The 72,089-nt window shown below is 35.5% G+C and overlaps 1 protein-coding gene across 1 annotated transcript; it reads left to right on the top strand.

Annotated features, from left to right (window-relative positions):
- The first annotated feature begins 13,921 nt into the window (after positions 1-13,921).
- Positions 13,922-45,814, top strand: LOC149799922 (uncharacterized). The gene is made up of 16 exons (XM_089959377.1): positions 13,922-13,966; positions 14,711-14,731; positions 14,920-14,940; positions 15,387-15,416; positions 16,883-16,903; positions 17,393-17,422; positions 24,493-24,513; positions 24,925-24,951; positions 25,661-25,681; positions 26,752-26,778; positions 30,628-30,651; positions 31,055-31,379; positions 32,111-32,290; positions 36,648-36,922; positions 38,514-39,034; positions 40,831-45,814. Exons 8-16 carry the CDS (start codon positions 24,947-24,949, stop codon positions 41,142-41,144), a joined length of 1,692 nt encoding a protein of 563 aa, XP_089815503.1. The 5' UTR covers positions 13,922-13,966; positions 14,711-14,731; positions 14,920-14,940; positions 15,387-15,416; positions 16,883-16,903; positions 17,393-17,422; positions 24,493-24,513; positions 24,925-24,946; the 3' UTR covers positions 41,145-45,814.
- The last annotated feature ends 26,275 nt before the right edge of the window (positions 45,815-72,089 follow it).

The raw sequence follows: 72,089 nt of genomic DNA, 5'->3' as shown, positions 1-72,089 counted from the left end.
AGGTAAGTAACCTTTGTCGAAAGTGCGTTTGGTTTTGCCAATGCGCACCCAATCTCCTACGGCCAACTCTCCACTTTTCTTGGGGACAGCCCTCGTCGGGGACGTACCGAACAGGCGCTCAAACACCAGCACTTCGTTGTCGGGAGTCACGTCTTGCGGGGCACGTCCGATGCTTCGATGGTAAGATTGGTTGTACGCTTGCACCAGGTGCGGTAAGATGTCGATGTACTTCAGAGTGTGGTGATGCGTAAAATATTTCCACATGCGTTCTTTCAAAGTGCGTTGAAAACGTTCCACGATGCTGGCTTTGGTTTCGGGATTCTCGGTGGTAAAAAAATGAATGTCACGTTTCTTTAATTCTTTTTGGAAAGCTTGGTTCAGAAATTCGGTGCCTTTGTCCGTTTGCCATCGAAGAGGGTGACGACCGCTTTGTTTCAACACCCGTTGTAAGGCTCGCACTAAGTCGCTGCTCGATTTGGAAGTCAAGGGCACGACCCAGGCAAATTTGGAAAAGACGTCGATGACACAAAACAAATATTTGTAGCCACGGTTGTAGCTGGCCAAATGAGAGACATCGGCTAAATCGGCTTGCCATTGATGATCGATGCCTTCCACTCGGGTGCGACTTCTGGCAAACTTGCGTCGAATGGGTTTGTGTAAAGTGTAGGTAGCTTGTTCTTGTAACCATCGTTGCACTTGAGGTAAACGGAGACTTTTCAGTTGCGTTTTGGCAGCACGATACAATTTTTGAACTCCTGCGTAATCTGCAGGATGGGAGGGATCGTAGTAAATGCTGGCTAAGACTTTTTCCATTTTTTTGTGTTGGTTGGTGTGTTAATAAGACACCCACTCTTGGAGGATGCTACTCTTTTTCTCTTGGGGTACTTTCTTGGATTGCAATGCTTTGCGTGTGAGGCCAGCAATAGGTGTCGAAGAGGAGAAGGATGTCTGAGCGGGGGATATCGGTTCTTGTTTCACTTCTGTCTTCACTTCTGTCTTCACTTTCTTTTTCTCTTGTGAGGAAGAAGGGGTGGCCATCATCTTTTTAATCCATCCAATTCTGGAGGTAGGTGGTGTTGTTAACTTGCGTACCTTTTCTGGTGGAGTTTGAAACCCTTCTTCTTCTTCTTCTTTTCCTTTTTCTGTCTTGACCACTGGTACCGGTACTGGTACTGGTACTGGTGATGGTGCTGGACTTTTCATCAAGGTCTTAAAATCTTTCAAAGTGGGTAGAGCTGTTTCGTCTAAAGCTTTCTGGTGAAAGAGTTGCAGTCTTTGCAAGAGTTGACCGTACTTTTGCGATTTTTCTGTTTCGGACAAATCTTGGCGATCCATCAAGGACTGCAATTCGTGTTGTAACTGGGACATCTCGCTCAAATTGGGATTGAGAGGTAAATGCGGGGTGCGTTGTTCTTGCCACCGATGGTATTCCATCCATCGTTTGTAAGGCACTAAAGCTAGTTTTCGTCCTTCCATGGGGTTGTCAGGGGTCGATTCTGAGATCTTGGGACTTCCGAGGCCTTTTTATCTTGCTCCCACCAGTCCTCCCAACATGGTTCCCAAGACTCCTTTCAGTATGGGGCCTAACAAGAGAGGTAAAATGCCTCCACGTTGGACCAACATCTTCTTTTTTTGACGAATGGGAATTTTCTTTTGAACCATTTTCCGAAGAACGTGACGATGTTTGCCTAAGCATTGTTTCTGGTGTTTGGACAAAGGGATCGTGCCTTTCAAAACGTTCAAACAACATTCGCACACGGTATCGATGACCTCTTTGGAGGCCGTTTGAATGAGTTTTTTTCGTAGGGGTGGAGAAGCTTTGGACAGGAGAGATAACAGGTCCCCATGTTTGGCTAAACGTGGTGGCAGTCCTTTTCTTTTCTTTCCTTGGGGTTTTCTGGAGGGTGACATGTTTGAGTCTTTAGGAACACCTAAAAACACTGATACCCTACTCGGTCACAGGCCTTTTTTATACTGGAACACGTCGCCACTGATTGTCTTTACGTCGTATTAGTTTGAGGACAGGCATGACACGTCGTGCAGGGGTACGTAACGGACTAAATCGAGCCAGTTCTTGCTTGGACAAATCCAGTAAACTTTGTAACATGCCCGATCTTTCATGGACTTTGATTTTGGGAGAAGGTACTTTGTGAGCAGCAGCCACTGCCGCTAAATTGGAAGGTCCTGCCACTGGGGAAGTTCTTTTGGGGGTCATCAACGGAGAAGTTCTTGGTGTGATCAACGTCTCCAAGTACTCTTCAGTTCCTGGTGACATCAACGGAGAAGTGGACAAACGTGAGGCTGCCGTAGACGCAGTCACCGCTGTGGCAGGTCGTGGTTTGCGAGTGTAAGGTTGCGTCCTGGCCGAAGTGCCTCTCTTGCGACTAGTTTTCTTCTGTGGACTTTTCTTTTTCTGAGGACTTTTTCTCTGTTTCTTTTTCTGGGGGCTTTTTTTCTTTTTCCGGGGTGGTGTTTGGTAAGAGGAGGGTCCTGCCACTGGAGAAGTTATTCTTCTTGGGGACCTGGTCTTTTTCTTTTTCTTCTTGGGGCTTCGTTGGACTTTTGTCTTGGGGATAACTTTGGGGGCATTACGATCCCATCTTAAGAGTGAGCGAATGATGACCCCTCCTAGAGTACCGCTCCCTCCAGGTTTCAAAATGATTTGTTTTTTGGTTTGAGTGTCGATGCGGGGATCGGCCAGTTGGACCAAAGCGACTTTGTTTCGATCGAAAAAGCGTTGGGTTTGATGAGGAATCTGAATGATTCCTTGGAGTATTTGACGTGCCGTCACCGTGAACCATCGTAAGACTTCTTTGAGACTAGCTTCTAAGACACGAGCTCGTGTTTGTGGATCTTTTTCTCGACTGATGCCATACAAGGCACGAATCAATTTGACGGGAAGATGCGACTGAAGGGACGTCATGTTCACACTGTGTGAGACAGACGATAAAGGGTCTGAGGTTTTTATAGATTTTTTTTATGGGGAGTGAAATGAAGTCGAGGACGGAGACGTGTACAGGACAGGCCCTCCGTCTTGGCACCAGTGGTGAAACAAGTGGGTACGAAATCGCAAATCCTCGGGAGTCGTAGGTTTCAAATCGACGAGTAAATAGGCGTGTGGAGTTTGAGTGGCATCGTCGTACGCCTGAGTCAGCCAAGGCGTTCCTAACTGTTTGGCTAAGACTTGCACTTGCGATTTATCTCGAGGGCTTTTAAACAAGACCACGTAATGCGCATTGAGACTGATGGTGCGATGGGCTTTACTTTGTTGAAAAAAATTTTGGGTGATGTAAATGACTCTGGCATTACGGTGATGCCCTTTGCGCGTGAACCACAATTTAATTTCTTCTTCGTCTTCTCCTAACATGTCGTCGAAAATGACCAAATGGGTTAGACGGGAGTCAGAGACGATGCCATCGTCTTCTTTAGGAATGCCTTCCACAAACACGATGGAATCGCCTTGACTTTCTCGCAAGAGGCTGTACGCCGATTGCCACTCTTTGTAACACCACACGATTCGTTGAGGGGGCCGATCGATCAAATGATGTTTATGTTCGATCAAACGTTTGACGAATTCGGTTTTGCCTGAACCGCTAGGTCCAGCAATGAGTATGTTAAAGGGATGGCGAAGATACAAAGCCTCCCAACTGGCACGATCTAAGTGTTCGTCGATGACTTTGACAGTAGAGGAAGAGGGAGCAGAGACAGCAGAGGTAGCCATGGTGTCAGAAATGTCACTTGTGACACGAAAACAAACAAGACAAGAGTTTATATACTTTTTCAGAACACGTTTATTGAATGTTTTTTTTCAAACATGAATACGAAAGACAAAAATACATAAAAGCCAAAGGCTTAAGTACAAGGATAAAAGGCACATGATAACGATGAACGTGGAATAAACACAAGTGTCTGTACAACATGTTTTGGGTAATGTTCTAACCAGTTCTATAGTAGGGGGTAAGGTCACACAAGTGTCCTCCCGAAAGGGTCTTTCAGGTCTGTCCACGACAGTCCTGTCCTGGGTGACGGGTTCTTCTGGCACCGTCACTAACACGGGTTGAAAAGTAACTTTTTTCCTTGAACAACTCTCGTGCATACTGGGCCACTTCTTGGGTCCAAGCCTCAAAACCCCATTCTTTCCAGGCACGGACATCTGTCCAATGGGGATGTAAGTCACAAGCTACACACACATCGTCATACACGTCTTGGGTAGCTAAAAGTTGACGAATCTTTTTTTCCTGTTGAGGTCGAGAAGTATCCAGATGAAACCGCAAGGCTTTGAGCAAAAGGAGTTTTTCGTGACCATTTAAGGCCATTGAGGTGGTAAGTACTGATCGTAAAGAGTCCACAAAGAATCGGCTGGTAAACGAAATCCCAGAAAACAAGTCACTAAGACACACACCACTTGTCGTCCCAAATTGAATGGATACAGTTCTTGTAATAATCGATGGTAATGATCCACAGTTTGAATATGGTCATTGAGTTCCTTCCACGGAATCTGTTGGATTACATACGACATAAGTCGTGGCATAGCAGCCTGTTTTTATAGTCTCTTTGTTTCGAAAAGAATACACGTACTTTCTAGCCAGTGATCTTCGTTCTCCAGTTGGGAATGTAAATCTTGCATATTGTAACCGAAACGTCAGAGTTCGATTAGAAGTTTCCTCTTCCGCTAAGTAGATTCCACGGAAAATATGTTGGTAATCCTTTACCTCGTCTTCCTCAATGGGTTGCTGTAGGTGAATCTCGAAGTAACCAAAATGATCAACACGTGGATCATCGGGGGCCTGGAAGTATTGAACAAGGTCTGACCACTGAAACAATTTCTGACGAATCAGTTCTCTTATACCATTCAGGTACCAGTGCTTAAAGATCTGGTGACGTAACGGATGCAATTGTTCTTTACGTTTGACTTGTATTTTGACCAGCTCTCGGTAAATCCTTTCTCTCAACTCCACAGGCAAAGCACGAATGTTCTCTTGTAAAGTATTCATGAATAGGTCAGTCCGTACAATTCACAAAATAATCCACATAGTGAGTAATTTCTGACCACTGCCATTCAGGGTAACGTCCAAGAATGTCACTGAACTCTTTTGATGTAAACGGTCTAAAGCGATACAACAGAAGAAATGCACCCTTGACCCAAAGAAATCTAACACACTGGTTGACTTTTTTCACTTTCCTCTTATGAATTTCTCGACACAAAAGTTCTACAGTGACCCACTGAGATTTCACTCTGGCAAACCCCTGCCAAACTTCCTTGTAAATCTTCTCTTGTAGTTCTTTAGGTAATGATTCAATATCGTTTTTGAAATGCAGTTTAAATACTGGTCTCGGTGATGTCCAACATTTGACTCCTAACCAATCTGGTTTCTTCGTCAACGACATGGTAAGTTCCTTCAATGTCTCGGTCCCACTAAGGGTAAGTAATAACAATTCGGTGACCATCGAGCATGTTCTACGTAGGCCGAATCTTGCGGTTCCCAGTGTTGAAGTGACACACCGCAACTGAAGCACTTGACTTTATCTCCTTCGCCCAAGTAGAAAAATCCGGCTTTGGCTAATTCTTCGGGGGTCGGTCCTCCCAGATACTTAGGCCATTTTCCTTTGAACGATTGAAGACGATTTTCAAAGTCGCAGTATTCCGACAAACGCACAGGGAACGAATATTCGTCTTTCACAGGTTCGTTTCGATGAGGGTTGAGTGACATGGGTAGGAGTTTGCTCAGGGCTGGATGACATCCGTTGGGGGGTAGACGTGAAGGTGAACATTCCCCTTTAAAACGAAACCCAGTAAAATGTCCAAGAGGACGAGCGGCATCACTTTCGCATCCCACAGGTTTGACACGCACAGCATCACTTTCCATGACAGGGGTAGGGACACTAAAGTTCCCATAATGCTTTACGGCATCGCTCAGGTCACAAGGTACAGCATCGTACCCATCGCAAGGCTCACAATCGCATTCCACTTCCGAAGCCTCACACTTGAATTGTGCCTTTCTAAACAACTTGTTCTGTGTTTCTCTGAAAGTATTCATCTTGTTCGCTCGGTCTTGGTAGTCACAATGAACTATCGATCTTGACCATAGCCCCCTTTTTATACTAGTCGCATTGCAGTCTCCAGCTTGTACATCTTTCCTTTTTTACGTTTTTTATGTCCTGTTCTGGAAGGCACCATCTCTAAGGTACCGTCAACATTGTACCGTAGTGTGATGGGTGGAAAGGCCATAGAAAGGTAAGGACATTGCGGAGACCATCGAGTATGTTCCAGAATAGCTGAATCTTTATAGATACATAGATCCATTCGTAACTTCAGTCCGCAAGCGAAACACTGTACCTCGTATCCCAATCCTGACTCAGATCCCAAGTAGACAAATCCTGTTCTAGCTAAAACATGCGAAGAAGGTAATCCTTCCCTATCCGTAGGCCATTTCTGAAACGTGTCCAATCGACGGGCACAATCACAATAGTCAGGTAAGAAGACTGGAAAATGGTAGGGTTTGAACTTGGAGTTCTCATCGGGTTTCTCACTCGATTCTTGCTGTGGCGAAGTCATCTTTCTGGTGGGGTAACTATCCTCTTACAACCAATGTTTTATACCAACGTGTCCATACGGTAAGGTGAAATGATTGGGAAGTCGAACTCGCTTCTGGTACACGATTTGATAAACTTTTTCCAAAGGTCGACTGACGATGTGGTGAGTGGGTAAACGTACAATCTTGTTCGGTTGGTAAGTGGTCACTTTAAAGTTTCCATCCTCTCCCAATTGCAAGGCTTCTTTCAATACCCCAAAGTTGACCACTCGACTGGTACGATAATTCAGAGTCAGTCCTTTCACTTTGCACGTCGTGTGCACTTCTCCTTGTTTGTCCCGGTATTCGTAGCCGTAATTTTTGGGACCGCCACTGACGAAACATAGAATCTTGTCGTCGGGATGCTCGTCTGTCCAGGCTCCTAAACGGTCTCCTTCGATGTTAGGGTGATGTTGAATCGGGTGATGGATGTAAATGCAACTGTCCGTGTCAAAGTACAGGACGCGTTCTTCTAACAGTTCTAAAGCTTCGTACAATTTTAAGCGAGCATGGGCTGTCACGTAAGCCGCAATGATGACATTTCCAAAAGGGTCGTCTTGTACAAAGTCCAGATCTTCTTCGTAATTGACCAAGATCAAATTCTCTCGAACGACGTCCACGTGTTTCATGTATTTGGTTTTGTCGTGAATCATCTGGAAGTAGCGGGAAGGTTCTGTCAAATATTCCGTCTTGGGTAAACACGGTCGTTGTGCCATTTTACCCCACAAGCAATTTAACATCACTTTGGCAAACGATCGCCTGCCTTCGTTTTTCTCGATGTGGTCTAAAGAGATGCCTTCTTGTTCATAGTATTTCTCTTTGAATTGTATTTGGTCTTCGGGAGTGTGACACCAGGAAGGATAGCCGCTGGCTTCTTGCTTCAGTTTCAAAAAGGCATCGACGTAGTATGCGAAAATGCCTTTCTGCGTGGGATCACCATTGTGGAATTGTTGTGTCTTGGGAAAGTGACAAATTTCGTACACTTCTAACAGTTGGTATCCCATGTCCAGAGCTTTGAACAATTCTACGCTGACCCAGGTTCCCGTCAAGGCCCGTTCTTTCTGGCTGTGCTGACAAGGTTGGTCTTGGTTGCACGTTTCGGCACAAGTACGGCACAAGGGAAACATCAGTTTGCCTTGACAATGGTGAGGTAAGACGGGATGGTAGAGGTTCGTGGGAGGCAAAACTTTGCACTTGATCAAGCCTTCGTATTGTCGAATGTTTTTCAGGTCGATGTGTTCCGTTAACAATTGCGGGTGCCCTACAGGAAAGCGACAATATTTGCACACGTAGGGATACAGCGAACACACGTCCAAGTATTTGATTTCTTCTCCTTTCTCTTCGTCGGCTTGGTACAGCAAACAGGTGGCATTGGTCCTTCCTCCGTACAAACTATCCCTCGGGTTCAGCGGGTCCATGAACTGGTAACTTTCCACGAGGCGTTTAAACTCGGGATCGGTTTTCATACGGTGATCGTACTCGTGTTCCCACATTTCCACCACTTGGTATCCTTCCTGTTCCAACTTTAGGCGTCGCTGACAAGTGTCCTGGTACAAGTCTTCCATGGTTCGTTGTAAAAACTGATTTTTAGTGCCACGGTCAGGGTAACAGACGGGACATCCGTGAAATAAGCAACCGTTAAACTCGTACACGATCTTGGGGTTTTCTAAGTCCCAGCCATCGACCGAATACGTTCCGATGGTCTTTTCACCCCCTCCGTTGCGGGCATGCTGAATCCACTTGTCTTCCTTGTCGCACAAGTAATGTAACCAACGTAGGGCTTTGACCGAGTATTGACGCTTGACATAGTGGGTCGTTTGAGGGCTGATGACAGCCACGGTGTTTTCAGGCATGAATCGTTGTCGATACACTAAGGAACACGCTTTGGCAATGGTGCAAGCTTCTTTCAAAGGATCGACCCCTCCGTGTTCCATGAACAGTTCTCGAAATTTTCCACAGCAACGCCGTAAAATGTCCACGTCGGAACGACAATACTTTAGCATTTCTTCCTGAAAGTCGAAAGGGTCCGAGGCGTGAGCCTGGTACCAAGCGTAGAAAGCTTCTCGTTGTTCGGTACGCATGTTGTCGGGGTCGTAATAGTGAGCCTCAGGTAAATGGGGTAGAACGACGTGTTGATTGGCTTCCGTATTGAAAAAGTGTGGAAAGTACCCTTTAGCCATTTCTGTCATTCCAAACGTTTTAGGCATTCGACTCAAAGGCATGGCCAAGTAACTCATCGAATCTTTAAACTGTGCTTGTCCCACTTGCATGAAAATGATTTTGGCTCCGTTCAAAGTGACTTTAGGACGTTCGGTGCCTTGTTCCGTATAGTACCTCAAAAGAAACTGTCCATCGTATCCGGAGAAATTGTGAGCCATCACCGTGGCATGACGATGACAATCTCCGTAACGTTCGATGTCCTCTTGGCTCCACGTCTTGTCGACGGGGTCTAAGACCCATTGGGCAAAATCGGCTAACGTGTTCGGCCCCCGAAAGATTTTTTCACGCCCTCCGGGAATCTTGCTGTAGTGAGGGCAATGACTGAAAATAGGTTCTTGAATGCACTTCTCGCACGCTCGATGAGCCACGCAGAAATTAGGAATGTGAATGCCGGTTTCTTGCATGCATTCGAAATCGAAAAAGATGAAATTGCCTTTCTTCTTGTGACCGTCCTCTTTCTCTGGTGGGGGTTGGTATTTTTGCACGTAGCATTGGTGTTCCAAGTCCACGATGTGGTGACAAATGTGACATTTTTTCTTTCCTCGACATACGTGTGCCTTGGCAGCATTGGTACATATGACTTGTTCACACGTAGGGCACAATCTCAGGAGTTGACAAGCACATTTCTTCTGTGAACCTTGCGTTTTCAGATGTTGTTGGTAACAGGTAGGGCTGACAAACGTGCGCAGACAAGTTGAACAAGGCACTGGTTCTTCGCTCAGACAGGGTGAAGAAGCCAAACATCCTGAGCATTTCAATCCACAATGCTTGTGTTGCTCTCGATTATTATAACCATGGTCACATTTCTCACAGTAATAACCGTATCCCAGGAATCCGGTGATACTGGTAATGGTATCGAAATGGTCATCGTGATGATAAACATGAATGTATTTTCCGTCCTTAAAATCTTGCCCTCGAAACAACAGAGGCCCGCGCACTTCTTGAGGGTGCACTTTCAAGGTGTATCGTGGAGCTAGGGCATCTTGCAATTTTTGCATCTCAGGAATGCCACAGGGTGTGTCTTTGGACAGGCCAGCTTGTTGCAACAGGAGTTCTGCTTCGTTTCGTTGTTTGGCTCTGTCCGATTGTCGAATAGTTTTCCAGGTTCTTTTCCATTGTACCGTGTCGTTCTTGTTGGCATAGGTTCGTCCCACCACGATGGCACGGGCTAAACACATCTGGTCATGAGGATTGTGAATTTGGACAAGGCTACGCTTAATGCTGCGAAGCTCGTTCACCAATAACATCTATTTGCGTCCGGTCCCTTGAGGAGGAGAGACGTGGGTCATGTCCAATGTGGCTTTTCCATCGGTGATGTCAAACTGGTCATTAGATTGTTGCACGTGTTGAATCTTGTCCATGACTTTGGAAGCGGTCAATTCTGCAGGGGTGCTAAACTCGATCCAAACAGGGGATTTCAAACCGTCGTGTTGTATGGAAAGTCTCAAGCGATCGTCTTCTTTGGGTTGACATTGTCGCTTGAGTGCAGTGAGCAGAGAATCCCACACTCCGGTGATGAACCCTTCTGCTTTCTCTAACGGTACTTCGGACTTGAAATCTTTAAACTTCACCGTGTATTTGTAAGCCGTGGTTCTAAATTTTCTAGAGGAGCGCTTTTCCGTCTCTCGAATGGAATAGTATTTTTCAGGGTTGACTAAGGGTGGTGAACTTGGTTTAGAGGTTTCAAATTCTGGTTCACTCATGTCCTCTTCAAAATCACTGGCATTTAATTTGTGCCAAGATTTCAGCCCTGGTACGAGGCGATAGATCACGTTTCTGCCTCTTACTTTCTTCTTCTTTCTTCTCGAATGAATTAGATCGTTTCATCTTGAAAGCAAAAAGTCAAATGACTCAAGTGTAAACACCATGAGCTACTTTATAGTCATAGCAGACCAGCGTATATAAAAGGGTGTGTGTCTTGTCCTTTCACTATTCATTTCACTCTCAAGCCGAGCACAACGATGGAAGAGACTAACCAGATGGAACGTTTCGTCAGAGCTTTGCGAGGGGTCATTAGAAAATTCTCTTCAGACCAGCCTACGGACTACTCTCCTTCCTTTAGAGATAAAAGTCAAGATACTTGCTATATCTGTCAGAAGAAAGGGCATTGGTCTTCAGAGTGTCCAGACCGTCAAAAAAGAACAAAAACAGGGACTAAAAAAGACAAAAGTCAAGATACCTGTTATTATTGTAAAGAAAAAGGACATTGGTCTCCAGATTGCCCAAAAAAGAAACAAGAGGAGTCAGAAGAAATAGAGGGATTCTTCAGAAGAAGAGAGGGATTCTTCGGAAGAAGAGAGGGATTCTTCAGAGGAAGAAGAGGAAGAAAGAAGACAATTCTATTTACAAGAGGCAAAGAAACAGGAGAAGAAGAAAAGAAGAAGGGAAGAAAATGAGGAAAAGACGGTGAAGAAATTTAAAAAACAGAGAGACTAAACAAGGAGAAAGAAGAAGTCAATGAACTTTTTATTAAAGTGTTGTGTTGTGAATTGTGAATTGGACTGTAAAAATTGGATAAAAGAATAAATTAATGATATAAGGTAAGTGTCTTTGAGTTTTGATTTTAAAATAAGAACGTACACTCACGCACTCATACACAGACACGTACTATAAGGGTAAAATGGTTGGGGTTTTTTTGAGTTATTGGCAAATTGAAATTGTATTTCTTTTCGAGAAATGTGGGTGGCCCTGAAAAGGGCCTTTTTTATTTCGGTGTAGGGGTGAGTTTAAGCAATCAACTTTAACTGCCTTATGCCTTTGCCACTGCCAAGGCCTACTTCTGGACTGCGTAATGTTGATGATGATGATAATGATTGGGTTGAAATCACTAAGGGTGGTAAGGTAGGCTTAGTCACAGGGTTGACGTGTTTAGCTCGGGAAGGTCTTATTCTCTCCGGTCGTAATAAAGAAGTCTGATACATTTGTTTCAGACTTCTTAACTCCGCTAAAATGTCCAACAGTACCGTGACCGTTTGATTTTCACCCTCTTGTTTCTTTGCTGCTACTTCTTCTTGCTGTTGTTGCTGTTGTTTTTTTCTTACCTCTTCTTCTTGCTGTTGCTGTAGGAGAAAAGCCTGTTCCGCTTCCTTTTGTCGTTGTATAAATTTCTCCAATTCTTCTTTCTGTCTCTGTCTAAAATTCTCCACTTGCGGTAATGAAGAAGGTAACGAAGGTTCCGGAACAAATTCTTGCGAGGAGAGAAAATCCACAAAATCCCAATTCACCTCTTCTGAAAGTAAGTCCGGGTTCCCTTGGGCGGTCTCCCCTCCTGGTGCACCCCATTGGATCGTTTTCTGAGTTTCCGTCATGTTGAATCACTGTCGCATAGATTGACTGCACACAAGCGCTAGCGAATCTATATAGACTACGTGACGTCACAGACTGCTCTCTTCGGATTGGATGCGAGCTGACTGAATTTTGTAACGCGTGTTCGGATTGGTGAATGAACTCAATCCGTTTCAATCCTACCACTGCCTATAAATAAGCGCAGTTCACTGCATTGATTCACCTGTTCTCGTCGCTTCAAGATGTGGACCACAGTTGAGTCATCCACCCTTGTGTCTTCCATGATGTTTCGGACAGACTTGCTCATGTATGTCCGATCCAAGTGGACCGTTGTCCACAGAACAAACACCAGCCTGTGGATACGTAGGATCTACGTTGAAAGACAAGGATGCCTGAAAAGAGTGCTAATTTACGGGCCAACAGTGAGACGCAGCCTAAGGACAAGAAGAAGACCAATGCGGTGCCATTTATGTTAATGAATACATTAACATAAACCCAAAGGCCCTTTTCAGGGCCAGCCATATTTCTCGAAAAGAGATAGCCTTTCCATTGCCTACCCCTTTTTTAAAAAAAATTTAAAAAAAAAAAAATCCCATGTTCAATTTCCCTTGACGCTATACAGTCCCACCCTGTTTAAATTCCTTTGACGCTATACAGTCCCAATTCCCATGTTCAATTCCTCTTGAGGCTATATCGTCCCACGATTTTTCTCTATGTTAAATTCCCATTGAGGCTATATGTTCCCACGATTTTTCTCCATGTTAAATTTCCATTGAGGCTATATGTTCCCAAGGGTGTTTTTAATGCTAATTACCATTGAGGCTATACTATCCCTATTCACTACTCAGCTTGCCACCCATCGAATCAACATACTCCAGGAGATTCGGAAACTGCTTCAAAAAGAGAGATTCAGTCAAGTTGTTTTTTCTACTAGGAGGATGGCGGTATATGCAGAAAGGAAATGGACTGACCTTTGCTCCAGTGTGAGTGTGGTTTGGACTATTTCAAACGATGTGTGTTCGAAATTGAATGTTGTGGTGTGGTTAATACGTTTGATCATGGAGTTCTTTGTGATGACAGCAATTCTACCTCCGCGAGAATTACGAGGGAACGAGTTGATGGAGTGGGTGTTAGATCCACACACTTGGGCTCATCACCTGATGTTTTAGCCAAGTTTCTGTCAGGATACAGACGTCAGTATTCTGGTCGTTGATACAAATTAACTATTTCTGTGCGATATATATATATATATATATATATATATATATATATATATATATATATATATATATATATATATATATATATATATTTATATGTTTATATACTATATTAGTGTTAGTATTTTATTTATAAAGCGAGTCGTGTTATATCGTATATTGTATATCATTTGCTGTATGGATTGTTCCGCATCAAACATAAGATAACGTATTTCTTTAAATAAATATCTCATACATAGATTGAGTACCAAATATGTCGTTGATTGTTAAACATATATAACAATATTACATTATTCATATATGAACTATCTCATGAAATGCTGAAGATATTTAAGAGTATTTGTAAGATATTCTATTGCATATTTATCTTTGATAGATCTTGATATATATTATGCAGCATCTGATATCCTAATAAAGAAATCTCATTACCCCCCCCATATGTCAAATGTCTTGTATTGTATATGATATGTTTTAAGCATGCATGTTAATTATTAAAATATATATTTGACATGTTACTTATATATTTAATTTATTATATGATATTATTGTACAATAACTTAATATTTAAAGTGCTATGCCGTTACAAATCGAACCTACCTTTTGAAATTTGTTTAATAAGGCGAGACATGATTTTGCACTAATACGTACTTTCAGACTTGAGGTCAAGGGGTAAGTATATGATTTGCAACTATACTGAGGTAAAATTACACCGAGTTTGTCTGTAATTCTATATTTACTTAGACTACGTATGCATACATCTACTTTTCCAGACGAAATCCAGACTATCGTATTTAGTATGTGTCTACCAAGATGCTTATTCTATGCAACCACAGTTTACATAAAAGGATTTCTTATCAAGACAATATGCATGTAAATTTTTAATAGATAAAAGGGGTACTAACTATTAGAAGTTTGTTTTAAAATTTCGATGCATTGATAAACAAATGTATGTTATATTGATATACATGTGTGTTTACAATTAATTGAAACAATTTAAACAAGAGTCAAAGGTACAGTTTTTAGTCAAATTCTTACGGCCTAACCAAAACTGGTTGACGAATGGTTTTGACTTTGCAATCATTATTTTTAAACAAATAAAATTTTACTCATTTGTTCACAAAGATATTTCGGTTTTGGAACACCAACACTTTTTGTTCAAGGTTGGAATAAGGTCGACTAATAATCATACTTCTTTTGTTTCGTGGTGATGCTTTGGATGCACATAAATAGTTTATAGTACCTGTGGAATAAATGGTACTTGAAAATGTGCAAAGTAATTATAAGTATTGAGATATTGTTTCAAACAAGAGTACACTTCCTTATCTGCAAGATTGCTTTTACTATTATATTTTCGCAAGGCAGTACATCGTCTTTTCGTTGCTCTTACTTACAAGTCTTTGATTTACTTTTCAGGTTGAATATCTTGCAATTTGAGTGAGTATATATTTATTACTTATTTTGTCTTGTTCGGATTGAATTTTAATATTTAACTTTTCCAATTAATATATTATCATATGAATATCAGATACGGTGACGGAAGTGTTATAACATTATTAGCGAATATTAAAAGTAATATAAAACACATGGATAAAATTGTACTTGGTTTTATATTTTCATTTCAGTTTCATCGATGTAGAAATAATGTGAGTAATATGTGTGTTATATTGCAAATTATTATGTGATATATAAGTAATATTCTGATGATTTGAAACATTTGCTAAAATAATGGAGGATGATGATGCTGATCATGATCATGATACTTTGTTTGTGGCAGTGGTAGGTCTGTCCGTGCACTTTCTATTTCCATTTACAAATGTTTCTTAGAAACATCTACGTCAGAGTTTGCGATGTATGCTACATTGTGTTGTGTCGATCCTTTAATGTCTACTAAGTGCAATTTTTACGTGTTAAAGCTATATGTATCAGTTGTATATCTATATTTACATGTTAGAAAACAAAGTTGTGGCTAAAGCCATGTTCTCGCTTGTTCTTTGCATAAAAATTAAGCCACGTGTACCTCTCGGTCTCTGCATGTTCATCCTACAAGCATTGTTTTGTTCATTAGTGATGAAAATATATCTTTATGTAGATCAAGAATAGGATCAACCTTGCAAGAAATGTAAGTCATTTATTTGAAATATCTCTACTAATACATTATTGCCTTTCTATGTACACTCTGTATTTATCTTACCACTTTGCTTAATTAGGACAAATGTATTACTGTTTCCTGCCTAAACAACTTCATTACTGAAGAACCAATGTGTAAAAGAGGCTCAGATCTACAAAGTTCGATTTGTGAACATTTACTTTTAGTTATTTGTTCTTATCCAGATTCAATGACATCAAATATGTTACAATTGATAACATTTTCATCCATATATGTGTATAGCATCTGTGCAGAATATGTATATTCTAGTTTAAACTTGACCTTTATTCAGACTCGTGTTCTCAAACTAGCAAAGGCGTTGTAGTTTTCCCTCTTTACTTGAACATTATTTGCCAATAATCACTATAACATTTAAGTTAAAAAGTAACTACTAAAAGAGCAATATAAGTGTACCGCAATATGCCGATTTGCACTGGTCGACTTGCTACTTGTATTACTGCTTTAGTCCAACTTCGCATCAAACTTACCAGTGTATTAATTGCTATTAATATAAGATTTAAGTCAGATTCATTGTCATATTATTATTTATGACTGGTAAATTAAATTTAGATCATAATTGAATCAAGAAGTATATCATTATTTTTGTCTTTCTAGACTTATATTTGGATAAGTTTGGGTTGTATGTTCTATTTTCTTCATTTTCACACAGTTTTGTTTTTATCATGGCGGTGTATGCTGTGTATTACATTTGCCATAACAGCTGCAGCCACTGTACTTTGAATGCTTAAATGTTTCCAGAGTACGTTCATCTGTGTACGCTCTATCTTAAAATACGGAAATATTTAAACGGTGGTATGCTGTTTGATAACCAATATTCACAATAGACCATTTTCATTTCGAATTTCAATTTTCGATTCGATGTGTAAGAAAAATATCATCCAATTTTGTTTATGTGTAAGATAGTAAAATATAATTTCTATGCTCAAGAGTTTATGTAAGCTAATCCGCCAAGCCTAGAGTCTAAAACAAGAATCCTGTTACCGGTCGGAACTGTTCTGCCGTACACATATCCTTTGAATACACAAACCTAAGTGATAACACAAATGAAATAAATGACATATCACAATTGTGTAAAACATATAAAACGCTATTAAAACTATTGTTCCGTACCTGCATTCCTGATGTTTACCATTTGTGTATATTACCTCGCAATAATTGGTAATTCAACACATTTTATTAAATGTTTCTTCACGTATCATGTTGAACATCTTCCAATTTAAATAAACATTTAATTTCCTTCTACTTCTTCTTCGTATCTAAATTTAAGATTTGATTTCTCTAATTACATGAGTTTTAAAATGATGGACGAGCTTTGATGAAATTATTAAAGAATTTGCTAGTCGAAATGAGAAAAAATGCACAGAAATGGATGTTTCATTTTCAAATGTGTAGCCGAATGTTCAAACATTTCTTTTCAGCTCCATAAATGACCAGACTAAGTGAGTAATATGCGTGTTATATAGCAAAATGTAGTTAGCTATAGAAAGCAAGATATTATGTTTTGCTGCAGCTGTTAAAATAGTCAATGATGATGAAGACGATAATGCTGATGGCGCCTTTACTGATTTTATCTCTGATGAATCTGAATGAAATGTCATTATGTTTAATCTTTTTGGATACACAAATGCTTCCATGATATATTTACAACCTAGTAATAAGGTTATAAATAATAACTAAATTTAGTCCAGAATTTGAGATGCATGTTATGTTGCATCCAATCAAATGTTTAGTTCCTTCCAAATGTTATGAGTGTATATTGTATATTTCTCGGTATCGATTGGGTACCTGAATTTACACAATAGATTAAACTATAAAATGCTTTTCATATGCATGAAAGTTATGCCACGTATACCTACCATTTTTTCCCAAACAGCAATCTATACGACATTTTGTTGTTCACTGATTATGGAATTTGTTTCGTTATGTAGCTCAAGGATTCAATCAACGCTGCAAGAATTGTAAGTCAGTTTCCGTTAGAATTAATTGAAACAACAGAACAATCAGAATACTGTTCCTCTAAGTGACCTGTATAATTCTCTACGCACCTTACTAATGTAGCCAAACAAATATAACATACGCAAAATTAATGTAGCAGGTAATTGCGCTGGTGATAGTGGAACATGTGAATATTTAGTTAGCTTTTTTCTCTCAAGTGTATTCTTTTTTGTTAGACCTATTGACTTCTAACCCTTGTTACCTCGAATTTCTAATGGTTTTTCCTCACTTTCCAATATGTGTGTGATCATGATTTTCAGTTTATAACTTAGGCCCTGGATAGCCATATCCCACTGTTTACCTTTATTCCGACGTGTGGTAGCCTCCATATTAGCTATATCACTCGAATATTCATTCATAGTAATCACAGTGAAGATTAATTGCAACACGATAAAAACCAACATTGGTTAATAGTAATCAGCCCGCGACAGGATGAATAGCAGTCAGTGGCCTGGCTTCACACAAGACTTCTTTACTCCAATTTCGTGTCAAGATATATATTGTTTTAATCTTTTTATATTTCAAAAACTCGTTTTCTCATTATTATCGCAGAAGAGAAATAATTTTAGATAAAACTGAATCGAAAGACTTCCATTATTATTTGTTGGTCTCGTTTAATCTTATATGTAGGAACGGACTATTCTCATTTATATCATTGCGAAACCCATAAGCAGCACATAATTCATTCGATGTGTGTTGACCTTACGATAGCAGATTCCACCACTATGCTTTGAATGAGAACTTGCTTTTCTCCATATCATTTAACTTTTACGCTTTACGCTAACCTATTATGATCTACCGTAAGGTAAGGAAAATTCAGTCGGCGCTTTTTGTTGTTGAACAGATCTATCATCATTCACAATCTACCATTTTTATTTCGACCTATTACACTTCAGTGTGGGATAGGACAATTTCACCACCAGGTGAAAAAGACTCATTAATAATTGGACACCAAAGTTGTAATGTACTGATGTGCTGTTTAATACCAGTTGACAACTATACCGATATATCATTCTCAACAAAACCTACATTTATTATGCCTGAATTTATATTACTACCCGCTATTTATTGAGGTATTTAATTAACTGGTTAACACTTACACAAAATGAAGTTCGATTTTTGTTCTGAAACAAATCTTTTTTGTGAGTTCAGTCAGTGAATACTTGCATACTGTGATACTTTGATGAAAACATTTCATTCATTTTTGGCATTGGGCGGGTTGCGAATTTCTCAAAATCGGAATATTTCCCGGGAAGTAAGGGAGTTGAATATTGTGAAGGACAGGGAAAGGTTTTCGCTCTTTAATTTAGAGGATATGTGTAGAATAGGAGAACAAAAAAAAAATGCAAAGATATTTGTTCTAGTGAATGAGAACCTGAAAATACAAAACAGTTTCAACCCCGCCACTTCCATTTGCACAATTAAATAAAGTTGACGACAGGGCCATAAAATAACTTAGTCATTAAAATAACAAATTGCAGATAAGAATGCAAATATCGCAAACTATAGGAGCACAAATCCATTTGGGCAGTTAATTGGACCACCATATATATATATATACTTTTAGGTCAGTTATTCCATGAAGTTGTTCCTATTCCATTCCTGCTTGAGTGCTCAGATTCAAAATTACCTTTACTAACCTAAATCTCAGTCACAACTGAACAAGGTCCTTTTATTCTTTGAATCAATCGCCATTATTCTAGTACCCCCCTCGTAAAAAAGAAAGAAGGGCTATATTTCTATCTGGAGCAGTTTTCTAACTTCCAGGAGTATTGAAATTCGATGGGTGGCAATCCGAATATTCTTGGAGATTTCAACATTCACTTTGTACTGGGAACCCATGCGCATCGAAACTCCTAGATTCGTTTCATATTTTCAACCTCAGTTCTTTGTCCGACCCACCTATAGACATGGCCACAGTTTAGACCAAAATTTTTTATAAACCTGAAGACAATATTCTATAGTCTTCATGTGTGTTCCACAAACTTGCATCACTTCAACGTACCAGTTCGTAACCCACCTACGTGCTTCTAAGAAGACTATTCATACGATAAATATAACTTACTTAATGCGTGGCATGCAAGCAAACATAACAGCTAGGTAACCGCCAAAAGCAATATAACACGATACGTGCTTGCGTTTATTGCGTGGAAAACATGCACAAGTAACTGCGAGTAAAGCATAAATTAAAGAGTGTTCTCATTAGTAATAGTAGTGTTCGGGACCAGTTGTTAATAGAGATTTGGCTTTCCATCAGGCGCAATATTCATAAGCAGATTGATGAAGCAGCTAAAGGGAATGTCACATAGTTCATGAAGCAAAATCAACCTACAAACAGTACTAATATCATTGAAGGTTAAAGCTGCGAAATGCTCTTCGAGACTAAGAACACGCCACGTTTAAGGAATAAATTGACACCACTTCCAATAACTTTCTCTCAAGTTAACATTCCTGACTTGTGTTCAGATTTCTTAAGTAATAAAGTTCAGTCGATTACAAATAAGCTGGACAATACAATTTCAATGGATTAATTATCACCATACAGATGTGATACGCAACACAGTATTATGTGAACTTGATCCGATTCCGACATCAATGCTGCTTTATTGCTTAGATTCTATATTACCTTCACTAATCGATGTTATCAATAATTCTCTCTCATTCGGGGATTTCCTATTATTTTTTATAACTGCCAGTTTGAAATGTCTCTCATAATAAATTGGCGCTTAACCATAATTGTCTAAAAAATTAATCCTTTTTTTCTAACCTACTCATGTCAAAAACCAAACATGTTATATCCAAACTTGTGTTTAATCTGAAATCTGGTTGTCCTTTTAGCAGTGTACAGTCTACATGGAGCCCTCGCATTAGTACTGAAACTGCCCTTCTGAGAGTAGTAAACGATCTTATTTCTTATTTCGATGATGGAAATATTACAGTCCCCACCTTCTTTTGACTTGTCTGCAACAAGACCATGATATAGTACTGCACAATATCCAGCATGTATTTGGTATTCGTGATACAGGTGTGACATAGTTCAAGTTAGGCTTAGTCAACAGGCACAAACTTTGTCCTAAAATGGACAAGAATCCAGTTCAGTTGATATATGTTTTGTTGTTCCATTTGGCTCTGTTCTCTGTCTCGTTGGTTTCATCCTATACGCTCATCCACTCTCAAGCATCAAATGTCGAGATGAGTAACCTCATGAATTGTACGCCGCATACACTCAAATATACAAATCTAGCTGCCCATCTGAAGTTGTAACTAACATCCGAGACATTGAGAGTTGTATCCGATATGAATTGATGGATGACATGTAACAAATTGTATATTAATGAAGATAAAACTGAAACAATCATGATAAATACTCTAAGACCTTCTTGTTCATACTCTTTACATCATTCAATAAGTGTCAGTAATAACAATACAAAATTCACATTGACAGTACCAAACCTAAGGTTCACTGGTCACAGTACTCTCTCATTACACCAACATGTAAAGTACATATGCAAGTCTTCGTATCTGGAGATGAAACGCATCAGCTCCATTCGCACTTGTCTTTCGATTGGTGACTGACTGAAAAATAATTCTCTGTTCTTTAGTATTATATAAATGACTCTTCAGATATACACTTTTTGTTGATCAAGATTAAATATTTGGCAGAAATTGGTTGTAACATCAAAAAATAACAACATACAATAAATGTATATAATAATAGTAATAATAATGATAATAATAATATTAATAATAATAATAATGATAATAATAATAATAATAATAATAATAATAATAATAATAATAATAATAATAATAATAATAATAATAATATTTATAATAATAATATGGAACTAGTACAGTACCTAATCTTTAGAAGCTTAAAACGCGTTATGGTATTAGATACCACATACATACTTATATAATGACAATCCTACAATAATACACTCTATGAAATTAAAACAATATGCTGTCAATAATAAAGAAAGTAAACATTATGTCTTTAGGTCTTTTTTGTCAACATAGCTGAGCGTTAAGAGCACTCTTAAAGGACATTGCGTTGTCCTTTTGTCTAAGATCAATGTTCAATTCTTTACACGTCCATGCAACCTGTTACGGAACAGGGTGTTGTCGTTACCACTTCATTTAAACATTGTAAACAATGAGAATGCGAGTGTCAGAGGAGAAGCAGAAGTTTACAGATGGAGTATATATATTTGATGCTGTCATATAGGTAGATTGACTGGATTTAGTCACATAAATGCAGCCTTGTGAACATATCCTGTACTTGATTCAGAATCGAACTGGTTCCCAGTGGAGGTTACTGAGCAGGTGGCGGTGTTCACTGTTCTTCATACAATAAGGCTAATTAGAGCAGCTGTGTCTTGAACTTATCGAAGTGTATCTAGTAGCTCCAGAGACGAACGGGATAAAAGCTAATTAAAATAATTCAACCTTTAAAGTACTAAGAAATACACAAGCGTTGTAGGGACATCAGCAGATAGAAAGTTGCGAATGGAGCAGATGTTTCTCAGTTTCAAATATGCAGTCTTTCATATGTTCATGACACGTTGATGTAATGAGAGAGTACTGACATCCTGGCTTAGTAATGAATGTTTGAATGTAATGTTCGAATTACAGATACTTATTAGTTGATGTGAATGAGAATGTCTTTGCGATCAGGACGTCATTATTGATATCATCACTCATCTGTAGCTTCTTATATGTCATCAAATCGGAATGCCTGATTGTTTGCCTTGGGAGATGCCTTTGTTCCATCTGGGCAGCTAGTTTGTATATTTGAGTATCCTCAGTGTACACTTAGTGAGACATTACGAGAACGAGGCCAGGGATAATGCCTGGTTGAGCATCAACACGTAGATCAATTGGGCTTTAATGTTTTCCATTTTAGGACACAGTTTGATTCATGTTGACTAAGTAAGACTCCAACCACAATAAGACCGTCTCGTCAATATCAAATACATGCTGGAAGTAAAATAATAAAAGATGTTATGTCAAATGCCGCACACGAATCAAAGATGGTGAGTGGTGAGGACTGTAATCTTTCTACTCCCAGAACAGAAAGAATGTCGTCAACGACTTTCAGGACAGTTTCCTTTATTGTCTCTTACTAATATAGCAGAGTCAGTAATGTTGCCTATAAGATAAACTATTCTCGGCACTTAATATCAACAACAAAATAAAACAAATCTGAAGGAACCCATTGCACTTTCTTCATCATTAACATTAATAAACAATGTCAGTGTCATATTATCTGTTTTGTCCTTTAAATTCGAATCTACAAATGAATATCATAATATGTCATTATGGAATAGGTGTATATGATGTTGATAAGGGAAGCTATGGGCTTAATGTATATCTTTTGTAGGAGAATATAATTTATAAATGTTATTACAGGCGAATTATTATCTGTATTTAATTACTATTGTGTGTTGACATTTGTCCATGATTGTATGAGTCTATGGCATACCTGACGAATGTATTAGTATTTATTAAACAAACGGAATTAATGCATAATCACTAATTATCTTCAACTTATTACTATATTTGACGAGCTATTAAGCAGAATAATGACAGACTGTATCGGTACCTAAGAGCAAGGCAGGCAAGGCATTCTTGTTGCCTTAAATGTGTGCGTTCGAAAGATTTCTAGAGGCAAATCCTTTAAGGAGTATTTCAACTAAAACCATGATAAAAGCCTTTATAAAGTCGTTTTTTTTTACACAGCGTTGCCTACACAATCTGTCAAATTTATCGAGGGCCAAATTTTATGTCTGGAATTTTCCATCAAACTATGCATGAATTAGGCATCCAACAAGTTTGAAAATATAATTGGGCCATATGGACGAGCATGTTCATTTGTTTGTGTTTGTTGTTATGGTATTAGTTACAGAATATTGTACTTTTAGAGGAGGTGTTATGTATATTTAATTTGAATTGTCGCTTGGCTTTTCTGTAAGATATATATTTCCAGATTGTGTGACTGACCTTGTTTAATAATTATTTTTGAGTCTACCTTAAAATACAAATCTTGATATTCTGTATATAGCATAATACATTGCTAATAATTCCGTATGACAATGGATTACATATTCAGATCATTGTTATTTGAGGCTAACAAATTTAATCTTATCTGAGTTTAGGGCATTCTTTTTTCGCTCGGATTATCCTGATCTTGTTAACACCGTAGGTCAAAGGACGTTGACTTGCAATTGTTTTGTGACTGTGCTGTAGTTTTTATTATTGCTTTCATCAAACGTATTAATTTATCCATAAATCTCTGAAGTGGAAACATTCTTAGTGTTACATTCAGTTTCTAATTTGGGAAGATTAAAGTTTTTAATTATTCACTGGAATGACAAGTCAAGGTTGTTGACAAATTAGTGCATTTGATGCTATTGGCAAGTGAGCACATTAGATATTATAATTTATTCGGAACACTATTCAAATTTAGTTTTAACTCTAAATAGTTGGACTTGTGATTGAAGGTTTAGGACCATTTTGAATTTAATTCACAATCCTGTGAGCTACGTTTGATTTTTCACTTTGCCTTTAAGGGAAATAAGTTATTTGTTAAATTGTCTGAAACGTGTTGGTTTTCTTACTTTTCAATTATTTAGTCTAAAACTGTAGAGTCATAACACTAATAAAAACGGTTAACAATGTACAAATGGAATGATGACATATACATTAAATCAATCCTAATTGCTAACTGAAAAATACTTTTAGAGCATTTGTGTATAAATCTCGTTTTAACGCTGATACCAGATTCGTAAGAAGTCCTTTAGAGGTTGTGTTCAATAGGTATTTTATTTTACCCTGAAACGTGCATCATCATATAACACTTGAATATCTTGTAAAATTTTGAACAACATGTTGTCTTAATTTTTTTATTCGACGAAGGTCTCTGAAATCAGCGATTCGTATTCTTTAGTATCCTATCTGATCTCTACATGGTGAGCAAAGTACAAATATGTTTTTGTTTAGTGGTCTCATTTATTTTCTTTCTTCGTTCCAGGGTTTCTTATTGTTTCTTCAGGTGAGAACAGAACAGCAGATATACAAGATATGTCACAAAATACAAACTTAATCGTATTATAATCGAGCAAAAATCTCACTTTGCTGGGACAATGTATGGTAGATGACCTGGGGCCATTTCAGGGCATTGGCATTTGTCAATGGGATACAACGTCTTGTAAGCTCGAAGCAAAGAGAAAGGGTTATTTTCCATTTGACACAGCATCAGTATTTAGACAATATAATAATGTATAGAAGAATGAAAGATAGCTTTTTATGACTATTACAAATTATATTATATAAATGTATCATACATGTGAATAAAGTTGTCGCTACGTCCAAATGATGAACTATATTTTCACTTTCTAACAATTCGCAGGACCATATTTAGATGCAATTAATGACACATATTTCTATTTTTATTAATTTCCAGATTGCTTGACCTGGTGAATACAATGATGTAAGAACTCAAATTTAAGAATAACCTAATGGACAAAATATTGGATTCAAATTGTCACATAATTCAATAAAGACATATGCAAAAATAATTATGATTAGTTCTTTTAGGGCATCATTTTGTGGATAATTTCCTTCACAAATTTATGGCACGATGGAAATGTATTAATGAAGATAACAAAGTAAAGGAAAAAGCAGCAAAGTTTGTATAACTTTGGTCTTAAATTCAACAATTAAAAAGATTGATTGATTCATAGCGCGATTATATAATCATCATTGTAGTGTGAATTATATCTGGAAATTATCTGTGCTTTTATTATGTCACATGGCCATGGCAATTTTCGAGGTTTTGATAACGTTTGCATCAAACACTGTCATCCTTACATCCAACGTTAAAGTAATTTTAATTTGCTGAAGTAGATTGTGCCTTTGAAAGTTATGATTACGACATATATGTAATTATATGCTTTGTCTCCTCTAATTTTGTTGTGGTATTTTTGCTTTGGTCAAAACATATTGCTCTGTGGCTTGCAATTATTGCAGATTAGGTAGAGGTCGGCGATGAACATTTTCCTATCTGTGTGTTTTACTTCTAAAGTAGCAATCTAATTGTTTTGTTCTCATGTTTGTAAGCTAGTATTTAATTTAAGAGATTTATCAATCCTTGTAGTGTTTATGGAAAGTAACATTATTGCTTATAACTCTTCTTTCAGAGATTCGTTGCATGATGTCAGGTAAGAATGGCAGGACGGAGTGTACTATAATCAATACACATTTTGCATTGTTCGTATAAAACGATGAACAAAAGAGTACAACATGAGGAATTTCCAACCAAACAAAACAACAAGCTATACTTTTTATTAAATGGAAACGAGGCTTGCTGAATTTTCTTTGAATTACCAATTTATGCAACGATTGTTTAATTACAAATACAACTTACATACTATACATAATATATTTTATTTATATCACATACCAATACTCAAACGTGCATTTCTAAAGCAAAGATTGACTACAGGCCATTATGCATTGAAGGAATGAATCAACTCTGCACATCCCTGCTGAGTGTACCCGATACAACATATAGTTATTTACCTTTGGGGACTAATCCTTGCATATAGATAAGTTGCTTTTTTAAGCTCTGGACTTGTATTTTCATTCATCTTGATTAAAAACGATTAAACAGGCTCTTGATTTAAGCATTCAAGATAGACTAAATGAAGAAATCAGAGTACTACAAACAAAGGTTTAGGCTAGCTACTTGAACACTGAACGCACACCAAGGTTATTGTAGTTTACTGTGTCCAAGTTCATTTTTGGTCTCACTCCATAGATTGCTCCCTATTTTGCACCTTATCAGAGAGAGGTATGAAAAGGAAAGCCGAGAAGACTTATATGAAATTGCGTAACAAGTGTAATTAAGTAATAAAACTGGTGTAATCAATATTTTTGCATTGTTTTCCTACTTCAATGATGAAAAATCAGTGGACATTCATTACATATTTTGAGAATATAGAAGTAATAGCCGTCATTTGAAATAGAAGCAACTGTTGCAACAATATTTATATAAGCGTATTAATGTACCATTGACGGATCACAATTTCATACCAACATCACTGGTATATCAAACTGCTTTAAATACTATCCTATCTATAATGTTTAAATAAGGTACTAGAATTAAACGTTTTCATCCATTTTGTAACGATACGTGACTATTGCTCTTTACGTGTTCTTCTGGGAGGGATATTGTGTGCCATATTTAAATGTAATGGATTAAACAGTTTTCTTTCCAATTTATTTCCAGATTGTTAGTATTGGAGAACATAAAGAGGTATAAAAAACATTAGAGAAATCAATACAGTATAATATTACAAGAAAGTGTATATATATATATATATATATATATATATATATATATATATATATATATATATATATATATATATATATATATATATATATATATATATATATCTATATGAATGTATGTATAAGCGTGTGTGTGTGAGTGCGATTTTGTCTAGAAATATATATATATATACATATATCTATATCTATCTATCTATATATATACATATATATACATATATATACACATATAAATATATATATCTATATATATATATATATATATATATATATATATATATATATATATCTATATATATATATATATATATATATATATATATATATACAAATATACATATATCCATATATAAATATATATATATCGATATATATATATATATACATAGATAGATATATATACATATATAGAGAGATATATATATATAGATATATATATATAGAGAGATACATATATATATAGAGAGAGATACACATATAGAGATATATATACATATATATATAGAGAGATACACATATAGAGATATATATATCCATATATATAGAGATACACATATAGAGATATATATATACATATATATTGAGATACATATATATATATACATATATATACATATACATATATAGATACATACATATACATACATATATATACATATATAGATACATACATATACATATATACATATATAGATACATACATATACATATATACATATAGAGATACATACATATACATAAATAAATATATAGATACATACATATACATAGATATACATATATAGATACATACATATACATACATACATAAATAGATACAGACATATACATACATATATATATATATAGAAACATATATATGCATACATATATAGATACATACATATACATGCATATATAGATACATACATATACATACATATATATATATAGAAACATATATATGCATACATATATAGATACATACATATACATACATATATAGATACATACATATACATACATACATATACATATAGATACATACATATACATACATATATATATATATACATATATAGATACATACATATACATATATATACATATACAGATACATACATATACATACATATATATATAAACATACATATACATACATACATATACATATATATACATATACAGATACATACATATACATACATACATATATAGATACATACACATACATATATATATGTAGATACATACATATATATATACATATATACATACATAATAGATCTACATACATATATACATATACATACATATAGATCTACATACATATATATACATACATATACATACCTATATATACATTCATATATATACATACATATATATACATATATATACATACATATACATACATACATATACATAAGTACATATATATACATACATATACATACGTACATACACATACATACACATACATATACATACACAGATACACATACATACACATACATACATACACATACATGCATACACATACATACAGATACATACATACACATATATACATGTACATACATACATATACATACATACACATACATACATACACTTACATACACATACATACATACACATACATACATACATACATACATACATGCACATACATACATATACATGCATACACATACATTCTTACAGATACATAAACATACATACATACATACATACATACATACATACACATACATACACATACATACATATACATACATACATACATACATACATACATGCATACATACATACATACATGCATACATACATACATACATACATACATACATACATGCATACATACATACATACATACATACACATACATACACATACATACACATACATACATATACATACATACACATACATACATACACATACATACACATACATACATACATACATACATGCATCCATACATACATACATACAGACATACATGCATGCATGCATGCATGCATACATACATACATACATACATACATACATATATACATACATACACATACACATACATACACATACATGCATAAGCATACCTACACATACATTCATACACATCCATACACATACATACATACATACATGCATGCATACATACATACATACATACATACATACATCCATACACATACATACACATACATACATATACATACATACACATACATCCACACACATACATACATATACATACATACACATACATTCATACACATACATACATATGTATACATGCACATACATATATACACATACACATACATACTCATACATACATACACATACATACATACATACATACATACATACAGACAAACATACACATACATACATATTCATACATAGACATACATTCATACACATACATAAACATACATACATACATACACATACATACACATACATACAGAGACATCCATACACATACATACATACTCATATATACATATATATACATACATATATATACATACACATACATACATACATATACATACATATATATACACACACAGTGGATCCAGCAAGGGATCATGTTTGTCAAGGATTAAGATAAATGTAATAAACTGACTACGAACAGTGCAAAACTAGTATCTAATTTTCCCAAGCGCTTTCGACTCTTAATGAGTCTTTTTCAAAGGCAAATAGAAAATATTGACAAAACAAACAAATACAACAGTAAAAAAAAACGTTGTCTTTGCAACACTTTACATGTCTATGGCTTGTTGCTGATGCTGGAAGATATTTTATGTTGACCTAGAAATCGATGAGCCATAGCGACATCCGTTATGTTGTGCCAATTTATGCACGCGCAAACTATATCCCGGATCTTTCGTTGTTATAGTTGTAATCATAGGTGTTTGGGTGACTAATAAGCAAATTTAGAGAAATATTGAAAAGAAAACATGTCGGCTGCGAAATGATAGTTTAATTTATGAATGTCTGTCTTTTGCTATTCTTCTTGGTTTAAACCGCTTGGTTTCAATGTTCTAAGGCGGCGTATCCAGTAAGATTCCTTAGGCACGAATATGGCAATTATTTTAATAGGCGCCACGGAGGATGTGCATTTTCCGAAAGGGAATTGGACAGATTATTTTTAGCATTAGTACTATGGTCCTGAAATGCTGGATAAAACTGTCTAAAAATGAAACCGATCCCATCAACAAGCCATAAGCATACCAGGTGCATAGTTTTTGTATCTGGGTTGATTATTTTAATATGCACATCACTGTTTCACTGAAAACGTTTATAAATCAAATTGTTTTGATAGTTATAACTGACGTTGGATTACATACATAAACGGAGAGAGAGAGCGAGAGACAATAAATTAACGTTCACTCCGAAGCATCAACATTTCAGCAGTGTAAATGGCCTTTGTTAATAGTGTAAAGTTCAAAAGGAGTTATATCCTGCGAAGCTGATACTGTAAACGTTAATTCATTTTCTTATTACAGTAATATTAAATTGCGCAATTTGTTTTTGGAAAGGAAGCTTCAAGTGGCAGTAAGAGAGGTTTCACATTATATGCATTTGAAAAAAAAATATCACTTTAAAAATATAGAGTATATCCAATTATATTATTATTCATAAATACAGTGTGAATTATTTTGAACCTATTTTAAGATGCTCCATCATCATCAAAACAGATTCACTGTTATGATAGATATAAATGTCAATATATCTTTCTGGAACTTTCTTTTATATTGACATTTATCTGAAATTATTTTAAATTATAATTTATTTTCTCTGTTAATTATTTTAGAGGGAGCTTCAATGCAATACTGAGGTACATACTTCAATGTTTATATACTCTTTTCCATTCATTTCTTAAAAGCTGATTATGTTCCTTGTTTACCCTTTTTGCCTACATCATAAGATTCACATACATAATTATCCACATGTAGGTGTTTGCTTTGATTTGCAAATGAAGAGGTAATTTGAAATAACACATATTTTGTACCCTCATTGCCCTCACACACTCACACATACACACACACACACATATAAAAAATAATTTTATTCAGATATGTATTTTGATGCCTTGTATGTTCCATTAGTAAGAACATTGTATAATTAGTTATTTATATATGTTCATATAAATACGGTTATTCGTGGTTTCCTTCATTGTGCAAATTTGTTTCAGATACATTGTCCTAATTACTTATTAGCCATTACTGTTAACATTACAGTGTTCGTAATCTATGTAGCGATCCGTCTGTAAAGGCTGTCTCCACGAAGGAAACCATCCAGAAATGCTTCACAGATTTAACAAACATCGTAAGGGAAGAGAAAGTACAAATCAAACAAATACTAGATAACTGGAATGTGTCATCATTAAGTAGACCACTCCTTGAGTCTGATGTTCTGAAGGTTCTGAACTTCCAAGACGATTGCCCAGATCTTGTAACACTGGCTGTCAGCGTCACTACTGAAGTTGAAAATCCAAGATTATTTGAATTTAAAGTAGTTTTTATATCTGATAAAAGCTGTGACATGATTCCTGCAGAATTTCAAGTAAGTATATCACATATGTTTAGCTAGTAATCACTCCAAAAACTGATCCCTACATATAGGTCCCTACAGATTAAACAACGTTAATAAATATGCGTAATCCATTATTGAATACCTCATGAACTATTCACGATTCGGTTTGAGAGGTGTCGCTTTTGAAATGTGTTAGTAACGTCGACTAACTGTAAAACAACTCACCTAGAAGATTCATTTGAAGATATCCATTTTGTTTATTCCTCTGCTACCTTAAATAAAATTATTATTACTGCATGCGTATGAATATCAGAGTTCTGTATACGATTCCTTTGTGTTCTTTCTTACACTGGAGGAAAAAATATTTGATTACATCCTTAAAAATGTAAAGGATATTGCATCTAAATTTGACCGTAATAACTACTAACAAAGAAAAGAGAGAGATCGGAAGGAATTCTAGTAAGAGAAGACAAAAACATAATCTGACTCATTCTGTTGCAGGCAGAAGCACAACAAGAATGATACAATTATCGCTAACAAAACCACAAACCATTAGCAAAATAACCTAGTTCATACTCAGTTTTTTTTCTCTAATGCTCTGCTGTCAACACTCCCTTTCTCTAAGAGAATGCATAATGTCCAAATTCCCCATAAAAGTAAGTACATGTTCTACATTTTAAGGATTACTAAAAGCATATCAGCCATGAACAAATATTGTTCAATAAGTACCATTATAATTTTATACATGATTTTCTTTTCAGGAAGGATACGTACACTTTCCACTTCGTCCCACCAAACATATCTTTGTTATGTCAACAGAGAAGTGGGAATCGCATCGATTAAATCGAGATGGACTCATCTATAAATCTGTTGATTTCAAGGATCTGACGGTTACCTTTCCACCTTATTCTGTCAGCAAAGAATGTGAAATTGAGATTCAGGTACAACAGTGTATCGTGTTAAGGTTTATTTCCAACGATTTGCTTTCAGGCTGGAGCTTTTGATAACGTAAATGAAGAAATTATTCAGTTTGAGGTAACAATCTGAGTACATTTCATTCGCAGCTTAATTTATTTTTGATAAGCTAACTATCGTGTTTTCTCTTATTCATAAATGTAAAAGCAAGGATAAACTGTTTATCTCACGTTTAATATTGTAGTTAAATAGTCAGTACTCTAACATAAAGTGTCATAAACAGCTAGAGCATGAAATAAAACACGCACCTGAATCTATTTCACAATTCAGTCTACGCGTGAAATTAAAGCTAGTATATAGCGTCGTAATGATAAAAAATGCTCACATAAAGCACATTTCTTTTGAGTTCTATACAATCATAAATTACAGCAATACCGTCTTTGGCTATATTTATAAATAATCTCCTGACACAAATACGTGAGAGTATAGTAGTTAATCTAATATTTTGGGTTTTTTCAGAGCTTATGCTCTCTTAAGTATGGGGGAATAATGTCCTCCGATGTAAAATAGATGGCGAGGTCCCCAAATACAAGAAAACGACGCTAATGAGATAAGCATAACATTAGATTTTATGTAGTACTTTAGAAGTTTCTATTTGGTGTTTGCCCTTAATTCTCAATAAATTTGGGATTTCTGAACTGATGGTCCGATTACGCATTTAATGCTGGTGTCCTTGATTCCTACGTTTTGTATTTAGAGCACTATGAATCAGAAATTATACTCCTTCATGACTTTTTCTCCATTTTGAAACTCCCGTGCAATTTATTGCATAAAATTTTATTAATGATAGTGGTATATTTGTCGGATTGAAAGTTGCATTTGCCTGGGGTAAGACTTTCATAATCTATGTAGCAAATATACCATCCAAAACATTGCACAAATATAATTGAATGAATATTGAGTATCAAAAACACCCAGGTACACAATCATCATAAGGAATTCTTCAAAAATGATACATTCAACCTTTGTTCAGAAGCGCTTCACACATTGAAATACTTAATAGTCGATTCTGAAAACTCGTCATTTTTGGAAACAGATGTATATATATCGATCGTTACAAGCCACCACTGCCACCAAACATTTTCTTGTTACATGCCAGGGGTCTTTACTTCACCAAGCGGTTGTCAAACCCCGGCGCAATTCCCGCTGAAAGTCATAAGTTTACCCCAAATTTCCAAAGACTTCCATACAACTTTAGTTGTAAATTAAAATGTTCGATGTGTCCATTTTAAGATACAAATTTTACTCTAATCAATGCAAGACCACATATAAAACAACCTGCCAAATATATATCAACCGCACATCTGCATGGTTTCTCTGCATTAAGTTAGATTTCCGTAGAACTGCTCCTCCGATGCTCCATACGATTAGATACCCACCCAGACAACCATCCCACCAAAATAGCTATAAAGAAGTGCAAAGTTGTATTCAAACCCAAAATCATACCCACCACACCATGTGTCAAAGTAATCCTTGAACTAACAGAAAATATACCTCTACTAAAAAAAACAGGTAACAAACAATACACACCAGAACAAATCACCATGGTTACAAAAATCAAAGGATTAACATTGAAGCTACCACATTAGGTAATAAAGAAGGACAAGAAAACGTACTAAAACCTGTACTGGTAAACGAAATGAACCAAAAATACCCGGACTATGTTAAAATATATACCGATGGATCAAAAACAAACAACCCACCAAGAACAACAGCAGTAATAGTCATCCCTGAATTCAAAATACAAACGGGATCCAGATTACCTGACAATTGCTTCATTTACACCACTGAATTCTGGGATATATTTTAATCACTACAATGGATCAAAGACAATTAAATATCTAAAGCAGTTATTATAAGCGATTCCCTAAGCGTTATCAAATCGATCCAAAATCGCAATACACACTCTAGGGAACAATTCCTCGACAGAGCATGCAAATTAATCGGCGATATCACCACAGCACATCAATTAGTCGAGCTCACGTGGATACACTCGCACATTGGAATCTCTAGCAACGAAACATCAGACAAAGTAACACAAATCAAACTAGGAGATCAAAACTCTATCAAGCTTAACTATAGCTCTACAGAAGCTCTATGCTTTGCACAAACATATATAGACCAAAAATGGCAAGATTTTTGGAACTCCTTCACAAAAGGTAAAAAGCACCATGAAACCCAAAAAACCGAAGATAGGAACATACAGCTACCTAAGGGTACCTATATAGAACAGAAAACCATTAACAGGATAATAACTGGAAAACTAAAGTAGCAAGCAGAGACCCAGTAACAAGCTAAATAAATTTAGAAGCCACCACATAACAACCCATAAAATACCATTCAGTTTTATAAAAATATTAATAAATAATTCACTTACGAAGCACCTATCAAAAACTAGGGAAACCGCAAAATCAGATGTCCTAAATGTCCTTAGCGAACCGAGTAATCAGCTAGGAATCCGGTCCTAGATGTCCTTAACGAACCACGTAATCGGCTTGGACTTTGGTCTCTTGCTAAATCAAGTATAAATAACATTTAATCTCTAAAAGAATTAATAAATAAATAACTTAAAGAGGCAAGATCTAAAAACTTCTAAATAACATAACATAGGAAGAACACAGTAAACACCTCGACTAGTAATACAATAATAACCTTGAAAATCTCTCTTCACACATGATTTATACTTACAACCTCTATAAACAGCATAGAACACCACCACTTTTAGAACACTGAAAAAAAAGAAACGCAAGAAACACCAGGCAAATGCAACAAGAAACCAGCGATGTGAAGCAACCAGGACCGTTCCCGAGCTCTCCTTCCCACTAATGACAGCCAACCATTCAACTGTAAGGGACATTTATAGTCCCACAGATTGAGGCCAAACTATCAGGGTTCCTTGAACCCATACCAGCTTGGGGGAGGTGGCACCATTCCCTTCCCCAGGAACAACTAGTAGGCTGCGGTGCAGTCAGAAAAAAGTGGCACATGCACAATTGTGCGCACGCCACTATCATTAAACTCAACAACAACAACCTCAAGCAGTTCTCGCAGTAGAAACTATAAAACTCTCCCCAACACTGGGAACAATTTTATCTCCGCCACCTTAGGCCAGGCAATCTATGGTTTCTAGGCAGATTTCGCTAGTACAACTGCGCCACATTTGCCACCATGGCGACATAAACGGTATCTGCCGAGTCCCTTCGTATTTGTTCTATTGTGTAATTTATCGGTTTCCTACCGTAAATACTGACACTGCAGTTACACCACAGTTATACACCACTATATGTTAAAAGGGATTATGTTACTCCAGGGTCATTCGTTTGGGCCTGAATTCACTACTAGTGAACCATGCCATCATGGAAACTCAATTTACACGTTACTCCTTGACGTTTGCTCCTAGTAATTGGCTAATTATTTCGGGCTAAGAATATTTCCATGGCACCGAATTTCAATAATCACACAAGTAATCACACAAATCCAAGAATTCCTTAAAACGGGACGCTTTCAAACGCGCAAACCCCAAATTTAGTACAATATATATATATATATATATATATATATATATATATATATATATATATATATATATATATATATATATATATATATATATATATATATATATATATATATATATATATATATATATATATATATATATATATATATATATATATATATATACCTGGCCTATGCCTAAAAGAACCTCCCTAGGCACACATATATTTCACTTGTCATAAACAAAGAGCAAAATAAGAAACAAAATATGTCGAATACTCAATAATGTGCTAATTCTACAATTGTTGTTAGTAGGATAACTGAAATTTAAAGTATGTGAATGTTTTGGTCTGAGCTAAAGATTGCTTTTCAGATGCTTTTTTTTTAACAGAATACCAGGTTTCCTAGATAAACAGTATCAACTTGGTTGGCCAAAAAAGAATCTTTCTGTTCTTTTCAACTATAGATTTGATAGTGCTTTCCAGAGTAGTTGCGCTAAAGCAAACTTATTACTGTCGCAAGAAAGGGTAGAGGTCGTTTAATTTAGTACAATCTCCAAAACTACACACAAAACATACGTAACGACAGGGAAGAAGGTTGTATCTGGGAGACACATTCTCTCTCCAAAACGCTAATGAAGTATGTACAAAGTGGCATTTGCTTAGAATTAACTTGGAGGTGTAAGTGAGGCTGATAATTATTTATGTTAGCCTTTCGACGTAATATTTTGTAAGTAGTGTATATGAATCACTGCATAAGTAATAAATAAATATTTATTCAATCTGTACAGAAATAAACTTTTAGTTTTTTGTCGAATTCCTACAGGTGCTGTCTCCTAACCAAATAGAGCTATTAGAAAGACATGATGGAGATAATTTCACAGACATTGTAATCGTCTCGCCAAGACTTTGGGTCAAGCACGATGACATGTTGACATTTCAGAAGCCAGTAGTTGTTACCCTTCCCCTACTGTCACCTACCGACAAAGAAACAGAGTTCTGTCTTTTCGAATGGACGGAAAGCGATGAGGTGTACATTTCAGAGACAAACCTTACTGTGAAGAATGCCTTTTGTGAATTCACTGTCAACGGTTTCTGTGGGTATGTGCTCTGCGTCTGTAATTTGTTTAACACGTTTTCTTTTCCCATGAATTGCATGTCATCAGTACCTGCTCTATATATTGGGGTCCGCATATCACTAGGACTGTTTTACGGTGTATTAGGTGTAACAATACATATGCAGGAAACAAAACAACTGGAAACAATAATTTAATTAGTATTTGGTACATGTTTTATGATACAAAATATTATCATTACTAAACTCTACATTTGTACCATGTTAACGATTTTTTAAGAAAAACTTTAGCTCACTTTGTTTACAATTGAAAACACATTTCAATAGCAATTCTTTACAAATTTTGAAACAAGCTTAATTGCAAAAATAGACTAGTTAAGTATATAATATTTTACTCATGTGCAGGAAGGTTCGAAGCAAGGTACATATCCAACCATCCCTTATGACTTTTACATATGACTTCAAATAAGAGAAGCGTGCAATGAAAACTCGCCAACAACATAATCAATATTAAATCGACGTAAGTTATACTAAATATACCATAAAATCAGAGAGTCACTAAAGCTAGATCTTTTGCTAGTGTTGATTCACAGCCGTTATTTTCAATGTGCACCCATCACACGTGCTTTCCAACACCAACTTCTATGCTCACTATAAATAATATATATATTGTTGCGATGTTATCATCTTAATCTATGCAGTAGAAAGAAGCCAAGTGTACAAAAATGTAACAAGCAATTCATTTCTACATAATAATAAAGTAAAAAGACAAAAGACACTTAACATATTGTGAATTATGTTCTAAAGAATCCTAACTGTCGAATACTAAACAAAAATTATAGAACGTTCCGAATGAATTATAAGAGTCTTGAATGTCTTAATGTAACACTCTTACAATCCTGAATATATGTGAATATGAGTGCTAAACCATACCAATGTAGTGTGCAATTCAAAATGTCAATAAGCACTTCGTAATAAAATAATTGATTTAAATAAATAATTATTCTCAAGTTATATCTGAACAGAACTGAGATCACTGATCATATATTCCCATAACATGAAATCTGACTGAACTAGAGAGAGAGAGAGAGAGAGAGAGAGACTGACCCAACAATACAATAAAGGTTTAACTATAGAAAGCCACTAACTTGAACACAGTGTCGGTCTTTCAACTCAGATTCCAGTAAAAGTCTGATTTACTAATGGTGTCATATGTCATGTAAGCAAAACCTGTCACCCTTAATTACGGACGTAAATTAAGCACACAATATAGGTAAACAAGCCTTTATGTCTAGTGAAGATATCTTATATCCTAACATTTTTTTTATTGTTAATTGCAAAATTTAGAGGTGTATTTTTATGTTTAATTAACGGTGATTTTTAACTTAATTGTAAGTTACGAATATGTTTCGAATAGAAACGAAATCAAATGTATATTCCAGAAGTTATATAATATGCAAGGCAGCATAAGTGCACGGTGTACCAGGTAAAGAAGCTTCAGTTCAAATATTTTATTCAAAGTTTTCACTTTGATATATAATTATTCCTGTTGAATACCATATGCTGGGGTCGCTTTTTCTAAGTTTTCCACATAACTAATGTTGTATTTACTTGCAGTTATTGTCTTGGTAAACGAAAAAGGAATAGAAAACATCATCGACGGAAGATTCGCATATGTGGCACAAATTCAGTGAAAAGGGGCATGCTCAAAGAATGTATCATTTTTGTATTCGCTGACAGGACTGTTAATTCTACATTGTGGGTTGAAATTGTAGAGTGCGAAAACAAGGAGGCAGTACTAAAACAGAGGTCTAAACAAGAATTGGTTCCAATCATAAATGCCGAATCAAGACCCTTCACTATTCGATACGGACAACAACTAAGCGTTCTTGCTCTCGGGAACATATGTATTGCTAATCACTACCAGAAAAGCTATTTGCGTATTACGTTCAACCATAAAGATGAAAGCAATCGTCTACGATTTGATGTTGATATATTGGAAGCAAGAAAACGTGCTGTCTTGGAATTTCGACTGGGAAACAAACAAGTCCACGTTTGCCCATTTAATGCACACAGGTGGTTAACACCACAGAATGAAACATCGCATCTGGCGCCGAACCATCATGGCATATACAAAAGTGAGTACAATTATTTTGAATTTTCCTGTTGTATCCACCGGATATATTTAAGACTGTTTTTTCAAACGGACATGGATTGGGATACCACAAGATTGGTGTCCTTTTCTAAGATACTTAATATTGTCATGTGTTTCAAAAAAGGATAAACTGGAGAGACTGCGTAAAAGTTGATCGCACTGCTGATACCAATTATTTACAAAAATAAGGTAGCGAAAAGCCTTAATATATTGTATATTTCATCAAGAATTTATCATTTTGTGCTGTGATTCGTCATGTAAATACTGACCACGTGTTCCATTCCCAAAATTCTCAGGATGGATCTAATTGACAACTTGAATATGTATAAACCTGAATCAATAATATGAAGTCAGATATAGCATAATGTAACGCCCTACTGCGTAGATATAGTCATTTGAAGCATTTGTTGTCACGGCTATCGCTATGTACATTATACTGACTCATTTTTCAGTATGATAAAGCTACAACTCTATGGCTATACTTTAACAATCAGGAAGGGGCAAACCAACAATTGTTGTTAAATCTCACATACAATTCAATTATCAAAGTTACAAAATGAAAGTTTCTGAGGAACATACAGTATTATGAACCGAATCCACAATAATCCTAAAAAGTTATATATAGATCCAAATGAATGGAATGCTCTGAATAAATTTTAGATCCTCGAATGTACTGATCAGCTAGCAGACATATTGTATCAAAATGGCATTGTGCAGAACAGATTAGTATAATTTAAAATAGTCTCAGAATAATACTGTAGTCCAATTAACTCTGTAATTCCAACGAACAATCCACAACAAGTGTTTCCTCGCAAATAACATAAACACAAAATATTAAATACATCTGCTGTTAGATCAAGACAATTAGATAATAGTGAAATAATGGCCATCCCTAGCTAATTTGATACATGCGTAATAGGTGCAAACAAATTGTGCTCCTACTAGCTACGTGAAATTTTGAAACCTTCTACATCGTAAAAGAATCTACCTCTACGTATCCCTCCAATGTGCAATAACTACAATCCTTATAACCTGTTCATTATACTAAACTTGACCACATATATTTATAGATCCTGCGTAATCTAAAGGCATACTTAACATTTAAAATAGAACGTATAACCAAATACAAATATTAGTAATAGACAATCACTACAAGAACAAATATTACAAAAATAAAGTCAAACTTAACAGAGTATAGTTCATCCTTACCTCGACATATAAGTGTACCCGGTCATTATAATTTCAGGCAGTTAATTAATGCCATCACATCAACTAGAAAAGGTTAATTTTATCACAAAAGAGGGTATTCATTCAATACCTTTTTTGAAAGTTTGATGCTTAATGAAGTAATTTAATTCAAACGGTTTGTTTTCTTGGTTTGTTGTGCAAGGAAAATGCTGAAGATATTTGCATAATGAAAATCGTGCAGTTTATAACCCCACTTACTATTTATTTTTTGTATCTTAATTCCGTTTGAAGATTTAAAACACAATAATTAGAAATGAAATAAACGGTCTATTATCAAAGTCATTTTAATTGCTGATTTTTCAATAAGGGCAAAGCACCTCTAAAAAGAAGCATATTAAAATTGGACAATTTATATATCTAAAAATGACAATTTATTGTGAAGGAATAACACCATTACCAAAATAGGTGACTGATACGAAATTAAAATTGCTTTTCTTCCTATATAAATTATGTATGCTGTCAAGTACGTTCTATGCTGGAAGGAGAGTCGTTATGTCTGATCGTGATTAGAAAATGTGATCTTTTTTCCAGATCAGGTCCTATTTTTAAAAAGTCTAAACGTCCTTGCCGAGCAAGTTCCATGTGATGCAGTTACGACCTTGGCGATTGAGCTTAATGTATCCTGTAACGAGGTGAATAATCTAATGGAACATGGAAACAAAGGCTTTCAACTGACTCTGGAAACTCTGCTATTATGGCGAAACAGAAGTAAACAGGAAGAAATCGTCATGATCAATGAACTTGCATCAGCACTAAATGAGTTGTCTTTGAACAAGCTAGCGTCAACAGTTTTAGAAGCATCACGAGCGAATAGGTCTTTGAAACGTGAGGACTTTCAAGAATAGAAATGATGTGGCTAATGGATTTGCCATATAAATAACGCATTTCTTTCCGCAGAAACATGTATAACTGGTAATGAAACAAAAAAATAGTACTATCATTAAACTTATCAATGCAGACTAAGATAATGTCTGCTTTTTATGTTGAGAGAGGGAGAGATTAATATATATATTTTAATTGATACGTTATGCAAATGGGCTCCGAATGCAAGTTCCAACAACTCAAAGTTCCTCTTCACACAATATAGTACTATTTAAAAAACATGACACGTGGCACAAGAAATAAGAGGAATTCAACACATAAGCTGTGCTTTAAAATGAAAAACATGCTATTAAAAATACAAAATAAATATGTTAGGTAAGTAAACTGTACTGTTACCAAACGTTACAGAAGCGGCTTCGCTTCCTTTGCTTCGTGCTAAGCAGTTAGAGGTTAATGTTACGACTGTTCGGGATAATGGGGCCAAGTGGTACATTATTCTACAAGTCTGTGACAAGGTGCCCCAGTGCCACACTGCAGACTTCGAAGCGGTATGAATAAAACTGTTAGGGCATCGTTTAACTTCAAATCACACACACACACACACACACACACACACACATCAAACGTACGAAAGACAGAATTTACTATTTATTGCACCTTCGTAAATTATCAATTGATCATTATAATGTCTGAGAACCAAACATAAATCCCTTCATATTTATGATTTCAGGAAGAAGCATGAGTTAACACGCCTTCAAACCATAATTAATTCTCCATAAAATATATGTTATGTTAAATTTTGAATTGGGTTAAAGCAAATAGAAGAGGGTTTGTAGAGATGGGGACATGATTAAGCGTTACATTATGCATTGGAAATGAGTGTCAAGTGCAAACGAAACTATAATGATATGCACTATGGGCATCTACCCTACAGTTGTATGCAGTGATTTTCATATTGATCTAGTTTAAAAAGACTATATTGATGTCTGATCCTAGTATGTATATCAATGGAATTTCGCTTCCCTTTTAGTTTCACACTTACTAAATTAGTCAATATGTTGTATATTAATGACCATAATACACATGCACGCTTATTTTATTGCGGTAGTATGCTTTTTGTGAAAATATATTTTTTCTGATCCAAAATAGTTGCCTAGAGCCATTTTGTATGGGAAAAAGGAATTGGGAGCCAATTATGGCTATATAATTTTACAAGACAGAAGCTAAATAACTATTTTGGAGGAATTATTCTATTTCATAACATATATTGGTCGAGCAATACATGGACAGAGTGTGAAGTGCAATACTAGGATTACAAAATCCACGCAAATAATAGGAGAGTTAAACAACTCAACGTATATCTGCATATATCAAGACCGAAGGAAATAAACTATTTTGAAGATTGCTTTCAATTTTTTGTATTGACAGTAACATGGGAGATTACCAATACGGAAACACTTTTCATATCAGTCACTGTGTACAGCTGAACGATTTTATTGACTATTATGAACATAAATATAAATTAGTTTTTAAAAAACGTAAGAAGCTATGTTACTGTGAAATAAAGCATTGAATGAAGGTATACCCTGTGCTAATAAATATACAGACACAGACCTCATGACAAGAACAATCCGAGTAAATAAGTATTGATATTACAGTATAATAGCAAGGTCACTATTATTTCTATTTAACAGTTCAGCTTGAATATATACACACAGGAATAGTTCAATGAAAGACATAAAAATAAATTAGAACATAACTGCATACATAAGGTGGACTTGTATATATTCAAACAGAAAATGTGAAGTTTTGATATCAAATAATAATGATAATAATTACTTAATTTCTTTTCAACATATATCTTCGTATCTTATACGCATGTGCACTTAACATGTATGAATACATTCATTCGCTCATTCGTGCAACTTGGTTCAATGGCAAATCTTAATAAATGTTAAAATGGTATAAACAAGGCACGATTCAGGTTATTGAACTTAGTTATCGTGTGTAATATTTAAGCAATTAAATGTGTTTTTGTACCGAAATGACTAAAACACGTATTTACATAATTAACATAACAAACGAAACATAACAAAATATTAAAAATAATACAGCCAGCATATAACAATATACGATACATAAATATTACATACTTGCAGATGATGATAATAATAATAATACTAATACTAATAATAATAATAATAATCTTTCTCTTACACATATAGAATACGTGAATGCATTTGAGAAGGAAGTGACTGAAGAACTTGACAAGTTTATTAGCTTAAATTTTAGACGTCATTTTGTCATGTTTCTATACCAGTTACTAAGATAGTCAAACTTACTATATTCATTTATGTTTAATGATACTAATACTAACAATAATAATAATAATACAAACAACAACAGAATCACAACAAGACATCGAATTTTCGAGTACCATTTCATAAATTTCTTTGGGATTTTGGTGGGTTTTGCAAAGTTGAGGAAGATGACTTTGTACAAAATAATGTTTCCATGAGTTGTCTCTTTACATTGCAGATAATGATACTGCAAGGCAGGTTACCTGTACAATTGAGGACATTGAATGTCTTGCCCATAGTTTGTTACAACTTTTGTTTTCTCCTAATGAATTAGGCGATTTCACTATTAATTGTATTTTATAACATTTGGTCTTGCATGCCTCTGTTAATGAGGGTTCAATTACATATACGTAACCCGCCGCTTTTCATATGTCAAGCATTTCGTGAAATAATAATAACAATATATATATATAGTGTTTCAGTCTTTGCCAGTAATGTGTGATATCAGCCTTTCGCTATCGCAAGCAAAGAATATACCATGCCAAATAGATATAATGGATATAGCTATGCATTTTGTTGAATTAAGTTACTTACACACACAAACGTGAAATAAACTGACATCCTATAGCGCAAAACTAGTATCTAACTAACCTGAGCGCTTTCGACTCCGAATGTGTCTTTTTCAAAGACATGTACCAAACATAAATAAGAAAAACTAATAAAACGGAAAAAAAAAACTTGCGTTTGCACAACTTTCCATGACTATTTCTACATAAATGAAACCTTTAAATGCATCATGTTTCAATTATTATATTCCAACTTGGTGAGGATGCTAGACAATATTTTATATTGACCTAGAAATCTATGAAATATAACAACTAGACCTGTTATTTTATGTAAATTTATGTGAAATTATATCCCGGATATTTGATTGTTATAACAGTAATTATAGGCTATTTGGCAAAAATAAACAACGTAAGACAATTATTTAAAATAAAATGTGTCGGCTGATAAAATATAATGTTATTTGTGCATGGCTGTCATTTTATAGTCTTCTTCGTTTAAACCGCTTGGTTCTAAGGTGGCGTATCCAGAAATATTCGTTTTCCTTTTTGATTTCGGATTTCCATTTGGGGTTATGAGCAATTGCAATTCGTGTAATCTAACTGGAAACGTGGCCACGGGAGGAGAAATTGCTACAGATCTTACATGTGATGAGATAAATTAAATTCTGTTTTACACGTTTAGTTTTGAACATGTATGTTCAGTTTTGCTCTAGTCACTGTGCTAGAACATGTCATGGTCTCTATCATAATGTTGACATGTGTTGTATCTTTTCTCGCCACAGGGGTCAGATTTACTAGGGTGGTCTAGGTTAGTGATTGGTGTTAGCCTTGCCATGACTAGGATGCCCTTGTGGTTTTTTGGTCTCCGGTAGGCTACTGCATGTTTGTTCGGGAGGATCAACTTTCGCGCGTCACACGATTCCACGATGGGCCAATGTTTCCCGATGATTTTATCTACTTTGGGGTTGTCTGGTTGGTAGATCGGGATAAATAATATCCTAACAGCCTTTTCCCTGCATATTTTAGTAGGTCATTATTTGTTTAGCCCTTTCGGTTGCCTCCGCTATCAGAGCTTTGTCGTAAGCCCGCTAAACAAAATGTTTCGATAAATCTTCAGAACCTTTTTGGAATGTTTCATCGTTGGAGCAAATTCTGCGTATTCTTAGTGAATGGCTATATGGGTTGTTCCTAATGCAGTGTTTTGGATGACAGCTGGTTGGGTGGAGATACCGGTGTTTGTCGGTTGGTTTCGGGTAGATGTCTATAAGGAGGTTGTTTTCTACCAGTCTGCTTGTTGTGTCCATTATATATTAAACGATGAGTGCTTTTTCTGCAGGTGTTCAATATTATGTATCTATGAAATAAAAATTACTGTGTTTATATATTTTTACAATACAGAAGAAAAAATGCTGTTTTAACATAAATATAATGCCTTCCTTCACAAGTCAACATAAAATAATCGTGGTCTGTCCATGCAAATATTAATATTTATTTTTTCTGAAACAAGGGCAAATGCTATATATTGAATAGTGTCTATTGCATAACCACTGATGAAAATTAAATAGTAGTAAAAGCTATCGGTTAATGGGTGAGCTTATAGTGTCAAGTTTAGTGGCTAATTTTCTGTATTGGCTTATAGAACGTAATGTTGCTAGATACACATTCTATGATTGGGATTAAATCAAACCTAATAATGTATTGACCCGCATGCATTCTACGAAACAAAGTTTCTATTGTATCTTATTCAGGACAATTCACAATGTCATACTATTGTATCTATCATGAATGTATTTATAGCCACTATTTACATGTAGTAATCAAAGTAAACGCTGAATATATATATATATATATATATATATATATATATATATATATATATATATATATATATATATATATATATATATATATATATATATGTATATATATATATATATATACACACACACACACACATATATATATATATGTGGGTTAATTTAATTATTTGTGTGTACATTATGTACAATGGATGTGTATAATATCTTTTGAATTGATAAAATAATGAAGATTGTACATAATTTATAAAATTTCAAATTTTTTAATTTTTCAATTTATGTCAGTATCCATTCATTAAATGCAATTACGTAATTAAAAGAAAAACAAAATAAAATCAGAAACGAAAGTATAGATATCACTACTATAGTACATGTAAAACGCAAATCTTCAACAATATGTTGAATATTCTTTATGTCATTTAAAATCATGTAAAGACAGAATACCATAAAGTGAAAGGAAAAATATTTAGAAGAGCTACTTCGGATGATACCGTTTTTAAATAATCTTTGACAGAGTTGCGTCAACATTAACTATATCAATAGTCTGAAATGAAAATGCAATATACATAATAATAAAAAGTAATACAACTTTATCTCAACTTATTCATAAAGTTCTACTTTAGTTTCCAGTAGAGATATTTGTATCTTTAGGATTTATTTTTATGTACTTTTATGTATACAAATTGCATTAATCCATACTATATATTCATATATTCATCATAATATGCATTTAAGATAATACAATAATGTATTAGAACGATTTTAAGCCATGACATCATCTCCTTTATGTCATGTTGTTTATATCATTGATCGCTCAGCCAGCTTAGTCAGAGGAAACAATAAAGCGAAACAGGTCACATAAATTTTATGTCTTGGTGTTATTTACTATCTAATATTTATCTAGTAATCCTAACCAACACTATGGCATCAAAAACATGACCCATGTATTATTAATTGAACGACGTCGTTAAAATCATCGATGGAAAAGTTAGTAGAAAAAAAGAGAGAAATGGTCTACATGTACGATTTCTTGAAAACTGTCTGGAAGATCAGCTTATGCTGAACGGATTGTGATTGCAACTAAAATTCACATCGGGAACGACACCTCGGCAAAACAAGTCACGAATGTATTGACCCGCTTTTGGAGAACGTTTCTTTAGAAATTTGTTAAATGTTAAATGAGCAACATCAAAGGAGACTTATCGAGATAGGTCAAGAATTGGAACAGTGTAGAGATGAACAGAAAACATCAGTACCAGGAAATATCTGCAATTTTGGCGAGGAGGTACTTACAAAATGGAATTTTAAAAAAATGAACTACTGTCAATACAAATTAGAACGTTACAGAATCTAGAAAGAGAAGAGGACAATTAGTCAGTACAAGGAATAGCGTCATCGTCAAAACTGACCAAGGCTAAACCAAACATAACTGTACAACAACCGAGGGAATCAGTAGGGAAGAGTACGGAATGAACATGTATCTCCAAAATCAAGACGAAACAGTCACCCAACTCTCATAGACAGAAATAACACGAAGAAAACATCTCCATGGACAATCAACCGAACAACGTAACAGCCTCAGGTACGGAGAAAATAACTTATGCAGAAATGGAGCGAAACAGCTTGCACAAGCACATCGCTAAACTTTTACAACAACATTACACTAGCTAATAAAACAATCCTCGAAGACAACTATTGACACCAGAAACTTCAGAAAGAACAGGAGATTGTTTAAGATGCAAAGCAAGAGCTAATGGAGAAAAGGGAAGAAAAAAAAGAAATTGAAAGAGAAAAGGAGACGGTATTAAATATATCTAATCAAATTCTAAATGACAGTGACTATATTGTTTAGGTAAATGTTTATCATATCGGCCAAGATCTAAAGTACATGATACCATTAAGCTAGCAGAACAGTTTTTTAAGCACACGCGAAGATTAAAATTGAAAGAATCTTATTTAGAACCAGTTACATATTCACAATATGAAATAAATCCTTAAGCCCTTTTCAATAAAACAATAGGTCTTCGTTTACGCCTTCTGATGGACATTATATTTACCTCGACTTTTACACTGAAGCGACTAAACAAGAGATTTTAAATAGCAGCCCTAAAAGAAAACATTTTACAAATATATCTAAAGAAGAAGTAAATTCTTTACGTACCTTATCTAAGAGGAAAGCATCATTATTTGAAAAGCTGATAAGTTTATCAGTATAGTAAAAATGAATAAAGAAGTTTTATTAAAGAGGTAGAAAGACAATTAAACGATGCAGTATATTATAACAAAATTTCCCATAATTCTTCTGAAGAAATTAAAGAAGACTAAGCAAATGTATTATTTGCATTTCTATACACAATTGCTCCATATATGGTGAACTGGTTATCTTTCCAACAATAATACACACACCTCAATTTTATATCCTACCTAAAACGTATAAAACATTTGATAAATCATTACCTTTAGGGTACCCAAGTAGACCTATACTTTCTACTTGTAACTCATATTCTAATAATATATCTAAGTACATTGATCATATTGTACAATCATTAATGAAATCACTACATTCGAATAATAGAAACTCTTCCAATTTCATTGCCAAGCTGAAATTGCCGAAATCAAATGAAAGGTCGTTCCTAGTTACACTAGAGGTCGATTCACTCTGCACTAATATAAATATTATACCAGACAACGATAGTACAGAAGCGTGTAAATATTATCTTGGTATAAATGAAAATACACGTTCACTATGGAAAGAAATTTTAGGTGATTTAATAAAATGTGTGTTTAAAAATAATTATTGTTCCTTTTGGCGATGCAAACTATCTTGAAATGTTGGGCACATGAATGGGTAATCCTATGGCGCTCTTTTACGCATTACTGTTTATATTGAGGTTAGACCATGTGTTTCTAAAAAATGTCTTTTCAGAACAGATGTTTAGTTAGGATTTTTAGATGACACTTTTATGATCTGTAGACATTATTTAGAAGACCTTTACTATCTCATAAACTTTTCAGTATTTATATCAGGGACTTGCCTGAAACGCAGTCGCGCAAGTTCATTTACGCAATGACAATGCTCTCGGGACCCAAAGTCGCTCGTTTAATGAGCTAGAGGAGGTACTGAACAAGGATCCAGAGGAAATGATGGACATCTTTAAGAAATGGCGCATGCAGCCAAGCACAACAAAGACAGTACTCAGCATCTTCCACGTTAACAATGCAATTGCGAACCGTGAGCTGTGTACCTTCCACACTGGGCTGCACCTAGAACACAACCTGATGCTAACGTACCATGCTGTGACTTTGGACAGCTCACTGACATTCTACAATCACCTGAAGAAAACTACAGCAAAACGGATCACTCGAAACAACATACTCCGCAAACTGGCTGGCTCGACTTGGGGAGCTAGTGCTCAGACACTCAGGATATCTGCACTGGCCCTCTGTTATTCGACAGCCGAGTTTTACGCTCCTCTCCGGGCTCCATCGATCGTTCTATACCAAGCTAATTGACGTCCAGTTCAACACAACAATGCGTGTAAGCTCTGGAACACGACGTCATACTCCATTACCATTGCTGCCGGTACTACACAACATTACTCGAACACATCTCCGTCTCCAGGAAGCATCCACAAAAATCCTGCTGCGTTTTGTGTTATTGAAAACCTTCCATTTTACATGGACATACTTCACATCCAGCCGTCCGCTTGGCTTTGAGACATCCAATCTGGTTATGTCCGTTGTCGGAGAATATGACGTCTATTTCGTCATGGAGTGATATGTGGTCTTCAACAGACGTCGTTAACGACTCTCTAGCAAGCTGAACCATCTGTCTGTTCTCCTAGCCTTAACCTTCCACGACATTTGTGGACCACACTGAACCATTTCCGGAAAGGACAGTCAACCTTGTCCGTTGAGGTCAGGCCACTCACTCTTTGTATAGCTGTGGATCTCTGCAGACTATATCACACATCATGAACAACTGTCCACTGACAAAGTTCCCCGGTGGACTGTAGGCTCTGCACTTGCCAGTAGCTTCTCGTGGGTCGGTGGTTCTTTCCGGGGTTTTCCGGGTTCTTCCTCCACCATTAATACTGGCCGCCATGTATAGCCTATCGTGCTGAAAAATGGCGTTAAACCCCACAACAACAACAAACAAGTAGGCTCTGCATCTTGTTAAATGGCTGGGCATGTACTGCACACGATACATAAATAAATTATATTACCAATTTAAAATATATTATAGATAAAATTCATTATGCATAATAATTTGAGTAAGAAAACTGTTTATCTCTATTTATTCATAAAGTTCTATAAAGTTATGAAACATTCGCCAAATTTGGGACCGTATGGGACTTTGATTACATTAAATTGAGGCAAATTACGATAATTTAACATAAATGGGACGGATTGTGACATTCTAAAGAATAATATTTTACTGCAGTTTGAACAATAGAGGGCAATGGAAATTTAACAAAACATATGGTATTATGGGGATTATAGGAATGTAACACTGATGGATAATATGCATTATGAAAACTTAAAATCACCAATGACACTGTGGTGCTTATGTGAACACAGTGAAACACTTTTTACGAACTACGGTGGATTAGCGACACCTGAAAATAGACAATGACTTCTTATTGCATTCAAACGTTTTTTATCCCAACAATTCTTTGGTACTATTCCAAAAACACACATGCTAACTATCTATTGAGGAATGTATGGTATAATTAATCATCACGAACACACCATCTTAATAACGACGCATACGTAAGAGAACGAAAATGAAGTATTCTTAAAGTTAAACACGTATAAATTGTCATAAAGTTTGAGCGAATGATGAGTTAAGCCATAAATATTAACAAATGCAAACCAAAACACATCTTTAATATCCAAAACACAATATTACAAACTAAACGTATGAGAAAAAGGGGCATTATTTCATAATATAATATAGTCTACACCCGGAAAATTCAATACACATCTTTAGCATTAAATATTCACACTTGCCATCAATAAACCACCTTTACACACAGAATGGGTGAGGAAAACGGACATCATGTTGGTATGGAAAATGAATGTTATGTTATGGACACTACCACATGCTTAAGATTTAACATAGATCAATACCTACAAACAATGATTCGGGCTACGGACGAAGTTCAACGTTTAAATACAAGCGTAAACGTTAACACACGCGCAAATGCATACAGTGCATGTCTGATTAAAGAACGTTGTTCATAGAGCAAATAAGACCAGGTGAGTTTAAGCAAATTAATGGTAGGTTCATCTGCGAGCTTGCATTTTGCTTTGAGACTTCTGCTTTCTACATTGTTTTAGACTCACAGAGCCATCAAGAAAGGACGTGATATAATCGACACAAATATATGCTTGTCGTATTCTCCGCTTTGTACTGCTCGCGAAATGGACACGCTATTATGCTATTATATCGTAATGTTGTCTTGCATCAATGTGAGAAAAAGGGTCCAATATTGTCGGATGTATATTCTATATTCATCATTCGCGCCTGGCAGATTATTCTGATATTCACAGAAAACAATTTGGCATATAATGCAAACAGCTTAAATGAAGTATTTTCTTTATATTACTAGAGAAGAAGTCTCTGCAACTGACAATATCCAGTCTTCTTCCATCGTACATTACTACGGCAGTAGCTACAGCTTGAAATATGAATTACCAGCATCACATAATCAGTGTCGCTATAATATTGGCTTTAGTTTTTGAATATATTAGATAAATAATTTAACTTAGAGCTTAAAGGACTCTCTATTTTGCGATTCCATTCAGACCATTTTTACGTTCAAATGCACACCTGTCATGACATCAATGTGACGAGTCACGTTCAGCTGCAAGTTGAATATTCTTTACAAGTATATTATTGTTACGACACTATGGTCTTAAGGTAAGTAAGCCCCAAAAGCAGAAAATAAGATTGTAATTTTGTAAACAACTTTTTTCTGTGATTGGGGATCATCATCATAAGGTGTCATGGACATTGTATTTCTTTTATAGAGTTATACTTTTACTACTGTTATGTATATTTAAATTAGTTGTTTGTTAGTTTTATGTTTTGTTTTAATCCATTATATGCTGTTGTAATCTAACATTGTTTACAAGATTTGACATTGCCCAGAATTGAATTTTGTTTTGTTTATTTTTTTATTTGATTGAGGTAAACAGCTCATAAATAAAACTTTGTATCTGTTGCTGACCTTGTTCCAAGATCAATGACAGTTTTGGTAAACAATTCTGTAAAAAAATAATTATTATCTTTCTCAGAGTAAGAATGATTAAGTTGAGTCAAGGTCATACCTGGACTATGTGATAATTATCATGTAACAAACTTCTAATTTTTCTTAGAAGCATGAACTTTTGTCCCCCTTATGGGAATCTGTTTTGCGTTTTTGTTAGTCTTATAAATGATGTTATGATAAGAATTATATCAGTCGTGTCTAAACACTTGAGACGTCAAGTTGTTTTATGTTCTGTCCAGTTTGAGGCTGAATTGTTATTTTCTTCAAATTATTGAATTTCATGTTCTTGTTTTCTCTGGAAATACAATAGTGCTCTAATAATTCTTGGATAAAGACATTTACCGAATTTTTTGCGGAATTCACAAACTGGAATAATATTTTCTGTAATTGAACAAGAGACTGTTGACAAATCCATACAACGCTGACTATTGCATACGTCATCGCCTTCCATTTTGGATTTTCATCTGATTTGAACTGTGATTCACTTAGAACATTTCATTGATATGACTTGTGCTTTAATTCTTGGATTACAATTTGGATTTAAATCGCAATACCGTAAGTTCATTTTTCTTATTTGTTTACTTTGTGGTCTATGGAAATAAATTATTTGTTATATTTTGCAAAGCTTGCTATTTTCACTCTGTTCTGTTACTTATTTTAAAAACACATACTCGTAACACTACGAGATTTCGGTCATACCATTTATGGTAACAAAATTTATAATCTTTCTAAGGCAATGAATCTTTTGATTCTCATCCGGGGTTTAGTTTTGTATCTTAATTTGTCATACAACTGACGTTTTCCTAAAACATATGTTATTTATTATTTAAGATCTTGGAATAATCATTCGTTAATGTTGCATACAGTCATTCATTTGGGCCGGAATTTATCTCTTCAATTTATTGTATCCAAGTGACTTTTCTCAGGAAAAATAAAGTGATCATAAAAAATAAAATAGTTTTTTTTTTTTTTTTTTTTTTTAACAGAGACATTTATAAAGATTTATTTTGAACTACGACCAGAAATTGTATTACTGTTTTTCAACCGAAGATGGTTGGTACAACTGCACGATTCAGGCCACCGCTGGCGCATCAACACATTGATCGTTTTAGTGATTTCCGCTGAGGTTTATTCAGAACTTTAATTATCAGGACTTGTGTCTATATTTCTATGTTTATTTGGGCTATTATTTGCAATACTGTCAGAACATTCTTTTTTACACCTTCACTTTGCATTCTAGGGAAATAAATTATTTGTTGAATTTTACAAAGCTTGTTGCATCGCTCTCTATTCTTTTACTTATTTTAAGACCATTTTTTCTTAATATATTAATGTGGCTGTTTCGTTGCTAGGAAACTGTTCAATCATATGCGGAGCTGCTATCATCTATTCAGGGGGTAACTTTATTGGTACCTTGCCTAAACTCATCTTATCGACTTGTTTGTCATTGGGACGTATTGCGCATCGACACTTTTCATGTGCCCTTATAGAGCTTTTTAATAATTTATATACACTTGATGCGCTAGTTGTCGCACGTGAGTCTTATCATAAATTTACCGCGCCTATAGATTACATGGGAGCGACACTTGGGGGTTGGGTGTCAAATGATAATTATATAGGTGCTAATACGTGCTAATAAGTTTATCAAAAAAATGGTATCATATGGTTAAAAGCTTTTATAGGTTCAACATTTATTTTGCGGCCAATGTGTATATAGAGTAAAACGTGTACATGGGGTCGAACGGGAATGTTAATGGTAAGGGTTTTTAAGGTTTGGTTGTTGTCAATATAGACATAGATAAACACATACACTAAAGATTAGCGCAAATTGCAATTAAAATCAATATTTTTCTTTTCTAGATATCTGGGTGACCATAATAGGGTCTGATTTTTCTTCTTTCTCTCTCCCTACCACCGTTTCTTCTACGATGTCTTCGTGAAGGTTATTAGCTTACACTAAGGCTGTTCTTTGGTATTGTATGTATCCTCAGGGATCCAATTTTGATGATTCAATATTCTACGCGTTTCCTGGACATTCATCAGATTGGCACTGAGACGTATAAAGTACTGTCCTTTTCTAACCATGGTTTCAGTTTCCTTGCTTCTCCCAAACCTGAATCATCATATAGTTTGCAACGAATAGCTGGAAATACGTAGTTTTTGACGCCCGTTTTCGTTTCTATTCTTTTCACCTTCTTTGCTGCTTTAAGTTTTACCACGTTTCCGACTAATCGTAAAACGTCTTAGTTGTTTTAAACGAGGATTTGTGATTGCTCTAAAGCTAAGTTTTCGATTTTCCCTAGTGGTAAAATATTATTTTAATATTATGAAGTGTTGCTTGAATTGTGGAGTTGATAATGAGACCGATTATATATGTATGATATCGGGGCTTATCCGTGTCTGTCAATTTTGTGCAACTTGCATCTTTGTCGCGATGGAGAGCTGGATAGGCCATTCATACCCTATAAAAAACGTGGCGGCAACGATCTATCAATCCCCTCTCCAAGGAAGGAACTCCCCATCACACAATATATGCAAGTGCGATTTGCTCGTTTTAAGTCTTTTAAGTTATTTTTGTAGATATTTGTCATTTTTGCGAAGTTTTGTATTGCCCTCTTGCTGAGAATACCAATGTATCTCTTTTCACCATGGCAGAAAGGTATCCCAGGATATAGTTATATATCAAATCGATATGCTTTGCATGAATTGTGTGGTCGAGGCTGCGAGAGTTATATACCCTGAACTATGCGTTTGTCTTCGCTATATTCGGAGCGGCACTGTCAACCTGGTAGAGTGTTTCTGGACTGAGTGGGGCAATATGGACAGTTAATGCCCACTGCCTGGTAGGAACCTTTCAAAACTGCGGTCTAATTTAGTTTATTTAGCTTTGAATCATGTTATGATTTTAGTGTCATGTCAGTTCAGCACTTGACGTGAGCTGACATTTTGTTGTTTGCTGGGTTCGCTCAGTTCTGGTTCTTTACCGGCCCTTTTGTTTCCAGGTATGACATTGTGCGTGGGCACCCACATACATACTTCAATATGATTATTCTGGTCCAGTATTTAGAGTCTCAAGTTTACTTCACGGAACAAACATTATATGGCAGAAGAGTTACCTAACTCCAGATAGCACAGCACGCTGAGATAGTCCTATATCATAACTGTTTTCATTGTTTGATTGTTTCGAATCCATTTAACTGCTTAGTTTATTGACTAGAAGGAACTCGACCGTGAGAAGAGTGGTCTGGTCGGTCCACCCCCTTGAGATTCCAAAGTAGGTTTAGGTCCAGTTGGCATCATTTAACTAGCCCAGCTATGTGCTCATCTATGGTAGGTGCTTGTCAAATAGCATTGTCATGAGCTTAACCATTAGTTTATTATTGAGATATTGTTCGGGAGCTTAACTTCCGGATTTGTTCTTAGGGTAAACAGGACGCATATTTTTCTGCCGCGTGCTGGACTGAAGTCCCATCTATGTGCTCATCAACGAATCTAAGTCAGTCCCGACTGCAGTTTGTCCACCATAGCTTCACCGAAATGGTTGATCATTTTCCATACTCTTATGTTGTTGTCAGACTGACAATACGGGGCTGGTCTACTCACAGTTCCAGGTCGTTTCTCAATTGCACTACTCACTGAGTGATTGAGTGATCTTGGATTCCAGATGCATATTGGACATGCGCGTCGACACCCCTGACTAATATCTGCCCGCGATGTGGGGGACGACTTGCGTCTTTACCCCTTGCTGCATGTGTTGACTGTATGCATGGCGCACTACTTAACTGTACATTGATTAGTAACAAGTAATAACTCTAGACTTTACTGCATTCACATCATACTTCTCCATCAACATGGATGGACAAGAGACGATGGTGGAATGGCTCGACCGGAGCCACCAAGCTTTACCAAGATTATACTGGAATTCCGCATATCTACATTAAACGAATTCTTCTCAGTTGTCTAGTACTGGCCTGTCTTCCAATCACGTAATTAAGATCCAACTGGTTAGTTTAATAATTTACCTACTGCATCAACTCTTTTCAATTTTGTTTACATATACTTACGTTTGTTCTGAATATTGTTTGGCTGATATAGTTTTAGCCCACGTGTGTTTTGTAGCCACATGAAAACCTAGGCAACTATGCTATTATTGTAGACCTTGCAAGGACATTTGTTCACCCTCCATTGGAGGAGATAGATATTGTTTTAGACGACTGTGCGGTTCGAACTTTCATCTGGTTGTGTCTTTTGCTTTATTTGGCGACGCTAGATCCTCATTTTGTATGGTAGTCGTCGGTGGTTACAGATTAATTCATTTGTTAGGCAGTTCTACCAGGATGTTCAGGAGACAAGAGGAACTGGGTAGCTGGCAAATTTCTCTCCAATTTTCTGTCGATTTTACGCAACCTATTTAAGCCGTCTAGTAAGTCACTTGTCTGTCACACTGTAGGCTCTTTTTCACTGATACAGACTGTTATATTTATTGTCTGCGTTACCTTATTTTAGTCTCCCACTACGCTGCTTATTCCCAAGAGGTTAGCGTGTTTAAGAAGATTATTTTTCCCTTTAACCTTTAATCTGACTGAGGTAATTCTTCTCGATCTTTCGCAAACCATTCCGGATTAGGGGTTCCGTGTCGGAAGAAAAGGGAACATTTTTCATGCTACCACTTTTGAGTTTTGGCCGCCTGTTTAACATGTTTTTTGTGGGGTACTGCTGGTGTTATCATAACACTAGGTACTGAGTGGAGGAGGTGTGGGCATTACGCTTAATTTGTTTTGGGTCTTTCGGCACACAGTTTTTTCGTTATTCCCTCAAATGTATTCTCACAATCCCTGCACTGTCTTCGCCGCTGCATTGATGTAATTACTTCTGGAATTATTGGAAGTTGCGTCCTTGTTTCCGTATTTGTAGATTGAGGCTTGGTTGTTGATGGGGTTGATCTTAAAAGGTGTGATCAGCCTTCACGTAGGATCCATTTGGATTTGACACTCAGTAGCCATATCTGTGTTGCTTGTTCCTTCTGTGCCTTGCTTGTCCTATTCATGGTCCCGTCCTTAGTGGCTCCTATTTTGGCTATTCTGGTTATCATTAATTTCACAAGTTTAGTGTTTCATTGGTCAGACAAATTTTAAGGGTCTTTGGATAAATTAAAGGCTATGCTCAAGAATGCTTATGTTCTTACAGCTCCATATTTCAGATGATTATTTAAAATGTCCGTTGATACAATTGATACTGTAGAGTTTGGTGGATTATTGATTCAGGAAGAGAAAATGTTGTCGATCTCTTGCGATTTTCATTTTTAAAAAGTAAAGAGGTACAATATAATTATTTTACAATCGAAAAGGAATGTTTGGCAGTAATATTGGCAGCGATTGTTGGGGTTAAGTTCATGTTTCAGGAATACAACATTGACATTAGTCACGGCAAGGAAAAAGATAATCTGAGTGCAGATGAACTTTCCTATTTAAAGAGATGCTATATATATTTATTTTGTATATATTTTGTATCAGTCATAAGAGATATTCCGGTGTAATTTTAATTATATATATATATATATATATATATATATATATATATATATATATATATATTTACTAATATGTTAAAGAAAGCTTTGTTGTATAAGTTGTTATATTATATTTATGAGGGTGTGTTTTAAGCATACTTATTTTTGGGTTTTATTTGTGATGCAATATTTTAGATGAAAAGGGCAATTTTTTAAACATCTTGCATAGCTTGAAGATAGTTCGTTGTAGTTCTAGTTGGATTAGACATGTATGCCATTAAGGCATTTTGACCTTTGGAGGTATACAAATATTATTGTTGATTAAACGAAATTGATTTGTGTGAGTTGCTGTCTTGGGTTTTCCCCTTTGATATCGTGACTCACCTAACGGCTCCTTCGTTAGCTGCTAAAGCAACTGAACTTGCTGACAAGTTGAAATTATCTTGCAATGAATTTTTAACCGTCGTCCAGTTTTCAAATTTTGTCTTAGTTTCTTATCTGATATACAATAGCATTATCGATTATTCCTATATTAAACATCAGTTTTAGTAGAATCAGTTTTAGCTGTGTTCAAAGATTTTGTTTATTTCAAGTATTCATTTGCGTTACACTGTGGGTTTAAGCTTTAAATATAGTTATTCATTTTGTAATTTTTGTGAATCTATTTTTGATTATATCAGTGTGATACATGGAGACTGATTGAACATCGTGCTATTGCATATTGTTTACAAATCAGCATAATTCACTGGAATTCATTCAGAACATTATTCTAACACATTTGGAATATTCTATATGTTTATATTCTGATATAATTTTCATGCCTATTTAGAAGTTTATTCACCATACTGTAATATATTTTTAATTTTTATATATTGTATTCTAGGCAAGAAAATTAATTGCTGAATTTTACATAACTATTTAGGTTTTGCTCTTTTCTATTACTTAGCTTATTACCCTAGAGACATAAGATTTGAAAGACAAACATATACCAAATGTCCAAAAAATACTATCACAAAAAAGTAGGAAGAGTTTATAGATTCACCACTCTTCTGTATCATGCATCAGTACGATACCTAATAAACACATTATACAAGGGAAGGGGATAATGTGGACAGAATAAGACATACATAAGCACCCAACACACGAAACATGAATGTTTTGGCAAGGTGAATATAGTTTCTCTTTTCCATAGATCTTTGCGGCACTGAATAAGACTGGTTTGTTTGTTGCGTTCTCATCCTCCTGGGTTTTGTCTTCTAGGATGATGGTCACCTCTCACTGCATACTGCACCACATATTAAGGATTACTTCTTCTCCATTCAATATTCTACTTCTCCTCCCTCGCTGCTTAATTTGCTGCTTCTACTGTTGTTTGTGCTGTTTCCTTTGTCTCTCCTCCATGTCTTCTTTATCCTTCGTTATTTCTTCACGCAAGACATTTTCTAATATCACTAGCGCCATTTTAAGGAAGTAATTTTGATATGGCATTTAAAAAAAAAAACAACAGATTTCTGATCTTAAAACCTAAGTCTGCCCAACATATGTCACGTATGGAAGATAATCTGGAAGAGTTTTATGCAATATTTGTACTCTCTCAGTCGCATTAATATATCGTGTTTGTTACTTCCGTTTATCTAGCTGTCTTATAGTTTACTAGATTCAACATATTGAGAGACGCCTCTCTCTCACTTTAAGATTGCACTAAAATCCTTCTACTGATATGATTAAAATCTCTCGGTGTTAGGTCAACAATTTAAGATTTCGCTCGTTGCTGTCAACTAGGAAGAATATAGCAACTATACCTCGTTCTAGTGATTTAGACAAGCTGTCTCAGGTCAAACGGAGTATGCCAATTAATTCGAGAAACTTACCTTTCAAGGAAGCTACAGAAAGTTTCAAAGAATTATTTCCCTATATATGGTTTTAAAACTATGCACATAATTTTATTATATTTTAAGAACAACAGGATTGATAGTACTTGGACACATAGTAAAGTCATTTTATATGGGACGAAATGTAAGAATTGAAATTAAAATTATTTGTTACTCATCAGACACAGCCAAAACCGTATATGAAAATCGGGTGGCATAGCAAATTGTGTATTATCTGGATTGCAGATTGAAGCGGTATATTTAGTTGCCAAAACAGCATTTATGAGAAGGACATGTGATGGACCAATGGATGCTACAAGGAACCCTTGACAAGAACAATGCGCGTTCGAATTTTGCATAGACATGGAAAGTAATATTACCGCCATATGTCTCTGATCAGGACACGTAATGTTAATGGTCCATCACTGAATGTCGTGGCGCAAAATAACTTATCATGTGTTGATGTTCTGCTAAATCACGGAGACATGTACCAATGCTACCAGTAATTATTTACCCAGGGATAAGATGCTATCATACATTAAGTAGAATATGTTTGATGATACCAAGCTTGAAAGTATCAAATGTTCCAAAGCATGAATAAATGAATCTGATTGATGAAGCAACATTCATTATTTTACGTGCATACATGTTATGTGCTGTCTGTGATTACGTATTGTAGTCTTCTAAAGGAAATGAACAGAAACAAAAAGCATTAAATCTATATCATCTAAATCTCATGAGAGAACTGCTAGGTCAGGTTACTCATGCTTGGTCTTAACTTGAAAATACAAGAAAGAAATATTTCAAGAACTTGTAATATCTATTTTAGTTATAATTATTTTACTCAGAAGGAATAAAGCAACTGACTTTACTCAAAGTATACTTAAATTTCAATAAATGAGACAAAACACGGATATCTCATACAGCATCCACGAGAGATATGCATGAAATACTAATGAAAATGAAAGCCCATATGCAGATGAGAGAGGGTTGCCTGAAGCAATGAACAATCGGCTTTATTCTACATATATTTTGTTGTTGAGTTTAATTATAGTAGCGTTCGCACAATTGTGCATGTGACACTTTTTTCTGACTGCACCGCAGCCTGCTAGTTGTTCCTGGGGAAGGGAATGGTGCCACCTTCCCCAGGCTTTTATGGATTCAAGGAACCCTGATAGTCTGGCCTCAATCTGTGGGTCCATAAAGGTCCCTACAGTTGAATGGTTGGCTGTCATTAGTGTGAAGGAGAGCTCGGGAACGGTCCTGCTCACTTTACATCACTGGTTTCTTGTTGCATTTGCCTGGTGGTTTGTTTTTTTTTTTGGTTTTTTTTCGGTCTTTTTTTCTTCAAAATGTTCTAAAAGGAGGGGGATGTTCTATGCTGTCTATAGAGGTTCTTAGTAGATATCATGTATGAAGAGAGATTTTCAAGGTTATTATAGGATTACTAGTCGAGGTGTTTAGGGTGTGTTTCCTACGTTATGTTATTTATAAGCTTTTAGATATTACCTCTTTAAGTTATTTATTAATTGATGTTTTTAGAGATTGAATGTTACTTATACCTTATTTAACAAGAGACCGGAGTCCTAGCCGATTACACGGTTTGTTAAGGACATCTAGGACCGGAATCCTAGCTGATTACTCGGTTCGTTAAGGACATCTAGGACATCCGATTTTGCGGTTTCCTTAGTTTTTTATAGGTGCTTCGTAAGTGAATTATTTATTAATACTTTTATAAAATTGAATGATATGTTATGGTTTTTTATGTGGTGGCTTCTAAATTTATTTAGCTATTTAGTGGGTCTTTTGGCTTTGTGGGGATAGTAATTATATTTTGTTCCTAAGTCCTGCTGAGTCTATGAATTGATTTATATTTTTATATGCTGATTGTTTATTTTTATTAGAGTCCATAAGTAACTCTGGGTATGTGTATGGTGATCCAATCTCTTTTTGGTTTTTGATAAATATTTTCCTAGCGGGTTGATGTTTTGGGCATATATTGAATACGTGGTGTAGATCTTAGGTGGTGTGGCAGTTAAAGCAGTTAATGAATGCTGGTTTGGGTCCTATAAACCTTCCAAAACTGCTTGCTACTTTAGTTTTCCAGTTATTATCCTGTTAATGGTTTTCTGTTCTAAATAGGTACCCTTAGGTAGCTGTATGTTCCTATCTTCGGTTTTTTGGGGTTTCATGGTGCTTTTTACCTTTTGTGGAGGAGTTCCAAAAATCTTGCCATGTTTGGTCTATATATGTTTGTGCGAAGCTTATTGCTTCTGTAGAGCTATAGTTAAGCTTGATAGAGTTTTGATCTAGTTTGGTTTTTGCAACTTTGTCTGCTGTTTCGTTGCCAGTGATTCCAATGTGCGACGGTATCCCCATGAGCTCGACTAAGTGATGTGCTGTGGTGACATCGTCGATTAATTGGCATGCTCTGTCGAGGAATTGTTCCCTAGAGTGTGTATTGCGATTTTTGATCGATTTAATAACGCTTAGGGAATCGCTTATAATGACTGCATTAGGTATTTGGTTGTCTTTGATCCATTGTAGTGATTCAAGTATAACCCAGAATTCAGTGGTGTAAATGGAGCAATAGTCAGGTAATCTGGATGCCGTTTGTATATTGAATTCAGGGATGACTATTGCTATTGCTGTTCTTGGTGGGTTGTTTGTTTTTGATCCATCGGTATATATTTTAACATAGTCCGGGTATTTTTGGTTGATTTCGTTTACCAGTACAGGTTTTAGTAAGTTTTCTTGTCCTTCTTTATTGACTAATTTGGTAGCTTCAATGTTAATCCTTGGTGGTTTTTGTAACCATGGTGATCTGTTCTGGTCTGTATTGTTTGTTACCTGTTTTTTTTAGTAGAGGTATCTTTTCTCTTAGTTCAAGGATTACTTTGCCACTTGGTGTGACAGGTATGATTTTGGGATTGAAGATAACTTTACACTTATTTATAGCTATTTTGGTTGGATGGTTGTCTGGGTGGGTATCTAATCGAATGGAGTATCGGAGGAGCAGTTCTTGCCTACGTAATTTTAAGGGTAGTTCTCCTGTTAGTGTTTATAGTTCCTCTAATGATGTTGAGGGGAGTGTTCCTGTGCATAATAGCAAGGCTTTTCTCTGGATAGTGTCAAGTTTTTGTAGTATAGGCTGCTTAGCCAAGTTATATGCTTGACAACCGTAATCCAGTTTTGATCTAATTAGGCTTTTATATATCGTGAGGATGGTTTCCTGGTTGGATCCCCAGTCAGTCCCTGTGATGTTCCTGAGTAAATTGAGATCTTTGTTACAATTCTGGGTGAGTTGTTCAATGTGCTGTTTCCATGTGAGGTGGTTGTCAAAGAACATTCCTAGGAATTTTACTACTGTTACGTATTTGATTAATTGATTTTGTATATAGAAGTTTGGATAGACTAGGTTGTTATTTCGTTTGGGGGTGAATATGATTGCCACAGTTTTTTCATGAGATATTTTGAAACCCCATTTGTCCGCCCATCTCCCTATGTTGTCTAGGCTCTGCTGGATTTCTTTAACTACTGTGTTATTGGCAGGATTTCCATTCCTCCATATGCCACTATCATCTGCAAATTGTGACAAGTTTATTTTTGTGGAGGCTACATTGAGGTCAAGGTCGTTTACCATTAGGTTAAATAGTAGCTGACTTATTACACTGCCTTGCGGTGTTCCATTTTCAAGTGAAAATTCTTCCGAATGGGTGTTGCCTATTCTTGTGGTAATTTTCCGGCCTGTGAGGAAATCGCCAATCCAGTTGAACAAGCGTCCAGTTATTCCAAATTGGTTTAATTTGGCCATTAGTCCATTGGTCCATACTAGGTCGAACGCTTTTTATAGGTCTTAAAAAACCGCTATGAGGTTGCGATCGGTTTTCCTATGTGCGTTAAAAACGAGCTTGATGTCTGTTTCCAATCTGAGAAGTTGGTTAGTGGTGGACCGTTTGTTCCGAAAGCCACATTGATTTATGGAGAGTAGGTTATTGGTTTCTAGGTGGTGTTTTAACCTATTTGCGATTATTGTCTCCATTATTTTGCAAATATTGTTTGTAAAGGAGATGGGTCGGTACGAATTTATGTTGTTGGGATCTTTACCTAGCTTGGGGATTGGTATTACTATGGCCTGTTTCCATTTGGTGGGTAGTTGGCCTTTATCACATATCCTATTAAAGAGTTTGACTATGGCTATTGTTATATTGATAGGTAGTTTTTTGTAGACAATGTAACCTAACTGATCCTTACCAGGGGATGTTTCGTTTTTTGGATCGTAGGGCTATCTTCCATTCATGCACTGTGATGTCGCTATTTAGGTGAGATTCTTTTGTTCCTTGGTCTTGAAACATTTGAGGTTGGGTTCCCTCCATTAGTTTTTTGTGTTCTTGAAAGTTTTTGGTGTGATTATTGTTGCTACTCATGTTCGAAAAATGCTTCGCTAGGAGGTCTGCCTTATCTTTATTTGTTATGGCATTTTTAATTTTTGGGGCTGAGGTAGTTGCTTTCCCTTTTATGGTTTTTATCTTGTCCCATATTTGTTTTGAGTTTGATTTTAGACTCAGTTTAGAGCAAAAGGTTTGCCATAGATTAATTTTAGCAGTTTTTATAGTTTGTTTTAGTACTTTGTCTTTATCTTTATATTGCTGGAAGTAGATAGAATTTTTGGTGCGTTTATATTTATTTAAGGCCCTTTCTTTGTCTTTATGTGCTATAGTGCACTGTTTAGTCCACCATGGTACAGGGTTTCTGTTTTGGATATTAGTTGTCTTTGGTATGCATCGGTTAGCTGCTTCTATAATTGTGTCTGTTATGTTATAATAATACATGTCAATACTTGGGCTTTCTAAGTTATCTGGATTTACTCTAGATAGTAATAATTGGAATTGGTCCCAGTCTGCCTGTTGGTACCTCCATTTAGGTGGGGTTTCGTTAGGAATGTGTTGAGTTTTTGTTTGAATATTGATTGTGATGGGAAAATGGTCACTTCCTAACGTATCTTCCTGATCCACCAACCAATTTGTGATTTGAGCCAATTTTGGGGTAGTGATGGTTAGGTCTATGGCTGAGAGAGTGCCATCCTCAGGGTTTAATCTAGTGTTCGACCCGTCATTTAAGATGACCCGATTGTTCTCAGTTATCCATTTTTCAACCATTTTTCCTCTTTGATCTTTCTTTTTACCTCCCCATAATTCACTGTGTGCGTTGAAGTCGCCACAGATCATTAGATTGTTGATGTTGTTATTAGTGATTGCCTTTAGTGAGATTAGGTTGGTAGGGCAGAAGGTACCCCCTGGGTCGTATGCATTTATTATTTGAATGTTTGTGGTTCCTATATTTATCATTACTGACATTATTTCGATGTTATTATTGATGTTTAGGTTAGGGGGTACTTCTATTACTTCATAGTAGATTAGTGTATCTATTAAAAGATTGCTAGTCCACCCCCTTTCTGCCCCATGGGTCTGTTTTTAAAGATTCCCAGGGTATAGCCTTGTAGTTTGGGCAGGCGTTTGTGTTCTTGTGTTATGAGGGTTTCCTGTAGGCAGATTGCGTCTGGTTTTATGGCCGTATTATTCAGTTTGTTCTGCAGTTCTGATAGGTTTATAAAGATTTCTCTGCATTTCCATTGCCAGATGATGATTTTATTATTTTTTGTACTATTCATTTTTGACGTTGTCTTTATCTGTTAGTCTTGTGGTCCAATCAGCTAGTAAGATGAAAATGGTTTTGAGGGTTCTGATTATGCTACTGACATCTTGCATTATGGTTCGTGTTGTTAGGTTCATTACTTCCTGTATTAATTCTGTGTTGGGGTGTGTGTTATATTTGGGGATGTTTGGGGTGACAGTTTTGTTTGTATCTGGAGTGTTATTAGGGTGGTCATGGTTTGTTACAAAGTGGGTTGCAGTTTTTGGTTCTTTTGTTTCCTGATTCGAGGGTATGTTTTGTGGTGCAATGTTTTCCCTTCTGATTCTGCGTGGAGAGTTTTGGTGCTCATTGATTGTTTCAGAGGTAGATTTTGGTGTGTTGGGGTTGTTTTTACAAATAATGTTTTTGGCAGAATGGCAGGTGAGGTGTTTTTCGTTCATTAAGTCCACTATTTGTTTCTCTTTTATTGCAAATCTGCATTCTGCCGATCTAGGATAATGTTTTACTTTACAGTTAGCACATTTTTGTTTAATTGTGTGGCATTCTCCTTTGTGTTGAGCTTCGCAGTACGTACATCTTGGTTCGAATCCACATCTGAGGGCATAGTGTCCCCAGTGCAGGCATTTGGTGCAAAATCTTGGCCTATTTATGTAGTTTTCCAGCTTATGGTACACTTCTGACTGTCCTAGTTTTATTATTGAGGGTACTGGCTCGGTAGCCTCTGTAACTGCTTTGTTTGTTCCTTGTCCCTTGTGATTTTTAAGACGATATACTTTGGTGGTCTGTGTTCCATTTGCTGTGAGTTTATGAAGTAGGAGTTCATTGCTTATGTCCTTGTATCCGTTTAGTGCTATTACTTTTTTAAAGATAGTGGTTTTAGTGGGTTCAGCCAGATTAGTTGTGGTTTCACTGTGTTTGGAGTTCGAAGTGACTCGTGGTTTCCTCTGCGTGCTATGGTGTCTCTCTACTTTGATCTTTATTGGGCCTATAGTTTCAATTTGGATGAATTTTTCCACCTGTTGAATTGTGCTGCATTGGACAATGAGGTAGTTTCGCCTTGGTCTTATCAGTTTGAATTGGCCAGTGTGAATTTTGGCCAGTGCTGCCATAATACTATTGGTACTTAGACTAGTAATTCTGTTGCAGCTGCTGCTTATGTATATGGTGTGTTCGATGGAATGATAACTGTAGATTTTGTTTTGGGGTTATGTTGTTTTATTTCGTGTTTTGAGTTAACCTTACTTGTGGGGTTTTTTTGGGTTGTTTTGGGTTTTTAGCAGGCCCTTGCCATTACCTAGGTATGTGTTTTGGGTTGTTTGGGGTCTTTGGGTTGCCATATTAGTGATGCTGCTGGGTCGTTTTGTAGTTTCTAATTCATTTTTATTTGTTCCCATAGGTTGATGGTTCCCTTGCTGTTATTATCCCAGATGGTCCAGGATTTTGGCTTGAGTGTCTAGTTTCTTTCCTAATGTTTTGATTTATTGTTGTTTGCTTGATTTCCTGTTGTTGGTTTGTTTGCATGTTTCTAGAATTGGTTATTTAATTTTTGGTGAATTTTGGGGTGCTGGTTATGGTTATGTGGTCTAATTGTGGGGAGTTTAAGGTATGTAGGTTACTGTCAAATTCATTTGTTAGGTTTGGAATAGTGGTGTCTATATCTTCATTTGTGTTTGGTTTTTCCGCTTCCTTGAAGACGATTGGCGATAGTATTGGCATTGTATTTATATTGTTCCCTGGAGTGTAGTTTTGTATTTCTAGTAGTTTCTGTTGGTGGGGTGGGGGTGTGTTAATTATGTCTGCTGGTTTGTGGTTTGTTTGGTCTGTGTTTGAGACCAGAATTTGGGGTCCCAGTGTGATGTTGATTGAATTCGAGTTTGCTGTGGTTGGTATTACTTGCGTTAATCTTGCTTCTTTTACATGCTTTATTGGTGCTGTTTGGAGTTGTGATACATCCAATATTTTTACTGATTTATTGATAGGGTTGTTTGGTGGTTTGTGTGTTTGCGTGTTTGGATTGAATAGAGCCATTTGTTTGGACCTAGTTTGCATTCTTCTACTTAAATTGCGTATAGCATTGAATGATGACTTATCTTTTGTTTTTGTCCTAACCCAGTCTGCTCCTCCGCTAGAAGTCTCTCCTTTGTTTTCTGTTACGTGTTCCTATCGTTCCTTTGTTTGATAGTTCCTTTGTTCTGTTCAGTTCCTTTGTTCACGGCTTGGCGGTTTGCTAATCGTTTCCTGTTCTTGGTATTATTTCTTTGCTCTTGCTTTTCTGTTCCTTTATTCTATTTTAATTGGTGATGGTGGTGGCCGCACTCAGTATAACTTTTAAAATTATACACCAAGCCGGTTTTACACAGTAAACAAATCAAGCAAATTGAGAGATCTATTCTACATATGAGTTAATAAATGTTTACTGAAATATATACATAAAAACGAAACAACTAAAATACAGGATATGTATACTAAGTAGATAATAGGCGTTATTCGTATATGTTACACTACACGACAAAGAACGGCAAGAAATGCTGACAGCAACTATTTTAATTCGATATAATAGGCATAATTATTTAGTTAGCAATTTTAACTATTATGACACTCATAATAATGTTTCAAAAGGATGGATACATCCGGGAAACTGAAATGGCTGTCACTTGCTCCGAAACTGAAATGCGAACTTGCGAGGTCAATATAGTTCAAGTCTGAATCTCAACTTATACAAAATTAAAAAGAAGGGTTTAAATAGATTGATTCACGTTCAATACAGTCTATGGTTTAAACATGTCCATTTATGAAGGCTGTTAGATCCGAATCCACTGCGCTGATGCTACCCTGCTTCCAACGATGTTCACTATATCAATCCACGGTACTAAAATTCAATTCACTACATTTTAAGTAATTTCCATTCCCTCTGTCCTGACGTTTAACTGTAGCAAGAATAAATTATTTAATAATGTTAGCTGTAAAATTAAGATGTCATGTTTATATCGTATCTTTTCTCTGATGGATACGATTATAATTAGTAATTTTAAAATGAAATGAAGAAACGTAAAGATAGACATGCTCCCATCGAATCTCTTGAGAGAATAGTAAAATAGGTAATGCTTCGTCTTTGCTTAAACTTGCCATCAGAGCAAAAGTGATTCGTTTTTTCCCATCGATTACGTAATTAACAAACTACAACTATGCCATGTGCCTTATTTGCTTCCATCCTAATTTACATGTTAGTGTATAACAATACAAGGCTTTGAATGCTACAGATTTATTGACGAGGTCAAATAAAATCCATTGTAGAGAAAACCAATCAAGCATTTTCCGAAATTTGTTTATGTTGCAGATTTTCGGGGTTTCTTTGTGTTGTTGTCATTATTCTTTTGGGATGTATTGATGGTTTTTTAAATGTCATCGTTTGCAAAGAAAGCAACAAGCAAACAAAGAACACGTTTCACTTCCATGCTATGAAATTAGATGAATATGACTTTACCCTTCATTGTATCCACTGCGGCCAATATTAGCATACTCCCTTATATGACTCCATATACCAGAAGTAAACCACCAGCAATTAACATGCACGCACTTATGTACTGCCCCGGATAATGCTAAATGCAGTCTTTTGTCAAAATACACAGCACACACACTTGAGTATTAAGGTTGCATACATAAAAGAAGATAATCAGGGTGACATTATCAGGGTTATTTCTAATTGGCTCGGTGTTAAATGCTTTCAGATTAGAAGGATTTGAAGATTAATATTGGACCGTCGTGTTGGTTTTGAAATTGTATCTTAGTTGTTATATGGGGATATTTACTAGATAATTAATTATTCCTATATTGAACGCCAGTCAAGCTAAAATCAGCATTACCTGTGCTAAGTTGAGATGATTGGATTCATTTATCAAAAATATTTATTATATTTATTATAAGTAATAATTTGAAAGCTCTGTGATTTAGTTTAAAGACATTGTGAATTATATAATTAAATTCATCAAATTATTCCAGACGTCAGGCAAAATTAGCAGCATAGTCTGGAATTTATTCGGAGCACCACTGGAAGTAATTTGGAATGCTCGATACATTCTGGCGTTAATAAGACTATTTAGGATTTCATTTACCATACAGTAAGTTATCTTAATTTTTCGATGTGCATTATAAGGCTCTAAACAGTTTCTTGAATTATACAAACGCGTTGGTTGCGCTATTTCCTGTAACTTAGTTTAAGACTATACAGTTGTAACAAGTAAAATGGATTGTTCGTCCCAGAATGTTTTAAAATATTTCAGAGAAATTACGATCGCTCTAGAAATATATTTCACATTGGTTTGGAACTTTCTTAGTCCATGGTGTATTAACTGCACATATTTGAGGATTTTGTTTTAGTATAAAAAAAATCACTAAAAGAACGAATATCGTGTGTTTGTCATGTATTATGATGTTTCTGAAGCAGAAGATAAAGATTAGTTACGTTCTTTGTTTGGTGGAAAGGTGTATTTTTTATACGTAGTTTGGGTTTGATTAGTAGGTTTGTATCTGGTTGATACAGGAAATTAAGAGAATTAGTGTTAAAAAAAACAGATGGAATTGTAGTTTAAAAATTTCTTGACTCAAGAGGAAGTGCGGCAAATGTAAATACAAAAAGGAGACAGACACATACAAATGCAATTGCAAAATTAGATAGAAGAAAGAGAAAATATAATGCAGAATCGAGAAATGCAAAGACACACAAAGGAAGACTAAAGAAAATAAAAAAATGAAAAGGCAAATGCAAAAATAAAAAAAGAAATTAGAAAGAAAAATGTAAATGCAAATAGAAGAAAGGTAAATGCTGTTTAGACTAAAGTATCAGAACTGACTGGCAAAAACAGTCGTCTCTTTTACATACAAGATCAGGTTTTGATGTTACAAAACATATTTGGCTGGTAACGACTTTTAAAGAAAAATATTAATAGTTTCGTCATTTTGAGATAATATATGAAACATTGAAATCGCCCAGAGAGCATTGGACTTCATTTATACAACGTGTACTTATTGGCAAAGCTTTTGATCTCTATATTTATTTCGTGGTACAAAAGTGTGCTAGTTATCATGTTGCTAAAGAACGTATCTTGATGTTTTGGTACATGAGGCATATCGCGATATGTTTAGGCATTGTGGACAAGAAACTGGATAAACTCATTTCGAGTTTAAATGAGAACATGAGGAACATTGACAACTATTATAACAACCTCAAACAACTCATATTGAGTGAAGGGTTTAAACAATTGCCTCTATAGTGATGTAATGTCCTACCTTAAAGAGCAAACGGTCGAAACTTTAGAAAATGCTGCTAGTAGAGCTGATGAATATTCCTAGACTAAGCAAGTTAAATTTGTCATTACATTGTCCTCTCATCAAGCTTTTGGTTAAACATAGCATATCAGTATCATACGAGTACTTATATATCTCAGTATGGCACAACTTTATAAATCAAAGTTCTGATAGGACTGATCAGAAATCATTACAAGAAGACAGGTGAATTTAGTTCTGATTACTACAGGTTGACAAATAAGCAACAAATTAAATGCAGATGTATTATAAATGCTCTTATTCCTAAGAGATTAAGGTCACGTTCATTATTGAAATTAATATATATGCAAGGTCAAATAGACACCAGTCTGATTTTTTAATGGACAAAGAGAACCCTTTATGTACAAAGGTTCTGTATCACTTGTTGTTGATTTTGCAAGGTGTCTTCTTTACTCATTAATTGCATTCATTTATTACGATGCAATGAAAATGTTTTGTTGTTAATCAACTTGTTACTGACAAGTCTTGTTTGGGTAAAACAATTTGATCCAATTGAAATTGACATCTTTGTTTAATACCTTGCAAGTCCAGTTGCTACAGCTAAGGCAATGAGAATACTATTGACTCACTTAGTTGATACATGTATTGGTCCATCGATTGGCGCCGTCAATGTTGATCTTGGTATTACTCAGTCAAGAGGTATCGACCACAGTGATCCTCTATTTAGTTATCACGCTACTTAAATGGTAGGAAAATCTAATCAGAAGATACCCAATGCTCAAATGCAATATATTCTTGCATTTGACAGACCATTTCCCAGAATAATAGTCGACTGTGTCAGTCCCTGACCTTACACAAAGTTGATCAACCAGTATTTGTTGATCATAATTTGTGCAACGACAAGATTATCCAGAAGCAATTCTTTTAAGAAATATTAAAATAAAATTATAATGAACGTTCAAATAATGGTCTTTTAAATGTTTTAGCCTTCCCATATATATCTAATCTAATTAAGGGTCAAATTTTATGTCTGCAATTTTCCAGCAACTTTTTATTAATAAGGCATAGAACTGTTTAAATCGTCTGCTGGATGTCACAGGGCTTTATACAGGATTTTCATTTACCATTATTTGATGCTAGGGAACCAGGTAAATATTGATTGGGTTTTAGCTCTTGTTGACTAGTGGTTGGACATACTGTCATTGAATAATTAATGCTATTCAATGAGAAACTTCATTGAATAGAAAATTCAGAAATTATTTCTGATATCAAATGTAAGTTGCCAAATGGTCGTGAAGTAGCACTAACTAATCTTAATCCTACTCAAACATAAAGCTTAAACATCACAGAAATACAAAGGAAATGTTTTTCCTGCTGACATATTTTTGGCTTTTATGCTCATACATCAATTCCTCTTCAGTTACGTTTTATGGTCCTAGTACAGTTGAAAAGATTGTAAGTGACTTTAATTTAATCATTAGTCACATCGTACTCGTCAAATGTTATTCTAATCTGTGATTTGTCAATACCGCGCGCTATACATTGAACGCAACAGACACGTGTTTTGGTGCTCTAAGAATATGTTGGGTACTTAGTTGACATATAATAATAATAATAATAATAATAATAATAATAATAATAATAATAATAATAATAATGAGGACTTTGTATAGCGCCTAATCTTTAGAA

This window comes from Sinohyriopsis cumingii, chromosome 5, assembly GCF_028554795.1.
Source record: "Sinohyriopsis cumingii isolate HCF-2022 chromosome 5, ASM2855479v2, whole genome shotgun sequence".
In the NCBI taxonomy this organism is placed as follows: Eukaryota; Metazoa; Mollusca; class Bivalvia; order Unionida; family Unionidae; genus Sinohyriopsis; species Sinohyriopsis cumingii.
Note: the sequence above shows the minus strand (reverse complement) of the source record. Positions and strands in the feature narration are given on the sequence as shown.

Excerpts from the sequence above, each read along its gene's own strand:
- LOC149799922 (XM_089959377.1), top strand. Across the intron at positions 25,682-26,751 it reads GATTCGTTGCATGATGTCAG|ATTGTTAGTATTGGAGAACA; the intron begins GTAAGAATGGCA and ends ATTTATTTCCAG. Across the intron at positions 30,652-31,054 it reads AGCTTCAATGCAATACTGAG|TGTTCGTAATCTATGTAGCG; the intron begins GTACATACTTCA and ends TTAACATTACAG.